Below are 69100 nucleotides of genomic sequence, written 5' to 3'. Positions count from 1 at the left end.
TTAGCTATGGTTTCCTGTTTAAGAAAGTGAGGTTGAACTAATTGAAATTAATGCTTCTGATTTATGGACCTTTCTGTGGTACCTTTGGTTTTCCGAGCTACTAGTACCAATGAACAAATTGTGAATCTAATCTGTTTTATTAACTTATTTGAAGTTTTATCCTATCTGGTCCAAACCTATTTTTCATTTTAATTATCTATCATTTGAAAATATTCAAAACTTTTCATGTTTGCTAATAAGCCATACTTCTGGTTATGTAATATAATTCTCAAAGAAAAGGTCATTGTGTAGAAAATATTGAATGCTTTATGCTAAGAAGTGTCTGGTTTGTTCAATTCCTTTCGTATGAGGTTCATCCCTCTATCCATCCCATACTCATTAATTTTATGAATTTCTGAAAGTGGGGTTCTTTCCCTTCTTGCATAATGAGTGGTTGGAGTTCAACTTCTAATGATTTGTGTATTTGTTTCAGGTAGGCTGGAGAGTCCAAATGATTTAGTTCGCAAAATGGCTAGCAATGTTGCCTTGGTGTTTTCTAAAATTATTGATCCGAAAAATCCTCTGTACCTCGATGATAGCTGCAGTGGGGAGACAATTGATTGGGAGTTTGGATTCACTGCCCTCAAGAAACGAAATTGTGGAGAAAAGGTAGTTGAGAGAATGAAATCATCTGAACTGCCAAGCAAGGACAAGGACTCTGACTTTCCTGTCAATAAAGAAAAAAGCATTAGTGTAAAGGTTAAAAAGAATATATTGGACTTTGATACTCTTGATCCAGATGAGATAATTGATCCAGCATCCCTGAATCTTGAATCAGACATTGATGATGATGATGACGACGACGATGATAGTGCAAGTGAGAATTCATATTCGTCAAGTGATTCATCTTTGCAGCCATATGATTTGTCAGATGATTACTCAGATCTGAAAAAAAACTTCTCCCAGTTGACTGATATTGTTGCGGCTCTTCGAAAATCAGATGATGCTGAAGGGGTCAGCTATTTTCTCCCAGCGCAGTCCTTAGATGCTTTTTTACTATCTGCCATATCTACAATTCGTAAATATTAATAATTAAATACTACCAAATATTCTATGACGTAATACAAATTATATTGTTACAATAGTGCTGAAATAGCAAGTATTCTGGTTCAAATTAAGCTATTCAGAAACTACATTGTTCTCTTATGTCAGACTGATCTGATGTATTCTTGCCTTTATGTTGAAACTTAATGTTTGGCAAACTTTCAATCTCTTGTTGCAGGTGGAAAGAGCTCTTGATGTTGCTGAAAAGCTTATAAGAGCGTCCCCAGATGAACTAAAACATTCCGCAAGGGATCTAACCAGAACTCTTGTTCAGGTTCGTTGCTCTGATATATCTTTAGAAGGTGCAGAAGATTCAGCAGAAGAGAAAAGACAAAGAGCGTTAGTTGCATTGGCTGTCACCTCCCCATTCGAATCGCTTGAGACACTGAACAAACTGTTGTATTCGCCTAATGTAGATATCAGCCAACGCATTATGATATTAGATGTCATGACAGAAGCGGCTCAGGAGCTCGCTGAATCAAAAATTTTAAAACCCAAACATCCAACTAGGGAGACTAGTTCCCTTATTTCAGTTGTTTCGGATACTCGACCTTGGTTCTTGCCTAGCAACTCAGGGACTCCAGGGGCAAGTTCCTGGAAAGAGATCTCAGGAACTGGAGCTTTTCAGAACTGGTCAAATACCTATGAGAGGGAACTTCCCCCGAAACCTAACCAGGCCATGAAAGGGAAAACACGCCGGTGGAGCCTAAGATCCCCCTTTGCAGAACAAAACCAGATGGAGTTTTCTCAGAACAAGTTTCCCATGTATGCTGCTGCATTCATGCTTCCTGCTATGGAGGGATATGATAAGAAAAGGCACGGTGTTGACTTGCTTGGCAGGGATTTTATTGTCCTTGGGAAACTCATTTATATGCTTGGTATTTGCATGAAATCTGTAGCCATGCATCCAGAAGCGTCTGTGCTAGCTCCTTCCCTCTTAGATATGTTGAAATCCAGGTAATGATTGAGATATACATCATACTTTTGATTGCAAAGCTTGTTACAATTGACAGTGATTCTGTGTGTGCAGATCCACGTAAAATAAACGGTTTGGTGCTCAATTGCTTATATTGATTTATATTTTCCTCTTGGCACCTTAGTAGAATTTTTTGGTGATTTGGAAAAATTGCATAAATTTTTGTTATAAACTCATGCAGAGAGGTATGCCATCACAAGGAAGCATATGTGAGAAGAGCTGTCCTCTTTGCAGCATCATGCGTATTGGTCGCTGTTCATCCTACTTACATTTCTTCTGCCTTGCTCGAAGGAAATGTGGAAATTGCCTCTGGCCTTGAATGGATTCGCACATGGGCCCTTGATGTAGTAGATTCAGACACAGATAGAGAATGCTATATGGTAAGCAGAGCAAATATGAAACTTCCAAAAGTTTCAGATTACATGTCCTCCCTTCTTTACAAGCTTTTCAATTATCTCTGCTTGTATCTCTGGTCATATCAAAGGTTTAAACTTTCATTATTTGATTTACAGTCGTTTACTGTCTCAAAGATTGTAGACATAAGTTGTTAGTTAGTTAGTTATTGCTTCGTTCGTCTCATAAGATTTATGATATGAAATTTCGACATTGACTCTACCTGTTGATATTATTATTGTGACTTCTATTTGTATATTTCCTCTTATGCTTCCTAATTATATGTAGGAATTACTCCTTTCCATTGTTAGACTTAGTTGTTCCGTTAATCTTCTCTGACCGAATACACATTTGCTTTACTATAGATGGCTATGAAGTGTTTACAGCTCCATGCCGAGATGGCTCTCCAAACTTCGCGAGCTTTGGAGTCAGCAAAAAGTTCATTAAAGTACAGTCCTGCTCTTCCTTCCGATGCATCCAAAGTGACCATTAAGATCCCCTATTTAAACAAGGATTAGCCATTTTTCTTGCTACTGTGATTTTTTTTTTATTATCCTGCAGAATGTAAATTCAAAGTCACTCTATTTTTTGGGTCAACGGAATCACTCTACTTTCCCCTCTGCTGCTTTTTCATCTTAACTTTTAGGCCACTCCTTGTATCTTACATAAAATGTGTATTTATCAGTCTTCAGAGCTAGCACTTGGTATAACACCAATGTTCATATAGTGATATTACAAATGCGTTTCAAGTTTAGTAATATTCATTGTAACATCATTGCTTAATGCTTATTGTATCTGGGGTGACCATCTCTTTTCTATTTAGTTTGGCCACCTGACATAATTCCTGAATAGAAAATATCAAAATTGATTTTACAATAATATTCCGATACAGCTTAATAATTGCTGCATTATATATATATATATATGCAACAGTAAATTTGGCAACATTGACATTCCCACATGTAATGAAACTACCCGCAAAACATGTGGCATTTCACTAAAGTTCTTTGTTTGCCAAAGAAAAATCAACGATCTATAATAATAGTGTTAAATTTGGGAGGATTCCTTCTTTTAATTATAACAATCCCATCCCATAAGAACTCTAACTTCATGTCAAATTAACTAAGCTAGCATAAAAGGTTAAGAAATGTTCCTACTTACATGCAACTTTATTAACTTCATAGATATCCGTAAGAGTACTTGAGTATCAGTTCCAGCAGAAAATAAAATCCAACAAAGTTGAACTACACATATTGGAATGTTACAAACAGTTTGTACTAAAATTTTGGGACTTCTAGCCCATTGAATCAAGTCCCTCAAGAAACCTATCCAAGCCTTCGTGGGTAAACCAATCTTTTTTCATCTGCATCATGCCAATTTCAAACAAAATATTAATCAACACATATATCCTTTAATAATAGTAATGATAGTAATAATTAGCAAAAACAGCAAAAGAGAAAACTCACAAAGTAAGGATACCCTTCCATGCTAAAATCATCGGGGGCGACACTAAGAAACAGTTTAATGAAATAGAGAACAAAGTTTCCACATTCATTACCGTCTCTTTGTTGTGGCACCTGCAATTATTTGTTTTTCTTCAATCAATGGTTATTTATTTATTTGGATAAATAGGGACAAAAATCCTAAGAAGTCAAAATTTACCTTAGGAATCAACAACGGAATTCGAGATACGATTTTCTTAGTTTCTGGCCTGTCCGCTGCCTGATAAATATCTAGAACAAATCTGAAAATGGAGATAAAAGCTTTAGAATACTGCTCCTAGAGCAATGCATGATCCAAATAACAATGGTGAACCTTCTTATCTCCGGTTCAAGTCGCCTTGGATTCGCCATTGCAAGAGAATCTAGCAACAACATGCAACGTGATCTGGTATTTGTTTGCGCGCTCTCACCAAAATGGCAGAAGATCAAAAGGCTCCAGTGACCCCTACAACATTTCCATGTCAAAGGATGAATTCCTCAAACTAATATTTAATAGTTTCTTTTTTCTTTCTTTATATATAAAAGGAAAATATCAGTACGACAGAAAGAAGAAAAATTCAAGAAAAGGAAGGATAGAGATCCTTGTTGTCAGAGAAAATTAATTTCTATGCATTGACAGCATAAAAATTCCAACAAATACATATGCAAGTATGTGCCAAATTAGCAAAGATAACTACCATCTATGAAGTAGCTTTCCTTCTCAGGAAAAAGGAAAGTCTTCTAAATAATCATGAACTTTATACCAAATAGGCTCAAAAATCTAGTCCTATCCCTAAATTTTATGAGTGAACAATGCTTTGACAGTTAAAAAACTGAATGCACTTACCAGCAAACTATTGGAACAAAAACATATGCCTTTGAGAAAATATGCGCCTTTTTTATCCAAGTCAGCACCTTCTCTTTACATGAGGCCCTCCTGTATAGGCTAAACCATAAGCTGTCAAAGTATGTGCTGCGCCTTCTCTTCTCTTCCGAGAAACTCCTCCATATTTTCCTGTGAGAAAAGGTATAATAAGAAACAAGGACATTCGATGTATTTCCTTTTATATTGAACACTATAACTCACTCCAAGTATTCACCGAACAATCCACTGTCTAGCTTTTCTCTGGGTTTACAGAGTTCTTCCTCGTCATCAGATTTTCTCTTCCTCTTTGATTGCACTTTCCGAGTCATGTCACTCAAATAACAGGGCAATGAGTTGGTAACACTTCTTGTCACATCTATTACGGGCTCACTTTTCTTTCCTCGACGACTATAGACAAGCTCAATTCTACATCTTGGGCTTACTTCTGTATCTTGCTTCACAACACCCACTGATAAGAAAATCCCAAAATCAACATAGCATCTTGGTTTCCACATCAAATATAACACAACAAAGAACAGAAAACTAATACACCACCCACCCCCCTTTTTCCCCTTGTTCTTTAATCCAAAACAAAGAAACCAACCTTAAAGGTGAGAAAATTGGAAATAAAATCAGGAAAGATAGAGAAAAACCTAAAACGAATGTACATGAGGTGGTCAAAGAAAACAATCCACTGTAGACATAATATATGATAGATCTCAATGGCAGGATGCGGACTCTACCTAGTGGGATAAGACTTTGTTATTGTTGTTGTTTATTAGGAATCCAACTAACCCAACTTGAAGATTATGGGTGCCTCTTCTAGAAAGGGTTTCCCATTCAACCACCCCTGAGCTTAGCTATAGTTTGTAATTCACCCTAACTAAAGAGCAAGTCTTTTTCCCTACCTATTCAAAACCATCTTCAAGTATAACTCAAAATAATCTTTTCAAACATGATATAACAAACCAATATGTGTATACAAATTTTTCACAAAATTAAGATCTGGATTAAGAATGATCATGTTTATACACCCAGAACCAAACATAAGGGCACAACACAAACCCAATTACACTTCACGAGCATGTAAAACCAGCAATGTGGTGAAAACAAGAATCCAAAGTAAAACAACCCTAATTACATTATACATATGCAAGAATCTGAACTGAAGCATGTTCTGTTAGCAACAAAAAGCTATGATCAAGGTTTCGCTGCTATCATTATCTTAGAATCATAAACATAAGAAATAAAGAACTAACCTTGATCATCGCCATTATCAGCAGCAAGAACCTTTCGAGTTCTAGCTCTGGTTTTCATTGATGCTGATGCTTATAACCTAGCATGTACGGAAAGTTTCATTGGAGCGCGCTTCCTTTTCTTTTTGTTTTTGTTTTTCTTTTTTTTTTTTTAATTTATTTTGTTTCATTTAATGTTATCAATTACTCACTGTGACAGTGACAGATTTTAAGATATTTTTACTGCACCATGCTAACTGTGACAGTGACACTTTTGTTTTTTCCTTGAAAGTGGTGTTATTAATTGTAAGATTTTATTATATAATTTTTTATAGATTTTTCTTCATTTTACTTTAACATATATAGTATAAGATATTTCTTATTTTTATTAAATAAGGAATTATATTTTACTTGTTAATTTTTATTTATTATATTTTATATTAATAATTAAAATTTTAAAATTTATGATTTATAGTGTTTTTTATTTATTATATTTTTTACTCTACATTAATTTTTATTTTTTCTGAGCATATTAACATTCCTAATTTAAAAATACTCTTAATAACATCAATTAAAAAATATAAAAAAAAAAAATCCATAACTCACAATGGTCTACCATAAGAAAGCATTATGTTTTTCCTTGAGAGCCCAACTGCTTGTCATACTAAAATTGGGTTTGAGTTTTTTATTTTTTTGTTAACTTGTTAAAATAAAATGAAACAAGTTCTGCTAGCCAAAAAAAAAATTACTTCTGATTTAATAAAGTTAGACAAAGATACTTAACCTACTTGAGTTGGTCGAGTAGTCAATTCACTTGTCAGTTTAAATAATTGTCGAGGATTCGAATTCCACTTGTTATATGCAGTATATCGAGTTAAGAAATATCGTGAACAATAAAAATAATTCTAAGCCAATGAGTTATAACTCAAATGACATAGTCTTCCCATACTCAATTAAGAGGTTGCGGGTTCGAATCTCCTATCTTTGGTTAAAAAAAAAATAATAATTCTAAATCTTTGACCAATTCATTATCACTTAATTTTTCATTTGAACCGAATAAATCTAATAATTGTTTTTTAATTAATTCGATTAACCCATCTGATTTGGTCTATGCTAGTTTATGATTAAGACTATATGCAAGGCAAGGCTTGTATGATTATTGGTTACACGAAAATTAAACTGCAGCATCTCTTTTAGCCCCACCTATATCCTCTCCTAAGAATTTATAACCATTCTTTGATTAGCAGAATTTATTAGTTTGGCGATTTTTTTTGCCAAACCAACAGGTAGCTATAGTGACAACTAAGGGTGATAATATTTATGCATTTTTATTATGTATTAGTTATCTTTAATTATCTTTAGTATATTGCATATTAGCATTGTTTATTTATTTATTTATTTATTTTTTAAAAGAAAAGAGCTCAACACACTAAGGTGGCAGGATAAATCCAAACTAGAAGACAGACCACCCCCAAAGAGTTCTACCCCAACGATCCAACATCCCCACGTCATTTCTGGCATAGCCATCAACAACCATAGGAATGCATACCTCTCCACTCATCACAACTCAGGGCGGTCATTGAGATGATCTCGTCAACGCCTTTACCTTCATTCTGAAAAATCCTCCTGTTTCGCTTCATCCAAATGTGCCAGATGATCGCGCAGAAGCATCTCAGACGCTGCTTTCGGTCTTCCTTTCTTCTCGGATCATTTGTCCAACTCAGAAAATGGTCCTTCACTCGCTCTGAGAAGACCCAGGGTCAGCCAAACGCAGATATCCATGCACTCCACACTTGCCAAACAAAATCACAGCCAAGAAATAAGTGATGGACCTGCTCATCATCCTTATTACACAAGACACACCGCTTATCATTCTGGCTAATAACCCCGAGACGGCTTAGCCGTTCCTTTGTATTCACCCTGCCTACCAGGACAAACCAAACAAACAGCTCCATTCTTGGTGGAGCCAACCCTTTCCAGATGTTCTTCGTGAAGCTGTAACTGGTAACATCCTCTGATAGCATTTCTTCTTGTAGCACCTACACAAAGGAGTTAGTCGAAAAAATACCAAGTCTATCATATTTCCACACGACTCTATCCTCCCTATTATTCGCTAGCCTCACAAGTCTCAATACCTCATGTAACTGACTCAGGAGTTCTAACTCCCACTGAAAAAGCTCACGCCTCCACTGGAAGTTCCAAACTCACTCTAACCCATCCCAAAACCCACAATTCCCAATAACCGACCCACATTGGTTTGAGACAGAGAAGAGCCTGGGAAATCGATCTCTCAAAGAACCACAATGCAACCAAACATCCTCCCAAAATTGAGTCCTTCGTCCGTCACCAACCTCCATAGCCAGTCCTGTAATCATCTTATCCCTCAGATACTGCTCCTTGAATTCTATATGGCAAATATCCTTCCAAGGGCCCTCCTCTGGTAGGGAGCACTTGCGTGGATAGTAACTCATTCGGTCTCAAGTTATTACATGAACAGACCACCTTCTTCCACAAAGAGCACTCTTCCTTCGCAAAGTGCCACCACCACTTAAACAACAGTGCGGTGTTTTGAACCATATCATCTCCAACTCCCAACCCACCAAACTTTCTAGGGGCCTGTACCAACTCCCATTTCACCAACGTCATCCCCTGCTCCCCGTCCTCCTTACTCCACAAAAGTCTTCTTTGTAGGGAAATCAGCTTCTCTGCAACCGCCTTCGGCATCTTGTATAGGCTCAGATAATACACTGGTAAGCTATTCAAGATAGATTTTATAAGTACCAGCTTTTCCGCTTTGTTTAGCACCTTAGCTTTCCAGAGGCTTAGTTTCTCCTCCACCTTATCAATGATAGGCTTCCAGGTCTTAACCAACCTCGGATTAGCTCCTAAGGGGACTCCAAGGTATTTAACAGGGAGGGTAGCTTCCTTACAACCCCATAATCTGCACATACGATGTACCCACTGCTCTTCACAATTGAGAGGAATCAAGCTGGACTTGTCGAAGTTGATACTGAGCCCTGACATTAACTCAAACCAGTGCAGCAGCAGCTTGTAATTCTACATGGTCTCATCATCTGGTGGATAAAACAGGATAGTGTCGTCAGCAAACTGAAGGTGTGAGAGCTCCACACTGTCTCGACCAACCACCAAACGGGAGATACGGCCATTCCTGACTGCCTCGCCAATCATTCTATGCAGTACATCCACAACCAGCACAAACAAGAACGGAGAAAGCGGATCCCCTTGTCTCAATCCCCTTTCCATTTTAAACGGTTTAGTTGGTGATCCATTAATTAAAACTGACATCGAAGCTGTAGTCACACACTCCATAACCCAAGCCCTCCACCTGCTACCAAATCCCATCTTCTCCAGCACAATATCCACAAAACTCCACTTGACTCTGTCATAAGCCTTTTGGAAATCTAACTTGATTATGGTTGCTTTCTCATTTTAAGCCAGTGCACTGTTTCACATACTATGAGAGCCCCATCATAAATTCTTCTACCTTGCACAAATGCACTCTGAGTCTCCCCTAATAGCATAGGCATCATTGCTCCCATCCTCCTAACAAGTACCTTTGATATGACCTTATACATGCACCCAACCATACTAATAGGCCTGAGGTCTTTCATCTCCTTCGCACCAGTAAACTTAGGGGCCAGCGCCACCCACGTAATATTTGAATCTGTGGGTAGCCTGGCTGTCTGAAAAAATCCCATAACCGCTCCCGTGGATTCCGCTCCAATCTCATCTCAGCATCGCTTAATGAAGTTCATGTTGAACCCATCATATCATGGCGCCTTCGAGGACTCACAATCCCACACTGTCTGTCTAATTTCCTCAACTGATGGCATCACCTCCAAGGACCCCGATTCTTCCGCATATATCCTTCCCACCAGCCCATCTCTGAACCCCAATAACAGAGAGCTCTCCTGATTTGTTTAACTTTCAGGTTAAATTAATCTCTGCAAGAGGCCAAATTCAATATAGGCTCAACTTAGTAGACTTCATTTTAAACTACAATTAAAGATGAAATTTGGCCTAATTTATTTAAGAATTTATCTTTTATTCACTAATAATATAAAAAATGTTACTAAATTTTTTTACAAAATTAAACTCTGTATTTAAATTATATTCCGTTTCTTAGTCATGTGTAAATTAATATATTTTATGTGAATTATATCTAAATATATTGATTTTATAAATACATTACAAATGAATAAATTTACTATTTATTGGACCACAGTACCACACATCACAAATAGTCCAACACAAGCATTTATTAAAGAATACAGAGGCTCAACCATATTGATATTTTCTTTACTTCTTTATATTTATGATACATTCTATTTCTTTCTTCTGTATCAATGCCTTTTCTGTTAGTTTTAGGAATCTCTGATGATTTGGAAAGATTTGCTATGTACAAAATTTTCATTGTACATATATGTACTATGTCATTGAATAACAATACAGAAAATAGACTTACAATTTTATCCACATTTTCTCATTGTATTATTATGAATCAAATGGAGTATTATAAAAGAAAACTGTGTATACCAGATATGACATATCCTTGGTAACATGATAACATCATATTCGTTGCTAAGTGTGGCACACATTTTACAAAATAATGATAGTTTATTTTCCAATGCAAGGGATAATTTTTCTTTGCAAAACTCAAGGCAGAAATATATAACACTTTTCAATATTCCTATTTATTATCAGAACATTTAATAATTTTAACCAAACCAAATGCAATTGAAAAAAACAAAAGAACTCTTTCTCTTTGGCCCTACAAAAGTATTATATACCCATATATTCATGTTTTTCTTTTTTGGTGACTATACCCATATATTCATGTATATATACATATATTGGTTCATACATTTTTAATTTATATTTATATTATAATAAAAAGTATTACATCTATATTATTAAGTTTTACATTGTCTAAAATTAAAAGTTTGGTCTTTATAAATATGAAACAACCTTTATTTTTTGAATTAATTATTGGGATAAATTAGACCCACTTAATTTCTTATATGATATCAAAGCAACAAAAAAGTTAAAAATTAGTTTAAAAATTAAAAATTGCCTCACACTCATTTGATGATGAATATTCGTTCCCTTCCCTTCTATTAGAGAAGTTGTTGAAATATATCTTTTAGATGAAAGGAGAATTTGTAGGAGTTAGTTTATTGATCCAAATAGGTAGGGGTGTTCATGGATCGGATCTGATCCGCATATCCGCGATATTTATCCGAATCCGATCCGAAAATTGCGGATATGGATCCGATCCGCAAGGCTTTCGGATCGGATCGGATCGGATCCGCACACTAATCGGATCGGATTGCGGATTTTACATTAGTATCCGCAAAAATAAATAAATTAATTAATAAATATTCTTTTTATGTTTTATTTCAACTAATAATTATCATATATATTGTATTATTTTAATTTATTATTTAAAAAAAGTATATTTAATATTATTTTAAGAGTAAACATATTTAAAAGAATAGAAAAAATGAATTTTATTGATATTTTTTTAATAAAAATAAGCTTTTAAAAATATTTTTGTGTTTTGCGGATATATCCGATATCCGATCCGATCCGATCTGCAAATGTGCGGATCGGATCCAACCTTAAAAACTGCGGATATTAGATCCGATCCGATCCGATGATTTTAGTGCGGATCGGATCGAAATTTTGGCCATATCCGATCCGATCCGCGTGGAGCCCTACAAATAGGTAGAGTCAAAGTTCGAGTAAGTCTGACTTCCATAAGATCGATAGGATTAGACTTTGTTCACTTTTGGTCCTCATTATGTTTTGGGCCAAAATATAAACCACTACTTATCTTGATATATATCAATTTCACCCTGTTTTTAATAAATAAATAAACAAACAATTTAGTTAAAATATATTTATAAAGATATATATGAAGCAAATTATAATGAACATTTTTTAAAATTTTATGTATTTAATATATTAAAAATATATTTAAAAAATCTCACTTTTAAAAAAAAGTTTAGTCAAAAATTTTTTTTATAAAAATACTATTTATAGACAATAAAACAGTCACTTATGAGTCATTAATACTCATTATGTATTTTTGTATATAAAATATATGTTTTTTATCTTATTTTTTATTTTATATTTAATATATATTTTAAATTTTTTTAAAATATTAATATTCTAATAATTTTAACTAGTAATTTTAATTAATATATTATATTTTTTATAATTAAAATTAATTATTAAAATTATTAGAATACATATTTTTAAAATATTTAACTTTTTTTTTATATTTTATATAAATAATTAATTTAGTAGCTAATTTTTAATGTTAATATTATACCATTGATTTTTATTTTTTTTTTATATTAGTACTCTTTAAATGTAATTTAAAAGATACATTAATAACACGATAATAAAATAATCTTTAGACCAAGAAGCAATAGCTCAAATCGCATAGTTCGAGTCTCCATATGAACTTCTGTGATGACCTAACTATGGTGAATTTTTTAGAATTCTTTAAAAATTGATAATTCGTCTCCAATAAAGTTGCAACAACCTGCATGTACAAAATGCAGTTAACAAGGACTAGCTACTTTCATGGCTTCTATGCTCCTCTTCTTTCTGCGCCACACTTTTCGAACGTGAAATGCAAACACTTCACCTCTCTCTCACTTTCACACAAACATGTCATTCTTGCTTCCTCAGCTAGACCTCATCAACAATCTCAGAGACACTCTCTCCTTTCAATTCCGTCCTTTGCAACGTTCTTTCCATTTCTGGACTCGCGCCATTGATATCTATGCAGGATATAAGGTCTCTCTCTTTCTTTTCTAAATATCTTTTGTGGCTTGTGGTGTTTATTTTATCAACTATGCCGTGTATACGCCAAAAATCAGCCATGAACTACATATTGAAAATAATGCATCTATTTATGAATTTAATTTTGATGCACTGATAGTATAAAATTTATGCAGTCTTAAAAATAATAGTTATTTTTGATGATGTAACGTTATGTGATTAGATACACTGTCAGTGCATTAACATTAAATTCTTTATTTATATACAGTATTTTTGTTATTTTATTTGGTTTGTGTTTGTTGAGATAGGGTGTTTGTGTTTGTTGGATATAGCTTGTTTTAATTTTTTTTTTTTTGGTTGAATTATGCTTGACATTGTTGTGTTGAACTCTTTTTTTTAAAAAAAATTATCGACATGTTAGGCCGTGTTTGATAAGTATTTCAGGGCAGAAAAATGTCAATGACATTGAGGTCGAAAGACAGAAATAAAATAGAAAAGTTGTGTTTCTATTTCTATCTTGAGACAGTTACCAAATGGGACCTTCTGCATGTTTTGGATTCTACTTGAAAAATGTGAATTGAATTGTGTGTTGTGGTTTTGTTGCTATTAAACAGGTGTTTCAGGTGAGAGTAAGTTTTGAGAAAGATGTGAAAAAGCAAGAAGCAATGTGGGAAAAGCAGCACCAAGTTGCTGCTGATAAGATATATGATATGTGCACTCAGCTTGGAGGTTTCTTCCTCAAGGTATTTGTTAAAATGTCTCAGATGGAATTTTATATCAAATTTCTATATATGCTTTCTTCAATGATTTTTCCTTTATTATTGTTTTTACTGCCCTAAAGTGAGTATGGAATATTAGTTTCTCGAATGGTTTTGTTTATTAGAATAACATGTTTGAATGGAAGAAGTGAACAATAACTTTTGATCTCAAATTTCTGTTCTCCTTTTTCACAAAGAGGAGATTACCTTGTTTATCTTTGTTCTTAGAGCATTATAGATTACATAAAATACCTACACAATAGGAGTTAGTTTAGCAGAAGTGTGTTGAATCTCGGGGCGAAGTCTACGTGCAATGTCAGAGGTTTGAAATTTGGGAAACTCTTTTAGGGAGGGGCTTTATTGTTTACCATTTCAGGTCCTATAGAGTTAGGCTTCTCTGCCTAACCTTTGGCTTACCAGAAAAATATAGACTAGCTTTGAAATTTTTGGAGGATTTTCGCAATCAATGCATTTTTCTTTTCTTTCACAAAATCTTGAAACATAAAATTCTAAAAATGAAAACACAAACCAAACACATTTGGTTTCTCGAACGGTTTTGTTTATGAGAATAACAGGTCTGAATGGAAGAAACGGACAGTAACTTGAGGACTCAAATTTCTATTGTCCTTTTTCCCAGAAAGGAGATTGCGTTGTTTATCTTTGTTATTAGAACATTATAGATTACATAGAATAACTACCAATGAGAGTTAGCTTAGCTGAAGTTTGTTGAATCTTGAGCCAAAACTTTACATGCAATGTCAGAGGTTTGAATTATAAAGTTAGGCTTCTCTGCCTAACCTTTAGCTTACCAGAAAATTATAGACTAGCTTTTAATTTTTTGGAGGATTTTCACAGTCATTGCATTTTGCTTGTGATATTGTTTTCCTTTTGATTTGTTGGTTAGCCCTTTGTCCTTGGCATGATTTAAATTGTGAAATAGGTAGCCCAAATTATAGGGAAGCCGGACTTGGCTCCAGCTGCGTGGGTGAAAAGGCTCGTTACATTATGTGATCAGTCTCCTGCAACTCCATATCAGACTCTGAAGATAGTGCTGGAGAATGAGCTGGGGCAAGACATCGTTGATGTCTTCGAAAGATTTGATTTGGAACCCCTTGGTTCTGCTTCAATTGCTCAGGTATGCACCCTTTTGTGGTTATATCATGGCTGGAAAAAAATTGATCAAGCATTTTTGTTCATGTGTGCTAATTTTTACATTAAAATAGTCCAAAAGTTACTGTTTACTCGGAACAAATCAATGACATGTTAAAAAAAACACATCAAAGTAATTTTTTTACTTTGGAAGAGTGTTGTTTACAACAACAGTTCTTGGGAATCATATTCATGTAACTGGCAAATATCTTATCCTTGCATCAGGTTCATAGAGCAAGACTCAGAGGTGATAAAGATGATGTAGTAGTCAAGGTAAATGAACCTCATAATCCTTACGGATTCACAGCACATGTAAACTTTTCGATTCAGATTTCTTTTGTATATACTAGGTTCAACATCCTGGAGTTCAGGATATCATGATGACAGATATCCATAACTTGCAAGCATTTGCTTTATACATGCAAAAGACAGATATCAAATTTGATCTATTTTCAATAACAAAAGAAATGGAAACACAGGTGAACTTCCTTTTCTGCTTTGAATTTCTTCTATAGTTAATTCTGGTGGCACTTCTTTAATTAGCAGCCACTTTATTTTTATATCGACTTGTTTTTTCTTGGCTTGATGATCAGAGAAGTCCTATTAGTGAAGTGTGTTTTAACACCATTATTAATGTCCTTTCATGGCTCTACTGCACTTGTTCTGAAATTCTTCTACTTGATAATGTTCTATCTATCATTTTGACATTCTAGATTGGATATGAATTTGACTTCAGAAGGGAGGCAGATTCCATGCAAAGGATTAGGAAGTTCTTATATGAAAACAATAAAAGGTCCCCTATTTTGGTACCTCGAGTAATTCGAGATATGGTTACTAGGTATGTTAAGTCACATAGCAGTACTGCAGCATTTTTAGAAGATTTGGATGATAATATCAACAATGGACATAAAAATTCTAAACTTACTATACTCATGAATTCTGTTCAAAATCACATGTTAAATGCCATCTAATGATGCTAGAATTACTGATTTGTTTGCGGCTAATTTTCTATTACATGAACTTTTTGGCAAGCTAAATATGCATTTTATATGTTTTATGAACAACTTTCAATTTAGATGTGAGTTCATATGTATTTTACTAATCGTTCGACACCCTGCATGTACAGGAAAGTCCTAGTTATGGAATATATGGACGGTGTTTCAATAATGAAACTTGGTGATGAAATAGCAAAAAGAGGTATAAACCCCAATGGAAAGATAGCAACAGCAGCTAAGCAGTAAGCCTGTTTACTACCTTACAAAATGTAGTCCTTTCATTTTGTCAGCCATTTTTCTTGAATCTTGATTGATAACTATACACGACGATGCGAAAAATTGAGAATCAGATAACATTTGGGTATAGTGAAGTCTTGATAGATTAACTTCATAATGTTGATGATTCTTCGTATATGCACATATGAATTGGGTATCTTTAGAGGATTGTGTGTTTAATTTGTTATATCTTCTTTCTGCATTGTTGCATGGTCTTTCCTCTAAGGATTTAATTTGTTATATCCTGTTTCAAGGATTTTTTTTTTATCCTCTTTTGTACTTTTTTGTTCACTTCTAATAAAATTTATTTTCATATATGAAAATTGCATTTACATATGCATGTAATGTTATGTGCAATACACCATTAACTTTCTTATAAAAGTGTAGGAAAATTCTTAAAAGCTTGACCCAAGCATGTGGTCAAATGATTTTGAAAAGTGGATTCTTCCATGCTGATCCTCATCCAGGAAACATCTTGATTTGTAAAGGCTCAGAGGCAAGCCAAAATTTCTTTTCTGAACCTCCTTGAATGTTTATTTCGTTCTCTTTCGACGAATATTGAAATGATTTGAGTTAAAGCATTCTTATCAGTTCAGAACTTGATGCCTAATGTTGTTTTTTCCCCCTCTAGTCAGGTTGCCTTGTTAGACTATGGGCAGGTGAAGGATCTCCCTGAGAAGTTAAGGATTGGTTATGCTAATCTGGTTCTTGCGATCGCCGATGGTGATACTTTAAGAGTCATTGAGAGCTTTAGGTACTGAATTTTGCATTTCAGTAATGTTAGAAAGACAAAAAATAATCAAATCAAATCGCTTAAACTTGCCTTATTTAGCATTTATTTGTTGCAGGATGTATTAAATAAAGCCAAAAATAATAAGTTCTGGCAATTTTTGACTAATATTTTTTCGTTACCAAACATTTTCGTTTGCATTTAGTGTTGTTCATCTAAGAGAAAGGATTTATCCTCCTAAATCAGCCAACTTTTTCTAAACAATGAAAGTCTTAACGAGTTTTTTATATTTTCAATTAAATGCATTCAGAGAATTTTTTGTATAGAAACTAGGAGGATAATTATAATGCGTTTGGTTTGCATTTTTATTTTCCAGTGTTTTCTGCATTCAAAATTTTATAAAGAAGGAAAGAAAAAACAGGACATAAAAACATAAAGCAGTATTTTATTGTTTTTACTCTCTTTTTTTTCTCGCAAAATCTTAAAAACAGAAAATGCTAAAAATAAAAATAGAAAGTAAGAAGGTTTTTAGAAGGGTATTTCATTACTCATCCATTTGATGATCATCTAATGTTAAGTAAGGCCTTAATTCGAGGACAATTTAGTCAACTTCTTTTAATCTATATGAATGTCTAAATGAATTTACTCTGATTAATGTAGGGAGCTTGGCATAGACACCTCTAGCACATGTGAAATTCATCAAGAAGACATGTTTAAACTGGCACAACAAATGTTTGACACAAAAATGCCTCCAGGGGAGTCGGTGTTGCAGCCTTTCTCGGACGATTCTTTAATAAAAAAAATTGGCGTCCAGGTATATATATTCTAGAACAAAAATATTACGTACATACAAAAATCAGCCAGTATTTATGTATAAATACATGAGTTATTTAACTTATTTTTAATATATATTTTGTATTTCAACATGTATTTTATACAAGTGACCAATTTAGTGACTGATTTTTTGTGTACTCATAGTATAGTTGATTCTAGAATGCAAAAACCTTCCATTCACTCTATCACTCTCATTTGTGATTTGAGATGCATATCTATTGTTATGTTGGTGCTTAATTACTTCTTAACAAAAACAAAATGGTACTTATTTAGAGAAGAGAGTGTTTTTATTCATTTGGTGAGATTTGGTGAAATTTAACTCAAGACTCATCTCTGTTTCTAAAAGCATACATTAACCTTCCCTAAGATTTATGTAAATAGTATATTTTGCGCGAAATGCTTTCGTTCTTACTGGCTAAACTAACCACGAAAAACTGTTTGTAGTGACATAGTTAGAGAATTTGAGAAAGTATGCTAGCAAAGAACTGAATTATTGAACAATAATAGAGATGAGTTTGAAATGAATTTGTACATTACATATGATGCTGCTACTTTTGTGTTAAACTAAATTTTCTATTTCTTTTGGTAGGCTTTTCCAGAAGAACTGTTTAGTGTACTGAGAACAGTTCAATTACTGAGGGGGCTTAGTGTGGGACTTGGAATCAATTATTCTTGTGCCCAACAGTGGAAACCCTTTGCAAAAGAAGCTTTGAACCAAGGTTGAGTTTATAGGTTATAGGTTATATATAGTAATACAATCCCGTCAATCCCGTTACGTTACCAACAACATTTCTGTCAATTTCTGCCAACTGTTATTTATAATTGTGTTTAATAGAAGTGTCTTCGTGGATGTGTTTAATAAAAGTGTCTTTTTTATGACTGTATTTAATAAAAGTATCTTTATAGATATATTTTTTAGATGTGTCTCTTTATATATGTATTTAAAATATAATAATTAATTATTATCCACAATAAATTGGTAGATAATATTTGGTACCCTATACTTTTTCATAGTAATATAGTATAGGTGTATTTATTTTATATGGAATAACACCCCGACCCATCTATTATTTATCATCATATTAGATTTTAATAATATTTAAACTAACCAATAAATAAATTACATGTGACAAGCTAAAAGTTTAAGTTAATCTATAAGTTACTGTAGATAGCGATAACATAAGAAATTTAATTACGTGATGGCATAATGAATTTTGGTATACATCTAATATGATTATAACTAAATACTTATCAAAAGTAATAAAATTTTATTGATCATCAAACTTCAATAGTTTTAATTAAGACCACAATAATGTGATGGTGAGACCAAGCTCTCCAGGCAACGATATAAATATACCCAATCATATCTGTGACGCACACGAGAAACCAGTTGGTTTTGACGTAAATTATACACAAGAACTTGGCCAGTATCTAGTGCCAAAAGATTATGATCTTCTGATATATACAGGGGTGCTACCAAAGAACCTCGATCGATTCCAACATCGGATGTGATTGCGAACAATTGAATCCAAGACGTTTCATCTCCATGCTCCTTCATTATCCAGAGAGTGCAAATAATTGGCTCATACGGAGTGCGATAACAAACAGAAAGACAGTTATTGTGGACTTGCAAGGGAGGCATCTCGCAGAAGTCACGGTGCATTCTAGTAATAGGCAGACAAAATCGACCAAACAATTCTGTTTCCAAGTCGAAAGTAAGAACGAACCACTCCAATTCACTATCTATAGTACTACTAGTAGGATCACACACAAGCCAATTGAGAGTGCCGCTCACAAATATTTCATTTCTTGGGCCACGAAAATCGTACGGAAACACCGGATGATCAACAGTTTTCCAAGAAGGATTTGCACCAAAAGTGAAAACTATAGCGCCAGATCTCACCTTGGAATCAGTTAGACGAGACGAGGCACAACAACCCATAACAAGCTTGTACTGGTCATGCAGAATATCATAGCCAAAGCCACAAAAAAAATCGTTTCCGCACTCGTCGGAGCCCTCGAATGGAACGGATGGGGATACCGAACGAGTACTGGGATTGAGAAGAGTAAGAGTTTTATAGGGAAAACCTTCAGACAGGCAGAGCAATCCGTTGCAAGATCCCCTGATGAATTTTCCGTCACCCGGATGTGACACGGGCTGGGGCTGATGTTGGCGATCAAGAATAAGAGATTGCGAAGAGCAATGCTTGATGTCGCCCGCCAGTCCCACCGGTACCTTCCAACACAGCAATAGGGGCGGCGGATGAGTTAGCGTTGAGCGTTGAAGGTGGTGCATGGCGAATTCAGGGCTGGAGATTAGAGAGTTCCATGAACGACATACGATCTTCAGTTGCCAGAGAAGCCTCACTGGAAACCTCACCAAGATTTCTCTGAGCAGATCTACTGGAAGATTATATTCGCATTCAAGGTGTTCCATTCTCGCATGTTCCATTGGCTTTCCATTCTTTCCCATATATATATATATAGAGAGAGAGAGAGAGAGAGAGAGAGAGGTGGGTTTTCTGGTGGCATGGTTTTAGGCGCTAACTATGGCTGATGTTTAACTGGCCAATGACATATTGATATGTGGCATGTGGTGAGTCTTATCTATGAGTACATCAACCTGTCAAAAGGATCTTGATCGCCTAAGTTTGTGAGGTTTACTGTAGGGACAGTGGAGTAATTTTAACTTAAAAAAAAATGGCTGTGACATGGGCTGGCTAAAGTGTGAGTGGACAAAAACACTTGTTTTAAAAAAGAGGTTGAATGTCCAAAAAATAGGTTGGACAAAAAATAAATCTAATTTTAGAAATGAATGAAAAATTAAGGTGGAGAAGGCAATGTAGAGGGAAAAAATAAGGGGGGTATTCATTTTAGGATTTAGATTGATAGATTCCTTTAATCATGAAATTTAAAAAAATAAAAATAATTCTTTAGGATTTGAATTGAAAAACCTAAAAAATACGTGTTAGTACAAAATTTTCTTATATTAATTATAAGTAAAATTGGATTTAATTACAAAAAACACTAATTCATCTTTCGTTGTATTTTTTTTTTTAAAATAATGAAAATTTTTATATATAAAAAAATTTGAATATTTTAAAATAAAAAATTAATAAAATAATAAAATAAAAAGTTAATTATTATTAATTTTCACAATTTTTATAAAATGTATGTTTTATTATCTTAATTTAAGGTAATTAATTTTTTATTTTGTTATTTTATTATCAATTTTTTTTAGAAGATATTGATTTATAAGGAAAAAAAATCCTCATGTTACTGTTTTTCATCGTAATTCACAAACAACAAATTTTAAATTAATTTATAAAGAGATATGTAAAAATCAAACTATTTTAGTAGTATTTTTTGATTAATATTTTTTGATATGTTAAAAAAAATGTTACATTTAGATAGAATTGAAAAATTGGTAAAATACTTAATTAATATATCAGAAAATTAATGAGGATGAGTGCCTCATATGCGGCTGTACAGATTGCACCCAAAAAACAAGAAGATACACGGCCGCAAATCAAAGGAGGCTCCGATGTCGTCAACCACCCTTGCCGCGACGCTTGTGTTCGAGAGCTTTTTGGTCATTTAGGTTTTTTGGTAGCTTTTTGAAATTCTTAATTGGTCCATTTTTTTTAATCTGATTAACTTTTAAAGATGATGGTTCTAATTAACTATCCAACTTTTTTACCTTGAATGATCAGCAAAGTCAAACAAACTTTTCGGTCTCTGTTCACTAAGGTTGTGTTTAGTTGATGTCTCAAAATAATAAAGACATAGACACAAATATACATAAATACAAAAAGATACTCAATTTTTCATCTTATTTGATAACTTAGACACAAGAGAATATACAACTCAAAATTTTATTATAGTGTTAATTTTATCCCCACCACTATTTTTGCCCAATCTCTTCTTTCAGAGTTATTATCAACATCAATACCACTATAATCTTCAACCAAATACAAAAAGCAACAATATGACAATCTAAATTAAATTTAATAAAATCAACAAAAATTTTAATTTGTTGCATATCTGTAAAATAAGATGCACAGATTTATTTTTTTTTAATAAAGGGATAACAGAAGAGAAAAATATCGGAGACGTTCTTTCTGGAAAAAATGAACGACGTAGCTAAAGAGAGGATGTGGTGGGAAGCGCCGTCCAAGCTCGAAGCCGCCGGCGAATCTGGATGACGATGGATCTGGACTCCCGTAGCCCAAACCCTTCGAGAGAGAAGGAGGAGCAAACGCAGCAGTTCTTGATGGAGGAGCAATGACAATCGACGGCAAAAAAAATGAACACAGATCTGACTATCCAAGAAAGAGGACAAGGCAGAGAGAAGGCACAGTGAACAAAGATGAGAGTGGAAGAGAGGAGTGCTGGGTGCTGAGAAAAGAAAGTGGGAGAGAAGCAACAGTTGGCGTTGCGAAGAGGAAGAGGGAGAGGCGGCGATCGGCGGTGGGGAGTAAGAAAGGATAGAGGATGGAGCTGTTGAGAACAATGAGAAGTTGCAGCCAGAGAGGGAGGCGATGCATGAGAGAAGAACTCAAGACAAATTTGAGAGGATGGGGGATTGAATTTGGAATTTTAAAAATTAAATAAGGGTAAAATTGTAAAAAATTAGTGTCGCACAAGTTATGTCTCAGTGTCTCAGCTATTTGGAGGTACACAAATTTAGTGTCTCCGTAACCATTCGTATCTTTCCGTGTCCATCAAAAAATTGTGTCTTACTAAACCAAACAGGAGACATGTGTCGCCGTGTATATGTCTCTTTGAGACATAGACAACAACCAAACATTACCTAAACCACATGCCAACATTCTTTTGGTTTGGTCCACTTAGTCACTTTAGCCATGAAAAAAATAAGCCATCAGAGTCTGCACCATATATATATATTTTTTTTTCTCTCTCTTGGGTGTGCCAGAAAAGAATGAATTATAAGTGTTAAAATATTCTAAAATATTTGAATATTAATTAAATTATACTCTAAGATGTTATGTATTTATTAGATTAATTACTTTATGATTTATTTTGCCAAAATGGTATAATAAAGAGTAAAGATTATAAATTGAGTAAAATTCTTTACTTTTAATTAATATTGTTCTTCATCCAAAAAAAATTATTTAACATCTATAAATAAGTTGTACATTGTATTAAATCAGATTTGATCTTATTATATTAGATTGGTTTAAATTTAAAATTTCAACAAATCCTATAAAAAAAAATCAGAACCAAATTAAATCTTTTAATACCCTAACAACAAAACAAACTAAAACATAAGTTTAATAATTGGAAATTAAATGATAATTTTGTGATTTTTATTGAATATAAAATGTACTAATGGACTTGTTGTTGTCTTAACTTAACCCAATAGACTTTATGAATACCGCTAATTTAGCATCTATATTTTTTAAACGAACTCATAGTCTCTTTAAAGTCTAAGACCGACATAACATAATTTTTCTATTATTCAGATCCTTCAACATGATAAGATTATCGTTCTGTCACTTAGCTCTAGAATACTAAAAATATCCTCCTAAACACATATCATAAATTATAAATTATTATTTACTTACATTATTACTTTTTAAAATTTTAAATACACTTTCTTAAATTGTTACATATTTAATTGTTAATATTATTAAACTAATTTTAAAAAATTTATTTATAAATTATAAATTTTTTTTTTGTCAAAGATAAAGTCATTTTATTTCACTAGAAATAAATTTACAGTCCATATTTGGACACCAATAAAAGAATAGTATTGAAAATATTCCACCAAAAAACAATTAAACTTATAATAAGAAGAGTAAAGGTCTCACGAGAGGGAGAGACATCTCTAATCTTGAGGTTCATTGAAGATCCGCATAGCTTCTTCTGCAACTGGTAGGGGGACTGTCGTTTCCCTTCAAAAATAAATTTATGTCTAGCCTTCAAATTCAGCCAAGTTGTAATAGTTGTCAAGTTCCTCTTCTTCTTCCCGTTAGCGTCACTGAACCATTCGAGCAGTTTCAGCTACCAATGCCATGGAAGGTCCGTGTAAGATGGAACAGGGAGGCCACAAGCATGCCAAGCTTCAACTGCGTCCGGACAAGCCTAGAGACAATGGAAGGCCGATTCTTCTTTACTGTGGCATCTTGGATAAATCGGTATCACTATTTGGATGCTTTGCCCCAATTTCTGTTTCACAGGTCATGCAACACTTTTCACATAAAATTTTTAATTTTCGGTTGACATCTGAGTTTTCAAATGGCTGTCCATAATTCTTTCTTTCTGTAGTGTTTTAGAAGAAAATCTGTTGGAGGGTGAAAAAATTGAAAGGCCACACCATAATCAAATGCTACTGTATATATCCCAGATTTTTCCTTCATCTAGGTAATTCTATCCTCCTCCTGGTGAATTATTGAATTTAGAATAGCATTTGCAATTGCTAGATTGAATGCCTCGCAAATTAGTGTCTGGTTCCATGTTTTGTCTGGTAGCATCAAATCTGAGACCCATTCTAGTCTTCGACCCTTTGGGTTATTAGGATTAGGAGTAATTGCTTGAAAGTCTCTTAACCATAAGTCTTGCTGAATCCTAATTGTGCTGCCTCTGCCAATTTGCCATAAAATTCCTTTTTCTAGCACTTTTTGACCCTCCAAAACACTTTGCCAGCCCTAAGATGGGTTGTTTTCAGTCCCTGCATTTAAAAAACTTGAGAACTTGAAATATTTACTCTTGTACACCTTATAAATCAGAGAGTGTAGCTTAGTTATTAGTCTGCACCCTTACTTTGCTAACATTACAAGGTTAAAGGCTTTAAGATCTTTGAAGTTAAGGCCCCCTTGAGATTTAGGTCTACAAGAAATTCTCCATCCTATCCAGTGCATCCTTCTTTTCGAGCTTCACTGTCCCCACCAAAATTGGAGCATGAGCTTTTGAATTTCATCAACCAGTGTCTCTGGCAGTTTAAAATAACTCAGATGATAGATTGAAACTGCCGTTGCCACCGCCTTTATTAGTACTTCTCGGCCGCTTGAGGATAGCAAGGCCCTCTTCCAGTGTTGCAGTTTATGTATCACTTTATCCTTGATATACGAAAATGTTGCTCTCTTGGATCTTTGAATAACCGCTGGTAGCCCAAGATACTTGTTATGGTTGCCAATGTGAGAGACACGTAAGATGTGAGATAGATGATCACGAATGTCCACAGGAGTATTTCTACTGAAAAACACTGAGGATTTATCCAGATTTACTGCTTGACCGCTAATATCTTTATAAACCTGTAGGATCAGAAGCAGATTTTGACACCTTTCCTCTGTAGCTTTGCTGAATAAAATTGAGTCTTCTATAAAAAAATAGATGACTGACTTTAGGACACCTTTGATTAAGTCTCAAACCTATAATCTCCAGTCTCTGTTCTCCTCTGTAGAGCAGATGGGACAATCCCTCTGCACAAAATAAAAATAGATAGGGGAAAGAGGGTCGCCTTAACACAACCCTCTACATGGCTTAAAAAACCATGAGAATGACCATCCACAGTAACAGAGTAAGAAACTGTCGTCACCAGTTCCTGAATCCATTCCATCCATCTCCTACAAAAGCCCAACTTTCTTATAACCTCCCAAACGAAGCTCCACTCCACCCTGTAATACGCCTTACTCATGTCTAGTTTTAAAGCTAATTCATAATCACCGTCTCTTTTATTCTTTAAAAAAATATATAAATTCATGAGCAATTAAAACGTTATCACTAATCAACCACCCTTTAATAAAAGCACTCTGTGTATCATTTATGAGTCTATTAATCACAAATTGAAGCATGTACACCATAATCTTTGATAAGATTTTATAAAAAACACTACTCAAGCTTATAGGTCAGATCTGTTTCATGAATTTTGCATTCAGATCCTTCGGAATAAGACAAATATGAGTATGATTAAAGGATTTTGGGATTTTACCTCTCGAAAAAAAACTTATAGCCGCCTGAAACACATCTCTTTTAATCGTTTTCCAGAAAAATTGAAAGAATTTAGCAGTGAATCCATCTTCTCCCGAGACCGAAAAGCATTTATAGAAAAAACAACAGCTTTCACTTCTTTTCTGTGATCGGTCTAGTTAGTGCCCGGTTGGTAACAACATTGATTTTTGTTGGGATACCCTCAATTTCGGTTGCTGGGTCTCTTGGGTTACTTGATGTAAAGAGCTCTTCAAAGTATCATTGGGCTGTTGATGCAATGCCTTCAGCGCTGGTAGTTACATTCCCTTCGGCATCTTCTAACTCTTGTACCTTATTTCTTCTACTCCTAGTGTGAAATTTGGAGTGAAAAAATTTTGTATTGCGGTCTTCCCATTTCAGCCACTGGACTCGAGATTTTTTCTTCCAATATCGTTCTTCTAACTCAAGTACATCTTCTAATTCAGCCTCCCATATCCTGATAGCTGCTCCATTAGCTTGATCGCCCTTAACTGCCTCCCTTACTATTTTTTTTAATTTTCTGAATTTTCTTTTTGGCATTAGAAGAAGAATTTCGCTGCCACTCCACTATGCACTGTCTAGTTGCCTTGAGCTTCCCAGCCAGTCTAAACATAGGTGAAACCCTCATGTCTGGCGCCCAAGTATGCTTAATTAATTTCACCACCTATTCACCTATTCATTCTCACACCTTCTCTCTTGAAATCAGAATCTCCTCTTCGTTCTCCTCACCTCCCTATCCGAATCAATAAGGAGTGGCTTGTGATCCGAACCCATGTCATCTAGGTGCTTAACATAACCATTTGAAAATTCTGCCCTCTATCGCATTGACACCAACACTCTATCCAGCCTTTCTTTGATAAAGTTGCCACCAAATTGCCTATTTGACCATGTGAACTTTTCACCTTCGTAACCCAAATCCACCAACCCTCCCGCATTAATAAAGTCATTAAAACTCCTTATAGATGATGCCATTTAGGTCTACCCCCGTCCTTCTCATGATGAGTTGTGATAGTGTTAAAATCTCCCATAAGTATAATCTAGTCTCCACCATTCTCAATCAATTGTAATAACTTTGAATATTATTACTCCCTAATAGTTTCATCCGTGTGCAAATGGACCGCCGAAATCTCCCACCTCAAATTTCTTCGCTGAATCTCTAGTTCAAAGTGAATTAGAAAATTATCCCGATTTAAAATCTGAATACTTATTCCCTCCTTCCATGCCAATGTTAAACTTCCAAACTGACCAATCAGATCTACCGTGTAGACTGAATCAAATCCGACTCTCCTTAGGACTCTCTCCACATTTAAGGTGTTGTTTTTACTTTTGCACAAGAACAACACCTCGAGGGAATGAGATTTTATAATCCTTTGTATGTTGTGAACTGTCAGGGGTTTTCCCAAACTCCGATAGTTCCACGACAACATCTTCATACCTCATTGGGTGCCCAATTTTGGGTGGCACCCTCCCCCATTGTAACTATCTCACCGTCCTTCCCAACACTGCTTCTTGGTTGCTGAATTTTCTTCCACCTCTATTGTAATTCTTTTAGCACCCATGACAGGTTTGTGGTTCTGCCCTTTCCTAGCCAATTTCTTTAAATTCAGCTTCTTCTTCTCCAAAACTCTCATTTTTCCTTCACACACTTCAATTGAAAAGGCGCCAACTGATTTATTATGATAATACTGATCTGTTCTTTCCCCTTTTTCCTTCCTTATTTTCTCCAAAACTCCTCTAGCCTCAAATTTTGCTTTCCCGGTGTCACTTAGCAACAGCGTCTTATTCACACTTTGAACTTCCTCTTCTTCTGGCCTAGCTTGCGAGCTCCTATCATTTACTGAGAGATTGGCAAAATCTCGAATGAGGCATACCGGAGTTGGTTTTTTGTATATAGGATCTTGTGTGTTGGTGCTGAAATTATGATTTGAGTTGTTATTCTCCTTGTCTTCTTCAACTCTTCGACCAAATTGATCCGCTCTAATCCACTTCCCCCCATCCTTCCTCTTTTAATTTTCCTGCCACGAAATCTTCTAAATAACCATTGCAAGCTCTAATTTCATGTCCAATTCCTCTACAATAGTGACAGAAATTGCCAATTTTTTCATATTTGAGCTACACCTCCAGAATCTGGTTATTATTGCCTAAAATCTTCATAATTCTACGCAAAGATTTGGTAACATCAAGCTGTACCAGAACCTTAATAATACGATCTTCCTTCCCCCTCATCATAAATAGGTCCGCATCCATAACTTGCCCTAATGATCCTCTAATCCTCCTGTCGAGTCCTTTACTTTTATATTTTTTTCGGTAAATCCCATAGTTGGATCTATATTGGAACGCATGAAAATTCTTTCTCGTCAGTCGGATTATCTTCTCTCCAACGTTTGAGATGCAAAATATAGTTCTTGAACAACCACGGTCCTCCTTTTCCACCCTAAGCATATCCACTTCACTGCTGAAAAAGAATTGGAATAAAATTTTTCCATGGTCCATCACCCAAAAGCCTTCTGATTGCCTCCAACGTTCTAGAACTAAATTTTCGATCCGCCAATAACCTTAAATCAAACTCCTATTGCACTTCTTAATACTCTCCTGAATTTCCTCGTCTTCAAACCTCAATACCTCATTCTCTTCTTCTTCAATTGCACACATATCACGCCTCTGAAAGGCAGCAGATGCTGCCATTGTTCAACCAAAGACACTTACAAGAGTGAAAAAAACTCACGATTAAGATTTCTCCTAACGCTAACAGAACAGAATAGACGGCAACCCTAGTAATAGAGCACAACTCAAATATAAATTATTTGATTATGTTGTTATTTTTTTATTTTTAAATTATAGTTATATTTTATTCTTATTATAATAATATTACTCTTTTATTTAAAAAAAAAACTACTAATAAGTTCACATAATAACTAATAATTTTATTTAAAAAACTAAATAAAAAGATAATAAGTAATACTTAATAAATATGTCGTGGTTTTCGTCAAATCCGTTTTCACACTATTAATGATAATTACTCGAAATCTCTTTGATTTTTAAAAAATTCATAGCGTCAAGCGCTTAATTGTTAGGGTTTATAATTTAAATTTATTTATTTTATTTATATAAATTTAAATTAAAATCAATCAAATTTTAAAAAATTTTAACTGTGAGTTAATTATAAAAATACAAGTTAAAGATGCATAATAAGGAAGTTTTTTTTTGCTGAGATAATACTCATATATCGAATTTCAAAAACTTTTGCTGACCTATCACTCATATTTAATCTATAAATAACTTATTAAAAATTACAATAAAAGATAATAAATCTTTCAATATTTTTAAGTTGTCCCTTTATAAAATCATAGAAGGCTTCCGGTGATGGTTCTTCCTCTCTAGTTCTTGCTTGTATGATTTGTGACAATAAAGAGAATGATTAGTGATTTTTTTATTAATCTTCTTCAGTTCTTTCTCTCTCGTTTTCTTTCGTTTCTTCTGCTCTCAAAATTTACAATTTTTCATTTTTTTATAATGAAAATGATAAAATAATTTATGATTTTTTTTATTTTTTAAAAAATTTTAAATTAACTTCTAAAAAATTAAAAATATTTCTCAAAAATAATACCAAACAAAATTATGGTTAACTTCTCGAGAAGTTAACTTCTATGGTTCCTAGCTCATAAAGACTAAAGAGTAGTCTTACTACAAAATTAGAATGTATTTTTTTTTCCAAAACAAAATCAAGAACTAATTGACCATGCAAAAATGATTTTAACTAATATTTAAAGTCTTGTAAAATTTGAATGGAACATTTTAATTTCTAATAAATTTTTATTTACTAGAGTATTCAAAAATTATTTTCATAGAACAAATTAATTCATTCTTTACTTATAATCAAATTTTTAATATGCACGACACACAAATAAATTCTTAATAAATGTTATTACAAAATAACTAAAAAAATATCACTATAATAAATTTATTATTATTTTTATTCTTGTTAATAATAAATATTATTATCAATTTTGTTGTTGATATTATTATTATTATTTTTATTATTAACTAAATTAAAAATATTATTTTTATATTAAAATTAATTACTAAAATCAACTATCATATATTTATATATAAATATATATATTATTTAATTTATTTTTAATATATATTTTATATTTTAATATATATTTTATACTAATAACTAATTTTAGTATACATCTACGATTATAACTAAATACTTATCTAAGAGTAATAAAATTTTATTGATATCAAATTTCAATAGTTTTAACTTTTAAGGCCAACGAGTAATAGCTCAAATGGCATAGTCTTTCCATACTCAATTAAGAGGTTGCGGGTTCGAGTCTCCTATCTTTAATAAGAAAAAAAATATATATATATATAATTTTAACTTTTAAGACCACAAATCCACAATAATGTGATGGTGAGACTAAGCTCTCCTGGATATCTGAGACGTGGGCCTTAGTATGAATAAAACAAAAACATAGGAGATGAAAAATGGATAGATGTTAAAAAAAATAGAGAAAATGAATGAATCTGATTTTGAAAATGATTTGTAAATTAAGATAGAGAGAACAATATATAGAGAATAAAGGGGAGATTTTATTCATGTTAAGAAGTAATTAAAAATATATTTTACTCTTTTCAGTATTAAATTATATTAACATAACAGATCTGGAATGAAAGGTATGAATATAATCATTCAATAAGATTAAATTTGCAGACCAACTTTATTTACAATTTAAAATTCTATTGAGTTAAAAAAAATACAATAAAAAAACAGATACTCATTATTTTTATTCTATTTTCATCGATATTAGGACTTTTTTCATTTTATTATCCTATGTGTAATATATTTTATTTTTTGTTGGATATTTCACTATTATAAAAATATAAAATTATAGGAAAAATAAAAAACGATAACTTAAAAACATTCACAAGGATAATTAATTAATTATATCTTGTTTTACTCTTAATTTTCAAAGACAAAAATATACATTAACTTATAAACTATATCATTTGAATTACAAACATGAATTAATTCTTGGTGGAAATTCGGGTGCAATCGATTTTACGTAAAGTTGATAGAAGTTGATAGTTGAGAGCCGTTAGATGGTTTGACTGATTTGACTAAATTTTTATCTAACGATTCTCAATTATTAACTTCACGTGAAGTCGACTGTACCTGAATTTTCACTTTAATTCTTTTATCTAGATTTTCTGTGCCACGTGTAAGCATACCATTGGCTGGTCAATTGTTTGTTAAAGCATGCATGATTAGATAGCAAGGTGCACAAGCAATGCAAGCAAGGAAAAGAATTGCAGAAGAAGCACCATCTTCTTCAACATTGGAGCTGCTTCTCTTGAACTTCCTCACTTTCTGAACTTGTTTTTTGTTATGCCTCTCATAATGATGATGTATCCTCTTCATTCTTTCTTCCACCTTAGACACCATCTTATATTTATTTTTCAATATATATATTAAAAACTGAAATAGAAACTATATAATATGGGAAGGAAGGTAGGAAGAGATTATTATTGCTAAGAAATTTGAAAAAATGAGAGAGATTATTATTGTACACGTTACATGCACCTTCTCCTTTATAGAATTCAAATGTTCAATGGTACCAAAATACCCTTTGCTTTCTCCCCATACCCCATCCATATAATTTTACTCCAATTATTATATATGGGGCAACTTTTAGTTTGGAAAGTTTGAAAAGAACTTTTTTTTTTTTACTTTTGACTTATGAAAAGTAGTAATATTAATATTTGGTGTAATTTTTAAAATTAAATTGCAACTTTTTAAAAAGCTATTTAGCTTTTCACTTGTGAAAAGTAGTAATATTAATATTTGGTACAATTTTTAAAATCAAATTGTAGCTTTTTAAAAAGCTATTTAAGAGCTTGTAGAGAAGTTAAAAAAAATGACTTCTTTCATAATACTACTACTTTTTATCACATTTCTATAAAATAAACACTTTTAAAACTAAAAATCCAAATACAAAATAACTTATTTATAAACTACTTTTAATATAATCATTTATTTTTTAAATTATTTTTTCAAAAAAAAATTAATTAAGATGTTTATCCAAACTAAACCTTAATCTAATAATAAAAGAGTATGTATGTATTTTATCTATAAAATAAAATAAATACACAACATTTCAAAATAGGTTTAATTATTCTGTTGGTCCCTATAGTTTCGCAAAATTTTCAATTAGGTCCCTATACTTTTTTTCCTTTTAATTGAGTCCTTGCACCAAATTTTTTTTAATTTGGTCCTTACACTTTTTTTTCTTTTTATTTAGGTCTCTATACCAATTCTTTTTTTTTAGTTGGGTCCCTATAAAATTAAGCCAATTACTATTAAGAGGGGCTTAATTGAAAAAAAAATTAGTGTAAAGACCCAATTAAAAAGAAAAAAAAGTATAAAAACATAATTAAAAATTTTACAAAACTATAAGAACCAATAGAGCAATTAAACCTTCAAAATATTAGTAGTCGCACTTGAAGGTATATATTTTATGGTTTAAAGTGACTTGATACTTGTATCTTATTCACTAAACTTTGGTATTTCAAACCACCGAATATATTTTCGAATTATCAAGTTATTGACAAAAATTATTCGTTAAATTTTTTGACAACAAACTTACTAAAAATTTTTTTAAATGTGATAAAATTGTCCAAACATTAAATATATATTCTCAAAAGAGTTTTAGAGATCAGATTTTGATACAATTTTAGCAATTATAATTAAAAAATATATTTTTATCATTAAAACTTGATAATTTTATATTAAGTGAATTTTTTTTGTAATTTTCTTTTTAATGGCAAAAATATTTTAAAAAATGAAAAAAGAAATAAAAATTGAATTTTAGTCTTATTTTTTTATATGCACTTTTTAAACAATTATTCAAATATTTCTATAAAACTTCAAATTAAACACACAAATAGTTTATTAATAAATACAAAAGTTTTTTGTCACTTATAAAAAAATAAATTCTTTTATTATTTTTATTATTTTTTAAAATATTTTTAAAGTATTTTTGTTGTTAATAAATTTTAAGAGAGTACCTTGATCATTTGAAAACACTTTTTTATGATTTACTTAAAAGGTAATTATACTATTTTTTCATGAAGCTAATAAGAGTGATGAACTGATGATATTGTATATAGAGAGAGCGTATCATTTGATTTGGTTTGTTATCTGCTTATAGATAGTGATATTTGAATAATCATCATATATAGGGGTGTCCATGGATCGGATCGTATCTGTAAATTTGCGGTAATAAATATTCGCATCCGATCCGAAAATTGCGGATACGATTCGATCCGCAAATTAATCGGATCGGATCAGATCCGATCGTGAACATCTGCTCTACATCTGCGTATTCAATTCGCGGATCCGCAGATTCGCACTATAATAATTAAAAAATAAATAAATATATATATGTTTGGTATTATATTTACTTGTTTGTATGTTTTAGTTAGTAATTATTATTAATATATTGTATTTTTTTTTTGTTATTTAGAGAGAGTTTGATTAAAAATATTTTAGGAATAAATAAGTTTAAAAGTATGAAAGAAATATTTTTATCTAATTTTTTTACATAGAAATATGATTAAAAAGAGAAGGTTTAATTATGCGGATATATCTGATATCCGATATCCGATCCGACACTAAAAAGTGCGGATATCATATCCGATCCGATTCAATAAAAATTGTGCAGATCAAATAAAATTTTCAGACATATCCGATCCGATCCGATCCGCGAACACCCCTAATCATATACATGTTCATGGGAGTTGAATGTCAAACTAAATCAATTTAAATCCAAAGAGCTAATAATAATGAAGAGGGTCATTGTAGAAAAATGTTGAGGATAAGTATGATGTACTATTGACACTTGCACATCTTATTTGTAGTTATATAACTACACATTACCTACCATACCCACATATCCCTACTTTCTCGTTCATATGTCAATTTTATTTCTATTATTATTCCAAGATTTCAGGACATTTTTTGGAATATAATATCATAAAAAAATTTCAAATTTTCATTAAAAAAAAGTGAATATCCAAAATAATCTTTGATATTGACGTCGTCGTGTATTAAAATTATTCTTAAAATTTCAATTGTACCAATTATGTCTTTAAGATTGAAAAAACTGTACCATATTAGTCTCTGACTTATTTTCTGTTAACGACACACTAACGTGATTTGATGACGAGAAATTAGTGACATGTGTCACCTCATAGTTTGATCACATGTAATTGTATGATGACGGTTGGTTAGTTACACGTGAAACTTCCTGGTATGCCGATATGAATAGTTATGCTACGTGTCACAATGTCGATCCGTCATCAAAGGTCTACGCAAATTATGAGGGGACACATGTCAGCAAAGGTCTAGCCATCAAATCATGTTAGCTCATCGTTAACAAAAAGTGAATTAAGAATTAATATAGTGTAATTTTGTCAATTTTAAAGATGTATTTAATACAATTAAAATTTCAAGAACGATTTTAATGCACGACTTAAATCTTAGAGACTATTTAAAAAATTTTCTAAAAAAAAGAGTTATAACTTTGTTATAACTTTGAGTAGGATGTATGTTTTGATGCTAGAAGTAACTCAACATTTAAAGAGAAGTGATTTTGTGACTCTAAATTATTTTCTATTTAAAATGTAAGAATATTACAAACACTACTACAAATAGTAATTTTGAGTAGTACCATTGATGATGATGATGAAATCCTAATGCACACTAACAAAGTGGTTGTGAAGAACTTTTGTGCAATGCTTAAATAATAATAATAATAATAATAATAATAATAATAATAATAATAATAATAATAATAATAATAATAATGATATCAGCTATTATTCTCAAATTAATAGTCATTTTTTAGCTTTCTAAATGCAGTTTAATTATTGAACTAAGACCATAGTCATCCTCATTGGGATCAAATACTGGCACTAATAATTTTTACTTTTTTATTTTTGGTCAGTAAATACTAGAACTATTTAATCAATGATGCCAATGTATTAATTAAACCGCTGTGAATTTGAAAGCCATGACAACATTGATGTTTTGCTGTGAAGTTGGGTGAATGAAATTCAAATTCAAAAAATTGAGGAGCCTGTATGTTTCATAAATTAAATTTAATGGTTGTTGCGATTAAACAAATTAAAAAAGGATGATGAAACGGTTTCTGAAAATGGAATTTTAACAGCTATTTAATTAAATTACTAGTATTTTCTATTTTAATTTGTTTGACTGACAGGCCAATGAGTAATAGTTTAAATGGCATAGTGTCGGTGTCCTCCGCAACCAATTTTCATTGTCGCAACACGCTTTGCATGCGCAATTTTCTCCTCCGCAGGACCACTACGACACCCTCCCCCTTGTGATTTACATCGCCGCTGTCCATTGCAACGCGTCCGATAAAAGACACCTCCACTAAAAAACACATGTATAAGGAGACACATCTAGAAGACACATTCACAAAGATACTTCTATTAGACACAGTTATAAAAAAAACACAACAATAAAAAAGACACAGTCCAATAAAAAACCACTTTCATTAAAAATCCGGTGTAGCGATGACGGTAACCTTCGTATGGAACCACAATGGTGGCACTGAGGACAATGGTAATAAAAAAAATAGAAAGAAGTAGTAAAATATAATTTTGAATTATGATAAATTTGAGTAATTGAGATGTATTTTTTTTTATTTGATAAACTTTAAAGTTCAGCCCAACAAAAATTGACAGAAATTGGTAGAATACTTTTTAATTACATAACGAAATTGTTGTATAAAAAGACAAATTATACGTATACGTTTGTAATCAGCAAACAAATTAATCCATAAAAGATAACATACATAAATTTGGCTATATTATTATTTCTACATATACATATTATTCATCTTTGCACTATTATTTGTCATGAAGACTTTCTCTAGTTTCTCAATCACTCGTATTTTGGAGCGTATCATATTTAATTTGGAGGTTCATGGATAAGGCATGGTCGGTGGTTTTTGCCAAGCTTAGGAATATATTATTAATTAAAATCATAATTTTTTTTAGCAAAACAAGCTAAGTAATTATAATTGTGAATAAACTGTGTCTCCCAGAATTATATCACGTAATGTCATTCTCAATTCAGAGACAATTATTGATCTTTGGTTGCTATCATGGCTGCCATGAATAACTCAATTATATTGGTTGAGTCTTGTTCTTTTTGTCATAAAGAATAAAGCAATATAAGAAAATGACAAAAGTTTGAGATTGCTAACTATTGCGTATAATAATAATAATAATAATAATGCTATTTTTTGGTTTATTTGAAAGAATAAAAAGGAAAAAAATAAATAAGCACATAATAATAATAATAATAATAATAATAATAATAATAATAATAATAATAATAATAATAATAATAATAATATCCTTTGTATAAAAAATAAAGATTATAATGACATATTTTAATAGTTTAATAATATAATTTTTAAAAAATTTTCAATATAGTTAATGTATTTTTTAATACAAAATAGTTATAGTTTCAATAATTTTTAATAAGATACTTTTTATAATATTTTTAAAAAATATTTTTAAGATACATGTTAGCAAGAACAAAAAAATAATAATGTCGACTGAGATAAAGCAACTTGAGCGGTTCAAATTTTAAATTTTTAACATAATTAGATTTTCATTTTCTCATGATTTTAATTCAAGACTTGTAATAATTAAGTTAATGAGTAGAATATTCTAGTAATTTGTAGTTAGTTACCATCATATTTAGGGATGTCAACGGGGCAGGGCAGGGCGGGGGCGGGGATGCCTCCCTGTTCCCCATCCCTGCCCTTAGATTTACTCCCTATCCCCATCTCAATTTCCTGCCGTGGGGAAAATTGCTCCCATCCCCATTTTCTACGGGGTCCCATTCTCCACGGGGATCCCATTCCCTATCTACATAATAGTTCTAACTAATTATTAATTTCCATATGAATAGAGCTGCAAGTATCTAAACAAAAACTGCAAGATTTTATACAAAAAGTTTAAATGACACGATGTTGACTTCTTTTGAAATGACACAATGGGGGACGCAACGACGAGCCAAAGGACAAAGCAGTGGACGAGGTGGGAGATGCGACAACAAAGAGGAGAATGGATACGACGACAGAGTTACGAAAAGGAACGCCGCAAATAAAAATACGATGCGGTGAGAAGGGTGATGAGGAGGTAGCTGCAGAGAGGTTGGATGGAGTGTGGACAGCATTATGGATCTCTGAATTGAAGAAGGGTTATGCAAATAAAGATTAGGAGTTTTGGATTTCTATATATATGTGTGTGTGAGAAATGACTAAAAAACATATATGAGAAATAAACTATTAAGAATAATTCAGGAAATTCATAAATTTTGGAGAATAGCGGGACGGGGCGGGGATCCCCGCTCGGGTCCCCGCGCCTGCTTCCCCTATCCCCATCCCCGCGAAAAAAATTCCCCACAATTGGATCCCCATTCGAGGCAGTTCCCGCAAAAATCCTCGCGTCTCATAAAATTTTGCCATCCCTAATCATATCGTTATTATTGTCACGGCACAATAATAATCTAAAATTATTTTATTAATTTAATATTTATAATTTTATACGTATAATAATAATTTTTAATCTTTTAATGTTGTTCTTCAGTTGCTTTTTGTTTGACAATTTCAATCTATTGAGGTTAAACTTAAACTTGTTTTAAAAATCATATTTTGTTACTCTCAACTCGATATATATAGAGTTCGTTGTTTCTTTTAATCACTTAACTTGCAATCTATTTATGCATGCTATCTAATTTCATATCAATATAGTCTTTCTCAATTTAACCCTAGAGAGCACAATATAAATGATTTAAAATTAGCAGCACTTTGAATAAGTTTTTCCATAGTAGCTAAATTATTTTAACGAAATCATTTAAGTAAAAAGGCCTAAAAATAAATATGAACTTCTAGCTCAAGAGAAAGATACAAAGATCGATGCTACTATATTAAAGAGACATTCATATTTGGTTTGAAAATAAGTATTTAGAATTTAGAATTTAGACAAAAGATATGTATCTATTTTTATTATACAATTTATATACACACATTTACACATACTCTAAGACTCTTTACAAAAAAATTATTTAAAATCTACCGTCTCTATTAAGATTCGAATTTTAAAATGTGGTTTACAGAATTTTACAAATTTTTTACTGAATTCAGAGCCCCACTATATTTGCGTCTATTTTTTTTGTCCGACGGATTAAACAACCTCTTATTACAAGGTCACATACATTACTTACATATATTTAAGAGTTTTATCTTATTGGGCTATTGCTCACTCACACACATTGAATCTTAAGGCTGTGTTTGTTTACGGAGACAGGATACTGAAACATAGACATTGAGATACAAAATTATGTTTGACAGATGAGACATGGATAGAAACAGTATATCTAGAGACACTGAATTAGTGTATTTTGTGTTCATCCTGATAGAAAAGACACATAAATAATAACAAGAAATACAACATATTTTTTATTTTTTTTATTATTTTTGTTAATTTTTCATAATTATATTTTTTATTATTATATTTTTCATCTCAAATTTTTTGAATGAACAAAATGAGAATAAATTAGATTTTCATAATTTGTTCTAGTTTATCACCAAACAGAATACAAGAACACAAAATTTTATGTCTCTATCCATCAGTATCTTGTCCTATCCTATTTTCAGAAACAAACACAGCCTAACAGTGTCTTGTATGCTTGCAGTCTTTTTAAGTAGTCATTGTTCCCTGTATTCCTTTTTTTATTTTTTGGACGTGTTATGCCGTCATGAACGCTTGAATTTATAATTTATGCTATTTTTTTTGGTTGCGTCTCATATTTTTGGTTTTGAATGTTTATATACTCAAAGAGACGGGAAATAGATTTTTTTTAGGTTTTTTAACACTTGACAAAATTCAGTATGATCTCTCACTTTTAATTCTATAAGTGGGATCAAAAATAAATAAAAAAGAAAATAATAAATGATTAAAATAAATACCGCACACCATCTAATTTTTTTTATGAGAGAGGATTCACTCCCCAAAGAAACGTGCCTAGGCCCGACAAACTTTTGACTATTTGGGTTTAAGGTTGGAAAAGAATAGCTTACGAAGGTTGGATAAATACTTGACAACCAAAAACGGAGGTAGTATAGATACTTAAGCCCATCAAAAACGGTTGCATAAAAATGGATTAAAGATAAAAAAAATTGGCCCAAAGAAACAAAGAGAAAGACCAAAAGAAAAAAATATTACCAAAAATGGACGAGGCAAACAAAAAAATGGATAGTTTGGATACATTTGATACAAATTAAAATTTTTTAATAAAATAAAACTTAGAAAATTTTTTGACGAATTTCATAAACAAAAAAGTATAATTTATCTTTTATTTTAATTTATTTCAGTCCCATCAAATCAAAATAATTTAAGAATAATTCATTCCTCGTTTTAGGAAATTATATATATGCGGCCACAAACAAAGCTAGAGGCCCTATTCATAAAGAGGATGTTTTTATAAAGATGTAGAAAATGTCTTTTTTTTAAGATATTCTTTAATAATTAATATTTAATATATATAATTACTTAAATTATATTATTTTTATTAAAATTAGGTCAGACAAATTAATTTGATTGAAAAATAGTAAATCAAAATTTGAATTTATCTAAATTAATATTATTTTTTATAAAAATGACAACAATATCTCTATTATATAAAATGACTAAAATACTCTTATTATATATATTAATTTTGAGAATTCTAAATTTTAGTCTTTTTCTTCTCTATTGTTATAGGGTTAGAATTTAAAGTTTTTAATATATATATATATATATATATAATAGGAATATTTTAGTTGTGTTTTATAATATGGATATTGTAATAATTTTTTATAAAAAAAATATTAATTTATATCGGTTCAAAATTTAATTTATTAATTTTTTTACTAAATTAATTTGTCCGGTCTAATTTTAATAAAAATAATACAATTTAATTTATTTTGTGTTAAATCTTAATTTTTAAAAAAATCTTTAAAATAATATATTTTTAACATCTTTATTTAAGTAACTCCTATTCATAGATGCTACTATTCTTTAATCACAAAGACATGACACATGAGGTACATTTTACCAAAAAGGTTAGCTCATAAGGTACAAATAAGAGTTAAAGCTGGTTAAGGAATCCAATTTGAGAAGAATTTTGATTTCCATATGCAAATAAATAATGTGATGAGATGCCAAAAGTGGTAGCCAGCATGAAAGGCTCCAATGTTGGTGCCAAAAGCAGTGGCTTGAGGTGTCCCAACTTTTTGGTTATAAAATATCATGAACAAAATTCTCAAATGTTCGTGTAACAATCAAAGTCATATTTTATTTGATCCATACTTCAAATATAGTTTAGTCACATTAGAAGACAAGTTATACTTAATTTGTATACGATTTTTTTGTTTGATTAAAATCGATAAAAAATAAAGATTAGAACATTCTTTTTACTAAATATTTAAAGAAACACAAAAAAAAAGAAAGAAGCAAAGACCAAAATAAAGAGTTACTTTTAATAGTCTAGAGATTACTATACAACAAATCTATATCTGATTTGATCCAAAGTTTTAAGTATAGATCTAATCACAAATTCGTTTAAATATAATCGGATTTAACTTACATACATTCTTAAATCCAACGAGATAAATGACTTGATAAAAAGCAAAATCTATTAAACATAATTCTAACAAAGAAAAAATCATAACTCAAACACCTCTAAAATAAATAAAATAAATAAATAATAAAAATTCACCAAAAGAATCTAATCCCTCTTAAGAAAAGACAAACATATATATAAATTTGGATCTTCTAAATTTGTTTTTCACTTAAAAAGATAACGTATAATTTTTTATCTTTGAATATTTTCTTTTACTTCCACCTATAAAATAAATAATAAAATATTATATTTTATATTTTATATTTTCAAGTGAATAACAAAAATGAATTTTGGAGGATTCAAATCTTATATATATATGTATTTTGATGAATAAATATAGATAAATTTATAATATTTTTATACTACAAATTAAATGGGTTATTGAGTTATAAAATGAACATTCCCCATACTATTTAGAATAATCATCTGAGTACTAGGGATAATAAATATCTTCCCAAAAGCTCTAATACCATGTCATGATACCACTCATCTCAAAAACTTTAATTGATAGCAGATAACACTAACAGTTATATCCCTAATATTCCATAATCCTCCATTATATATATTGTACAAATATTTTATTGACTCCTTATACTTTTTCTTTATTATTTTGCGGGTAAATAAACTGGAGCATTGATTCAAGTCAACCAATGGCATGAGTTGGGAACCCTAAAAAGAAGGTAGTGGCTTGGCTTTGAGAATTGTAAGGCCCACGCATACGTGTATGCGTATGCGAATACGAGAGGCTCCAGTATTCGCTCTTCAAAATCAAAAGCGACGTGACAAGCCCACTGAATCCGAGCCACTTGTTTTGTTCTCTGTTTTTTCCTTCCACACAATCCAACGAATCTAGACTCTTCTAAAACAAGCTTCCACTTCTGCATTTTACATTGTTACCCCATTTACATGTTGAATTTGGAATCCTTTCTCTTAATTTTTTTTAGGTATATATTTTGCAAATGAAATAAAAAAAAAACATTAAAAAGTTAGAGATTGTATTTTATTTCCTTACAATCTATTCTCATTGAATTTGGTGTAGAATAAATATTTTATTTTCGTCTTTTAAATGGTCATGATCCATTTTAATTTAGTATTTTTAATTATATTTTTTATTTGAAAGACAAAAGTATATATTTACTATGCATTGTGTGCATTCAACATGTAGATTAGGAGATTAAATTTGGAGATTATTTTTTGTTTAAGGTTTACATACAGTTATTTTTATATAAAATTAATAGTTAAAAATAATTAAATAATAAATTATATAAAAATAATTACAGATAAAATTTTATTTATACTTTCATATTTAGTATATAAAAATAAAAAAATTAATTAAATAATTTTGTAAAATATTTCATATCATTAAAATATCATTATTAAACACACATATAAATTAATTTTGTTGAGAGAGAGAGAGAGTGCAAATCCACGTTTTGAAAAAGAGTAATATGAATAATATGTATATAAAAAATTAGTTACTATATCAATTATTTTTGTAAAATATATACTAAAATATAAAATAATTAAAATGAATTAAATATATATTATATTTATACACGTAAGTATATCGATTCACGTGAAAATATTTTAATATAAAGATAATATTTAAAATTTGATAAATAATTTAATATATTTAATTAAATTATTTAATATAGTTCATATTTTAAAAATAAATTAATTTTTTTGTTTGAAAACACAAAGGCATATTCCGTTGGGATAAAAGAGGATAATAATATCAAACTCAACAAGAGTCAAGAAGCCACCAGAAACCGGAGACCTAAATTGGTGACACAGCATGGCGAGTCATACGTGTGTCACGTACATTAACATAATCACCTCTTTCTCTCTCTCTTCTCGAACGTTAACCTACCCTTTCGGTCACCCACCTCAATAAAACCCTACTTTCCCATAACACTCTTCACTCACTCTTCACCTTCTTCACTTTTCTGTTACTCTCTACCACTCACTCTTCTACTTCTCTCTCTGCATCAACAATCTTCAATCATGGGTACACAACACTAATCACCTTCCATTTCTTCTTCCTTTCGCTACTTCATTTCTTCTTCTCCGATCTAACTTGTTTTTGTGTTTCTATTTTGATTGAAATGATGTTGGATCAGGCAAGGTCAAGATCGGAATCAACGGTACAAAAACCCTATCTCTTCCGTTGATCTATCTTCTAACTCTTCAGATCCATTTCTTCTACTTGCTTTACTACTGTTTTTGTTTTAATTTGTAATTTCTTTTTTGTTTTGTTATTTTTGAATTTGTTTGCGACAGGATTCGGAAGAATCGGACGTTTGGTTGCTAGGGTTGCTCTCCAGAGAGATGATGTTGAACTCGTTGCCGTTAACGATCCTTTCATCACCACTGACTACATGGTTCGTTCTTAAATCCTTTCAATTTCATTGATCTCTACTAACTACTAAGCATGCACAATTTTAAAATATTTTCTATGATTTTTTTTCCATTTTGTTTTTTGAAGAAGTAGCTAGATCTGATGGTTGAGTCGGTTTTTCGATTTTGTAGACATACATGTTCAAATACGACAGTGTTCACGGTCAATGGAAGCACCACGAGTTGAAGGTCAAGGACGAGAAGACCCTTCTCTTTGGCGAGAAGCCAGTCACTGTTTTCGGAATCAGGTATTTTCATCCTTTTAAGTCTCCGATTATGGTTATTTCTGTTGTTGGTTTGTATATAAAATAAAATGATTTTGCTGTACTATTTTTATATGAGAAATGATTTTTGAACTCGCTCTGTTTCATACTCTGAGCTGACTGGAGCCTCATCCACCTTTGGATGGGATCCTGTCCTCCATATAATGGAGGCGCAAGGTGTTTGAGAAAGAAACATAGTACATGCATCGTAATTCGTCGTTTGTTTGTGTGCTCACGGGCTCGATTATATGGTTATTTATGTGTTCTGTTTTTTTTGTCTCAGGAACCCTGAGGAGATTCCATGGGGATCCGCCGGAGCTGACATCATCGTTGAGTCCACCGGAGTCTTCACTGACAAGGACAAGGCTGCGGCCCATTTGAAGGTTTGTCTCTTTGTACTGTTTCCATTTTGTATGATTCTGTTGTAGGTACTTGTTTTATGATTGATGCCAGTTTTTTGTAGTGTCCCCTGTGGTGGATGATCTTGTTTTGAGTGTGTTGTCAAGCGTGAATCTGCTGGGTGTTATTTTCATTTCTTACTTTCGAGTGGTCGTATGATTATTAATGTAGTGTTTTTTCGTGTATAATACAGGGTGGTGCTAAGAAGGTTATTATCTCTGCTCCCAGCAAAGATGCCCCCATGTTTGTTGTTGGTGTTAACGAACACGAATACAAGCCAGAGCTTGACATCATTTCTAATGCTAGCTGCACTACCAACTGCCTTGCTCCACTTGCCAAGGTATTTTTTGTGATCTGACATAGGAATTGTTATTATCCCTTTTTACGTCTTGTGTTAGGATCGTAATTGTTGATTGTTGCTATTGTAGGTCATCAACGACAGGTTTGGCATCGTTGAGGGTCTCATGACCACTGTCCACTCCATCACTGGTGAGAGCCTATTGCTTGCTACTATTTGCTAGTTGATTATGCATGTTGCCACGTGCCTATCTCATTGAAATTTGATGCTAATTCTGGTTTCTATTTCTTGTTTTTGAATCAGCCACCCAGAAAACTGTTGATGGACCATCCAGCAAAGATTGGAGAGGTGGAAGAGCTGCCTCCTTCAACATCATTCCTAGCAGCACTGGAGCAGCCAAGGTGAATATTTGACATTATGTCGTGGCATTTAAGGCCTTTATGGTCCATTAAGATATAATAGTGTTTATTAAAAATCTTCTGTATTTACTTTTACTCATTGTTGTTTCCCTGTCTGTATAGGCCGTGGGCAAAGTCCTCCCTTCTTTGAATGGAAAATTGACCGGAATGGCTTTCCGTGTTCCCACCGTTGATGTCTCCGTTGTTGACCTTACAGTGAGGTTGGAAAAGCCTGCCACCTATGACGAAATCAAGCAGGCCATCAAGTAAGGGCAGCTTTCTTAGAATATCAATCTCATCTTTGGATAATATGTTGTATTTGAATGATCGTACGCTGAATTTCAAGTTATTGGATATTGAGGATTAGTTTTTTTTTTTTTTTGCTATTTTGGTTCATCTGGGTTCATGTGGTTGCCTTTCTCAGGGAGGAGTCAGAGGGCAAGTTGAAGGGCATCCTTGGTTACACAGAAGATGATGTAGTTTCCACCGACTTTGTTGGCGACAGCAGGTGTGTATTTTGTTGAAAAAACTTTTCATTTCTGCTGGTTGATACAATACCGAATTGTTGTTCATATGAATGCTCGTTAAACTAAGTCATGGATTGATGCCGTAACAATTTTTATCATGGTTCCCCCCCACAGGTCAAGCATCTTTGATGCCAAGGCAGGAATTGCATTGAGCAAGAACTTTGTGAAGATTGTTTCGTGGTATGACAACGAGTGGGGTTACAGGTAATACACCATTCACTTTTTCCTTTACTTCACATTATTTCCTGTGAGATGGGGCAATCATGGTGTTGATTACTGTTGAGTTGGTTAATATTTATTCAAAACATATCTAATTTTCACGAGACATTAATGCTTGGTTTATGTGTGGCCTTTTCAGCACTCGCGTGGTTGATCTTGTTGTTCACATTGCAAAACAGTAAGGTGGTGCTGCTGCAAAGTAGGACTACCGTTGAGTACTGTGTGTTTATTATGTCCAGCTGCAAAGTCTCTGAATAAATGTTTTCCGAACCCGTGATATGTTACCCGTTGAGGAGTGTTAGCTCTTTCTTTTTTGACTTTTATGATTGCCTCTCGTGAATTATGGATTTTGGTTCATATATAGAACTTGCACATCAATGTACTTTGCTCGGCTTTTTATTCATCGCTATAGTGGATGATTTTCACACCATCCTACGTTTCTCATCGCTGGTTCTCGTCTTCTTTTTTATACTTTTGGTTTGCATTTGGATAATGTCATAATGAATCTGATGTCTTTTTTGGTGATCTCGACATGCGCTAGGAAATCCTCCATTATATTTGGACCGAAAACCAGTTTTTCTATTCTCTGCTTGTGTTGAAATGTTGATATAATTTGGTTTTAGGTTTTTGGGGTGATTTTGTGTATGTTTGTTTAATACTTCGCGGATAATACGAGACTATTTAGATGGAAATGTTTCCAAATTGCTTTTCACCTACACAATACCAAACTCTTGAACTCTAATCAAAGGTCCATTTCGGCAGACAGGCTAATATTTTTTTCAATTATTTTCAAAATTAAATTAATAGCGGTACCTTTAAATTTTTTATACATTTTTCTATAGTCATCAGTTAGTACATTATCATTTTTAATTCTCAATTTGTTTGTAAAGAAACAGGAAGCCTTTTTTTCCCCTCGAAAGAATGAGACACCAAAATGATAAAGCAATCCCCTACTTCTACTAGTCCATACTAATTGCTAAATACGGGTAATATGAATTCCTTTTTGAGTCCTATTAAGTAAGAAACTAATGGGATCGATACTTATTTTTCCAAGTAATGCCAATTATGCAACTTTAATACAACTCTTGTGAAAAAGTTGAAAATGTCCTCACCATTTGGGATTGTTATGTTTATTGTGGACATAATGCATCCATCTTTGCTAGATAGACCAATCGATGAAAAGAAAGTTGTGTTCGAAAAAATACATCCAAAAACCATTATTAAAATAAATAAATAAGAGGTGATTGTGATTATTCTCACACTACATATTTGTGAATTTGTGATTGGTTCCCATAAATGGACTATTCTTGTATTTCATTAATTTTGGAAGAAATTTTGTATGTATTTGTTTACTCAACCATATTGGCAGAATAAATTAACAAAAAATTAAATGTATAAATAGAACCTTAAACCATATCAATGACTCCAATTCTTGTTGGGAAGTAATGTGTTTGCGGTAGACAAGTAGAGTATTCAAAAATTCTAGGTAATCTTTAGGACTTTGTAATGTATCCTTGACTTCGTTTAAAGAAGCAACTGCTTGATTATCCATTCATGGGATGACAAAATTCCCAAGTAACACTAACAATCATAATAAAATTTCATTGTTCTTTCTTTTTTCTATGACTTTGATTATATTTATAATTATTAAGAAAACACAAATTCAAGAGTAATCTAAAACAAATATTACTAAATAATTCTTAATTAATAAAACAGATATTTAAATAATTTTAAACACATATATATTAAATATATAATTGATAATTCAATAGTAAGTTATATATAAAAAAGAATGAAAGATATAAAATATGTAAAAAAAAAAAAGCATACAAGCTTATTCATTGAATACAAAAACACACAAAATAAAAAAAAAACTAAATACTACTCAATAGTTTGTAACTTTGCATGAAATCTTGTTATAAGTCGAATTATTAAAAAAAAAATGTTCCATTTTAATTTTTTTTTATTCTTTTTGACTTTTCATTATGCACTTAACTTTTTCTAACTACCACCATTTGCCACCTAAGGCCCACCTACCCAACAACAATCTTGTGAAGATTATTTCATTGGCTAACCTTTTACACTCGGCTTATCCCCATAACGACCTTCATAACTTTTCATTCACGGGAGCATAAAGACAAGAGAAGATACTAGTTAAAATGACTTATTTTGAATAATTATTCCAAGTTGTATACAATTAATATTTCTAAAATTTCAAATTTTTATATATATGTTCCAATCACCAATCCATCAATATTTAATTTGAAGGAAATTACCTGTAACTAAAATTGAAATCGTTTATATAACAAAAAATGCAACACAAAAATACTTGAATATATCATACTACACATTCTGTAAGTTGTTTATAAAGCTCTCTCAAGTGAGCAAAATCTAGACAAAAACGTTATACACTATTAGCATAAGAGCTAATAGTAAAATCAATCATACTAATGTTTGAATAATACATGATTAAATTAAACAAGTTGACCAATCAATACAATCAGCAAACTGTATTGTTAAAGCTACTGCAAAATATTATGATCCTTTCTTTGCTTACATCTTCAATGCAGCTCTTGCCATGACCAAGGCACCATCAAGACTTTGGTTTCCACCAATAAATCCACACTATTTTGACATTTTACAGCAAAAATAAGAAATTACACACTACACTTTACCGTGATATTATTTTATTTTACTTTATTGTTAAAGCTAAAGAAAGTAAGAAACTATCCTCTTTTGTTGCTTTAACCAAATTAGTGAATTTTCCCCTCTTCTAAAAGAACAATCAAGTTCACTGTTACTTTAGCTAAAGTTGGTTATTATAACCAAGGCAGAGGCAGCAAGAAAAGAGAACCAGTAATGACAATTGATTCAAGCAAATTCTAAAATCACAAAACTAATAAATTGATCAAAACCAATTAATAGAAGTACAGAAGACAAACAAAAGAGGATTATTTAACAGTTATCTCTACCTGATACAAAATGGATGGATCATATGTTATGTTTGGTGTGGCAAATCATTTAGATTTCTTTCCTTGCTTCTTCTTGATGACTTCATCAATGTACATTATACCTTTCCCTTTGTAAACTTCAGGAGGCTTGCAATTGCGCACTGTGGCAGCAAACTGGTGCACCCTTTGCTTGTCAATTCCGGTGCAGCAAACCACATTGTTCTTGAAGCAGAACACACGCACCGCCGGCGGCACCGCCAATTCAACCTCATGGCTGTATCCAAGTTTCAGATACAATAACCGACCTTGAGCTTCCGCTCTAGCTTTGTATCCAACTCCAACAATCTTCAGAAAACGGAAAAACGACGCTTCCATATCTTAATCAACGCCAAAGAATGAATTCTACAAGATCTGATTCAGATTCAATTCAGTGTTCACTACTTATTCATCTTGTTTTCAGATGCTGACTTAAGGTGTTGATTGCCAGCAAAAATTACTAGTGATTTTAACACAAGTCAAGATAAATTTACTCCTTCACAATGTAACGGAAACAAAACAACCCTAAGAAAGATAACAGAGATAACTCTTACTTGAAATGGAACAGGTGGACGGCGACTGGTGGAGGCAGACGGCGACGCCACGGGGAGCAGCGGTGACCGTGAGTACTAAGGAGGTGATTCGCACGGTTGAGGCAACAACCCTACTGATGATCCCCTAATGAGGAGAGCCCGGAGATGGGCTGTATTGGGCCAAGCGTTGGTCCGATTTCAAGTGCCTTGGCCATTTGGGCTGAAAATATAAAAAAAAATGGATGATACGAAATAAGTTAAAAAAAAATACAAGTTTTGTTCATTAATACAAAAAAATAAAATAAATAAAACAAAATTAGTTGGTCTAGTGATTAGCTCATTAGTCTACTTAAGCAAGTATTTGGGGTTTGAATCCCGCCTTATGCATGCAGTAATTTATTAACTGGTGACAAACCTTTAAATGAAGCTCTAATCTATAGTGACGGATTAATTCTTGGATTACTGGATTGAGAAATACCGTAGAAGGATATATATATATATCTCAATAGTTTGTAACTTTGTATGAAATCTCCTTGAGTATGATTTTGGTCCGAAAAACGATTTTAAAATCAAGTTAAACCTTACGTGTGATTTTGTATGAAAAAAAATTGAAAACAAAAATTTTTTTTAATATTTATCTTAAAGACTAAAATCGTACTTAATCCTTAAAAAAATTATATATATTTTTTAAACTTTTTTTTGCCTTTTTATTATGCACCTAACTTTTTTTCAACTACCACCATTTGCCACCTAAGGCCCACCTAACCAACAACAATCTTGTGAAGATTATTTCATTGGTTAACTTTTTAGTTTTTACACTCGGCTTATTATCAATACTTTTGTAACTTATTCGTGGGATCACAAAGCTTTTCCATTTTTATTATATGGGTTTGTTAATATATTCTTTAAAAACACTAGTTAAAATGATTTATTCTGAATTATTTTTTAAAGTTGTATACAATTAAAATTTTAAAATTTAAAAAGTTTTAGTTTTCAAATACGAAGTTGCTATAATTAGTTCCTTAATTAGTGTTTTTTGGGTTAGCTAATTTAATACCCAAAAATAGTTTTATAGAGAAACAATTTTTTTTTTAACATATAGTAGGTAAATATTTTATATTTTTCTGTACAATAATTATTCAAATTATATTTACTTCTGTTTTTCTTAATTTATTGGTTAATTGTTGTTGAAAAAATTAATTCTATAATTTTTTTGTTTGTTTGTTTGTTGATATTTGTCATAATGAATTATCGATGTCCTCTTTATTATTGTTGTTGTTGTTATAATAATACTAATTATTATTATTATTATTATGACATGCTCTTTATACATATTCCTTTTTACGGTAAGCAAAGATATAGCTTTGACCATAGCATTGTTCATATTTGAAGCAAGAGAACAAGATCATTTTAGATGAATAAAATCAAGGCGATGAGTATTAGTTTGCAAATATGAAACATAATATGTTTCAAATGTACAAGTTTAGTAAAACGACGTCGTCATTTGTATTGAAAATAGTTATCTACACATAGACAAATTAACTCACATTTTCACTCAATTAATTACCATTTGTAACATTTTTGTCCATTAAAGATGATTAGTAGTTTAGTACTTTTCAATTTTTTTCAGTAACAGCTAAATAAGTACGTTGCATATGGTTAGTAACGGGGATATTTCTCAATAAGTAACAAATAATTGTTTAACGGCATTAATGCATTTAATAGGAAAAAATAAAAAAATTAATTACCTTTGCTTTAATTTCTTTAGTTTTATGACTACAGTTTAGTTGTCTACTGCTCCACTGTATTGTATTGAGTTCTCTTATTAAAAAAAAATATTTTAAATTGTAAATAAGATAATAGCTTACTTTTATTATATATTTAAAAATTATATTATCTTAAAACAAATTAAAAAATCATATAAAAACTATTATTATTAACTATTGTTTGAAATAAATAATAAATTTTCAATGGCACACAAAATTGGTTGACCAAAAATAAAGTAATATATGCACTAGTATTTTTTTTCTCAATAAATCATGAACAATAAATAATAAATAATTCATAAACAACGATCTTTTTACGTTATTGTTATATAAAATTCAAATCTCTCACTTTTTGATTTCTCCGCCAATCTTCTCTGTATATTCCTTCCTTCCTTACTGTGTTTCAAGTTCACAGAGCTCAGAACTGAAGCTTCTTCGCATACAATGAATTCAACTTCTTCTTCTTCATCTGTTTTTAATTTTCCAATTCAAATTTCCCAAACACTGAAACCCTAACCTCTCCAACACGTTGAATCCAATGGCCACTGCGGCGTTCAAATCCACCACAAAACGAACTCCTGTCGGAGCCGGAGCTTCAGCTTCTTCCGCCGAGGACACCGCCTCCTCCAACCGCAGCGGCGGCAGCTCCACGTCACTCCACCACCGCCGTTCAAGGAGCCTCAGCAGGTTCTCCCGTTCTCTCACTTCTCACGAGAACAACGATAGCAATAGCAGCAACAGTAACGGTAACGGTTACGATTTCTCTGCTCCGAGGAGAGGGAAGTTCGTCAACACCGTAAGAGGCTCTGGATTCCCGGAGATCAGCCTCGACGACCTCGCTATCGAATTCTTCGAGTCAGCGAACCGAGGCCGCTCCTCAGGTTCTGGAAGGTTCGATTCGGAGGCTACTCCTGCCGCGTCGCAGAGGAGAGGGAGGTCTGTATCGAGGAAAGGCTCCGGAGCTGGAGATGATCGGAGGATCAGTATCGGCGGTGGCGGCGGCGGGGGAAGAACGGTCGCCGATGCGAATAATCCGAGGAGGAGGAGATCGGTTTCGGTGGTTCGATACCAAATTAGCGATTCTGAGGTCAGAAGTAACTAATGCTTTGCCTATAATGTGTTCAATTTACATTTCCTAGGATTGAATTTGATTTCGATTTCAATTTTAATACGTGCGGTTATGCACTTCAAAGGAATGAATGTCTTTGAATTATGCATTGAGAGAAATTACAGGGAATATCTTGAGTTTAGCAAAGTGTGAGCTCTATTCTTATTTTGTATAACACGGTAAAAAACGTTTTCATGAAAGCAAAATATGATTTAGGACTTCAAATGTTGTTGCTTTATACTGTTTTGAGAGATATATGGTTCATTTTCATTTGGATATGCATGTTTGGTTTTTGTTTTCATTTCACTTTTAGTTTTTTTTTTTTTTTTTTGAATTTCGTGAAGGAAAGAGACTTAAAAAGTATATGGTTAATCATTGTTCGGTCAACCAACCTTGATATAACTATTAATAACATGTCACATTAGAAAAGTACTGAAAATATAAAACCATGTATGATTTTTTCTTGGCAGAGTGACCTGGATCATTCTCAGAAGTCTAGAAGTCGCGTGAGTATGAAAAATACTGATAATGGGAACAAGCTAATGAACAAATCAGTTGCTTCAGATCAAAGACCAAGTCTTAAGAAGTCTCTAAGCCAGAAGGATTTGAGACCGTTTGATGGCTACTCTGTAAGTACTACATTTATCGTATTCTCTTCTAATGTTAGTATTTGTTTCTTTATGTGAAACTTCAAATGTTTGTTATAAAGTTTTTCCAATTAGATCTTGTGATGCATCAGTTGAAACAATATGCTATGCTAGGAGATTTGAATGTTTTAACATTTACTATAGTTTGGATGCTGAGGTTGAGGGGGAAAACTAATGGTGTTGATAGAATTTTTAAAATGTCTAAGATAAAAGTAATAAAAGGAATAGTAAACTAATGTTATTCTCAATATCTCATTGCACATATTTTTGTAATTTAGCTAAATCTGTTAATCTTTCTATTGCTTTTCAGAGTCATTCTTCAGTTCTTACGGATGATGAAGGAGCAGGTGTTCACTTTAATAAGAATGGAAGTGAGAAACAAGTGGTTTATCCACAGAAGAAGGTTGATGAATTACAGTTGTTCAAAGCTGCCTCAGTTCAATAATATTCACTTCTAATATTCTTCCTGTTTCGGAAAAAAAAAAAAAAAAAAAAAAAAAAAAAAAAAAAAAAAAAAAAAAAAAAAAAAAAAAACTTCAGGTGGCAGATTCAGTCAGGGATAATGGATCACACAAAGTAACTCAGAAAGAAATTAGGCATTTGGGAATTGAACAAGTATGTGTCTGTTACATGAGTTTATTTTCTCTATATCTGTTGTTAATATGAATGTCATCGTGCATTGTCTCTCTCTAATGAAACACTCACTTTTAGGCTGTGGCAAAACCAAGAGGTGTTCAGTCTGTTTCTTTGGCTAGAAGGAACTATGAAAGTGAACTGGAACAGGTAATAGAATTTTTAGAAGATAAATGGTCTCCTATTTATTCGTATAACACGAATTTTTTCATCCCTAGAACATTCACATTCTTTTGGTTGGTGTTTTATAAAATTGTGAATAACGGTAAGTGCTGACTTTTTGTTGCAGCTATTCTCCATTTGATATTTTCGGATTTTCTTTTGCTTTTACTATTAGTAAATTTATAAAATAGCTTAGCAAATGATTTATTCTTATCATTATTCTTTATTCATAATGGTATCCTGGTTCTTGAATTTTAAATGTATCATGGAAAATTGCCTTCTTGCAATTCATGCTTGCCTTTACCAGATGATATAATTTTTTTAAAATACAATAATTGACGTTAGACGTTATTCTTTTTGTCTGTTTGGAACTAACAGTCACAGAAGCGAAAACAGGAGTTGTTAGCTGAAATAGTGTTTGAGGAGCAGCGAGGCAAAGAACTTTCGAAGATTGTTAATGAACTGGTTCCTGCTACTAAGAACAATTCTGCACAAAAACCATCAAGAGCCAGGAAGGTGGATAACTCTTTTACACTAAGTATTCTGATAATGATTTTGCTGTTCGGCCTTTTAACCATTGTGTTTTATTTTTCAGAGAAGTAATGACAGGAGCAGAATGTCTATGTGCTTAACTGAGGAGGCTGAGAGATATATTGAGGATTTTATTTCAAATGTTGAAGATACTACAGATATTTCTTCCCTAGATGGGGAAAGGAGTGATACAAGCTCATCCATTGGAGGTTTGATAAAGCCGGAAACATATAGTAGCCCCCCAATACCTAGATCTATTCCTGGTTTAACGGATGGGGTTACCTTGCCATGGTTACAATGGGAGACTAGTAATGATGTTTCTCATGCAGCAAGCCTGAATATTGCACAGATGACCTTGACCCCAAAGAGTGCAAGTTCAACTCAGGTTATCACTGAACTTTAATTATTCTCCAAATGACAGGTTGCTTGAGATCAAATTATTTTGCTTCTTCCCGGAAATAATATGACTATATGAAAAATACCGTGATTCTGACTTACAAGCCTGGTTTCAATCAATGTGAACACAGAGATCATGTTTTTTGATTGGTCATATTAACATGGTCACATGTAGTCTAGCACACTGCACACCATATAGTCCAAATATGTCCCCTGATTTGTTGCATAATTGGATGGTTTTAAGTAGCTAGTAAGATTTTGGATGCATTTGCTTTTGAAAAGCGGCTTTTTCTTAAAACTTATTTTAAGTATATTGTATTTTTCTTTCTAGGGAAAGTTATTTTCTACGAATAAATCATTTGCTAAGCTATTTAGTTGTTAGGGGAATATTCGATGCAAATTGAAACTTTTTGAAACAAAATTGAAACAAAATAAAACTTGGGTATTTTTGAAATTTTTGACAAACTTTAGAGACAAAAAATATACTTTACCAAAATAATTATAATTTGATTAACTTTTTCTCAAAAGTTATAAATCGACTCTAGATCAAATTCACTTAAAAGGTTTTTCAAAAGACAATAAAAAAAATCAATCGAAATGGCCAGCATAATCAATGAATTGAAAGACCGCTCTTTGTTTTAGAAACAAATTTTAAAGATTTCATACATACTATCTTGACCCCCATTTTCTGATGTCTCATAGTTCATATTTCTCCTCTTTTGGCTTGGATTATTGAAATTCATTGATTCCATAGGAAATATCGAAGGCACAAGATCAAAGTAGCTATTCTGTGAGCAGTCGTGGAAGTTGGAGCCCAGAATGCCTTAGAGAGTATATTGGAAAGGATGTATACAGTAAATTTGGAGAATCTTATAGTTACTCAGACAAGTCTTTCTCGGCCACATCCAAAGGATTAAGGTACGACATGGATGAGTACCTTAAAGCTAAAAGCAAAGAAGATATTATAATTGAGAGATGGAGGCAACAGCATAGAATTAATTCTGGCAGCCTCGTATTATGTAACCTGAGATTATTTTGAGAAATTATTGTTTGTTGATAGAGCACTTAGATAAATTGCACTTGATTTAAAAGATGACATCTCAATTGATAGAGCAGAATCCATCTAAGTGTTCTATGCACAGGCAATTATTTCTCAATTGTTTTAAGATATGTCTCTGCCTTTGAAGGGTGGCCAATTTGCCTTCTTCTGTGGCATGGTTTCTATTCTGTGTATAGATAATTATTCGTATTATTGTAGTTCATCAGGCCATGTTTGCAATTTGAAGGCTATATTTGAAGCTAGTAAGCTGGTGAACGATATAAACTTTATATGCCGAAGTTTTTTGTTCTTGTTTATCACACTGTGCCTGTGGGGTTTAATATATATAAAAGTTGTCGATATTATAATGTGTTCAAATTAAAAAGTTTTTATATTCTTATAATATAATTGCTCTAAAAATTTAAAAACTTGAAAGTTTTTATGCTTTAACAGGAATTTTCTATATTTAACACCTTAAACAACTTTTTATTATTGTTATTAGAAAAGTATAAAAATGTAGTAATTATTAGTTTTTGTGTTTATAAAAATTTTATGTTGTTGCAAAGAAGTTTGATTATTTTGATCGTTGATAATTTTATTTAAAAAATAATATACAAAATTATCCTATGTATGCACAAAACATTTGGTGTTAATTAATTATTTGTATAAAATATATATTAAAATATAAAATATATTTAAAAAACATGTGAAATAAAATATATAATAACTAAACTAAAGTGGTACATTGAGATTTTTTTTTTGTTTTAAGATTTAGTAAGAAGTACAATATGTTTTACAATTTGAAACCGCTAGAGTAATGGACTAATGGAGAAATTAAAAAAATTCCGATTAAAAAGCACAATTTTCTAAAACTTATAATGTTTATTTTATATTTTATTAATACATAATAAATAGTTATATACTTATATTATTATGTAAAACTAATCACTTGTATAAAATATATATAAAAAAATTATAAAGTAATACCTGTTAAATATATAAATATATCATATATATCATATTAATTTAGTGAGTAATTTTTCAGTACATATATTTTGAATAACAAATGAAAAATAGATATTGCCACTTTAGTTTTAATAATGCTATTTTTTTCCCTACAAATTCATTCATATAACACAAATTATATAAGGCGAATAATGTAAGTATAAAAGTTCGTGTGAGCATGGGTAGAAGACAGGGCAGAGGCACGTGATTGAAAGTTGAAAGAAAGAAGGACAGATAGGAATAGGATCATAGGAATTGCAAAAAACGTCAAACAAGAGCAGCCTTAGGAGTGGGGTCGTGGGGAGGGAAAAGTTGTGAAAATAATTGTTGCTTAGTCAGCAATCCCAGGAGATCCAATCAGCTGGCACCATGATGACAAACTACCAAATACCATTCCAATTCAGCAAATTACAGGAATGGCTGATTCTCGGGAACAGGAACAGGCTCAGCCGCTGCTCCTCCCTGCTTCTGATTCGAATTCCAAGCCAACTCAGTTTCAACGCCCTCCCAGAGTTGCCTCCCTTGATGTCTTCCGTGGCCTCTCTGTTTTTGTAACTAACTAACTAACTCACTCACTCTTTGTTGCTCTCTTCTAGTCAACGCCCTTGACAAATTCGGTTTTCAGCTGATGATGGTGGTTGATTATGGTGGCTCCATCTTCCCCATGATAGCTCATGCCCCCTGGAATGGAATTCACTTGGCTGATCTCGTCATGCCTTTCTTCCTCTTCATAGCCGGAGTTTCTCTTGCTCTTGTTTATAAGGTAACACGTTACATCTTCTTCTTGTTTCCTCACTCATTATTCCATTCATTCATTCATTATTCATATAATTTCAGACAAGGCCTCCAAGAAGACTAGCAGCCACATCGCAAGCCTTACTCAGAGCACTCAAACTCTTCGCCGTTGGTATCCTCCTTCAAGGTAATCGTAATTCCTAAGTATAATTGTAATTCTTATATACCATGTAATTCTTCTGATTTGTATTGGTTATCATTCAATTCAGGTGGCTATTTTCATGGAGTAAATTCCTTCACTTTTGGTGTTGACATCCAAACAATACGCTGGCTGGGAATTTTACAGGTGAGGTATTCCCCCTTCTTTCTTACAACTTACAACTCACAATTCATGATGAATCTGTAAGTCTTCCGTTCTTCTGTCAACCCAGAGGATATCTATTGGATACATTGTTGCAGCTTTATGCGAGATTTGGCTTCCACCTCCTCGCTGCAAAGAACACAAATTTGACCTCAGAAGTTATTTCTCGCATTGGTAAATTTGACCTCTCTCACAATCGCTTTAATTCCATTATGCAATCATCATCCGTGTTAAAGATATAACCATTCAAGTCGTCTCCTCCTATCAGTTTAAACTTTTAGAAAAAGTAGTATCATGACATAGTATCAGAGTTTCTATGACCGAAAAGTTTAGAATTGAAAAAAAAAAAAAATAGCATAAGGCAAATAAAGAGAGTAAAGAAGACCTACTTGTTTGAAGGGGTGTGTTAAAGATATAATTATTTATGCAGTCTTCTCCTATCAGCTTAAGTTTTTGGGAGAAATGGTATCATAACAATCTGTTAATGTCATCGCTTAGACAACTGTATACTGCCTCTCTCTGGTTACTGTTTATCAATCCCCAAATATGTCAATAGCACTTAACTTCATTTTAATGAAATAATATTTTCCCTTCATTTTACCTTTTACTCAAATAGCTGAATACTAGTAGAGTAGTGATGTTCATCCATTATATGCAGGTTTGTTGCTGTAACACTATTGGCGCTTTACTCGGGATTATTGTATGGTCTATATGTGCCAGATTGGCAATTTCCAGAATCAATCTCAACCTCTTCTTTTCCTCAAATTGATGGTGACATTATTTACACGGTAAGATTAGGCTGAACCTGGCTTTGACTTTTGTTCTGGATTTGATGCATGAGCCAATGTTTTTAATTACAATATGATCTGCATATGTTTACAGAAGATGGTTTTCTATGCTAATTAAGTTTGCATGTTTAAATTCATTTGTTGTAAATATGCTGCTGATGATTGCAGTGTTTTCAAAATTGATAAGGTGAATTGTTCTGTGAGAGGAGATCTTGGACCTGCCTGTAATTCTGCCGGAATGATTGATCGCTATGTGCTCGGCATTAACCATCTTTACAGAAAGCCTGTTTACAGAAATCTTAAGGTAACTTATACTTGCTCAATTTCTTTGCTCCATGGTTTACTGCATAAGATGATACATCAATGTCTTGCTCATGATCTACCTGCCAGGAGTGCAACATGTCTACCAAGGGCCAAGTTTCGGATACCTCACCTCCATGGTGTCATTCTCCATTTGATCCAGAAGGCATTTTAAGGTGCTCAATCTAAATACACTTTCTAAACTTATTTTTCTTCTTTTATAATTCGATTGATTAAGAAAATGAGGACCTTAATTAGATACCTTTTTGTGAGATCCTTGTTTACTTTGAACAATCATAACTGTGTGTCCTCATTTTTTTTATGTGATCTTGTTTGATTCCTTCTATTGTACCATGGTTTTGATGAACCTAAAATGGATTGTTTTCTATAAATTAAATTGCAGACATCAGTAATCTACTATCATCTTTTGTTCTTAACATTCTTTATTAGTATTCCATTGTGTGTAAGTTTCATTTTGGTTTTAAAGTCATGTTGGTTGGACCAATAGATAGACAGTTTATAATCCTTTCCAATTGTTCACAGCTCCATAACTGCCGCAGTGTCATGCATTATTGGACTTCAATATGGCCATGTTCTTGCCCATCTACAGGTAAGATTGAGCATCAAGTTTATTGAAACTCATGGCATGTAAAATTTATCATTCTCAATGATATGAACACTTAAAAGCCTTGATACTCTGGTTCAAATATTGTGTATCGGCATTGAGTCATCTCCCATACTTTTAGTTAACTATGGATTCAAATTTACTTTTCTGTATAATTCTACTATAGGAACACAAAGGGAGGCTAAACCAGTGGCTATGGTTATCAGCTTCATTTTCGGCCCTCGGGTTTTTCTTGGCTTTAATAGGTGTGTGCTATATAAGCTGTCTGTGGATTTCTTCAATATGTGGAGTACTTACAATAGGTTACTAACTTACAGTTTAAGGATGATCTTTCATCATCATGATTGTTTGTATTTTTGCAAATTATTAGCTTCTTTTTAAGTTAAATGATGCTATAGAAGAAATGATATATATTTTATCCTTTTTCAGGCATTCCTCTAAATAAATCTCTGTACACAATCAGTTATATGCTAATAACCTCCGCAGCTTCTGGCCTCACGTTCATCGCTTTATATGTTCTGGTGAGTTATTACTTCTTAGTGCTTTTGCCAGAGAATAATATCTGGATACGGATTCGATAATATATAACATCCTTTATTGGCTTCATTACATTTTTATATTCTTTTCGTGAGCATTGTGTCATGTGGCATTTACTTTTGTTTTACATTTTCTGATTTTGAAGAAATTGTAATAGTGTTTAGACAGTGCAGGTAGATGTTAATGGTCACAGGCGTTTAACAAGTGTGTTGGAATGGATGGGAAAGCACTCATTGAGCATATTTGTGCTCGTGTCGTCAAACATGATTGTGATTGCTATTCAAGGATTTTATTGGACTAAGCCCGAAAACAACATTGTAAGATACTCTTGCATACTGCTTTACACATTATGTTGTCAGTTTTAATGTAGTTACCACTTGCCACAAACAGTTAACCATACCATTTGAATGCACATATCTTCTCCTTGCAGATACATTGGATTGTAACACGTTTTGTGCACACATAACATAAGGTCCTCTCGTATTGCTAGCTTTGCACGCTTCGTCTTCTTTCATAACACGCATCCTCAGGCAAAGGGATCAACAAATCGAGCCTCCAGCAAGCTAAATCATCAAAATTACCCTTCTCTCCCGAGTTTGAGTGCTTACTCAATTGCATAGGTGCTTCAGTATAGCACGAATTCATCAAATACTATGGGGTCATTAGAAATAATCAAACTAATCTTTGTTGAACTTCCATCTTTGCTTTTATAAAATTGTGAATATAAGTGCTGACTTGATAAGGTTCTACTGCACCTATTCTCTGTTTGATATTCTTGCAATTCATGCTTGCCTTTACCCCATGATATACTTTTTTAAAATAAAATAACTGACATTAGAAGCGAAAACAAGACTTATTAGCTGAAACAGTGGTTGAGGAGCAGCAAGGCAAAGAACTCTCAAAGATTGTTTATGAGCTGATTCCTACTATGAAGAATAATTCTGCACAAAAATCATCAAGAGCCAGGAAGGTGGATAACTCTTTTACACTAAGCATTCTCATAATGATTTTGTTGTCTGACTTTTTAACAATTGTATAATTCTATTTTTCAGAGAAGTAATGACAGAAGCAGAATGTCTATGTGCCGAACCGAGGAGGCGGAGAGATATTTTCAAGATTTTATTTCAGATGTTGAAGACACTACAGATATTTCTTCTCTGGATGGAGGAAGGAATGATACAAGCTCATCCATTGGAGGATTGATAAAGCCAGAAACATATAGTATCCCACCCACCAATAATACCTAGATTCCTGGTTTAAAAGATGGGGTTAGCTTGCCATGGATACAAGGGGAGACTAGTAATGATGTTTCTCATGCGACAAGCCTGAATCATAAAGCACAGATGACCTTCACCCCAAAGGGTGCAAGTTTAACTCAGGTTATCACTGAACTTTAATTATTTTCCAAATGAAAATGTGCTTGAGATCAAATTGTTTTCCAAATTATATATATTTGATACACTATTTGAGAAGTATTTTTGTTCATAATTGTAATTTGATTCTCTTTAGAAGTGAGGTATTGCTAACTTTTTTCTCAAAAAACAAAGTTATAAATTGAAAGACCAAATTAAATAAATCAAAGTTTTAAAAATTAAAATGAGATACAATTGTAATTTCAAAAACTAGTTTGATTATTAATTCAACCACATCTGGAAGAACAACTAAAAAAAGTCTAGGTAGGGATATCACATGAACGCCGAAAACAGGAGGTCACACACAGGAAACCAAAAGAAAGAGAGTACAAGAACACCACAGCAAGCACCTTCAATCATACCGAAATATTTTCCTAATAATCTAACGGCGATATGAGTGTCGCAGATACTAGATAACTTACAAGAAACAACCCAAGTGGGATTAATACAAAAATGGATAATTTTGTAGTTGGCATCAACCCAGAAATCATGGTAGCCCCGAAGCAAAGGGTGAGAAAGTTCAATGATGTAATAGAACCGAAAACATTGCTTGACAAGACAGATTTTCCTACTGCAGTAAAATTGAGGGATGAAGTAGCGTTTACAAGATTATTACTATTTGGACCATTGTTGCTACCACCCTAAGTGAGTCCACCTGGGGGATTTAGAACTGTATGATAAAGTGCGGTCACGACGAAAGTAGCAACTACCATGACAGCGTTGCGTTGTTGTTCACTTACTTGCATTCTAGTGTGATTCATTAGTATGAACAAAAGTGTCAGAGTTGAGTTAAATTTTAATTTGTTTTCACGATTGGAATCATCATCAATTGATACACCCCGTTTTGCTTTAGCCTTCAATAATGTTTTTATAATCGTTGGTAAAGCAAGAGCTTCTGCTAAGTCTAATGCTGTTCGATTCTCCAAATTCTTGGCATTTATCTTCACTCTTTTCATCAATAAATCAACAGCCTGCGTGCACCCAATTTCAAATTAATTAACAACTAAATTCGATCAAATGGAAAAGTATGCTGTTTTGCTGGATTTTGAACTTATTAATAAACGATTGGTTTGGAAAAAAATGAAAATTATGAAATGAGCTTTTTTAATAACTCTTGTAATTTGAAAAAAAATGTTTTGTTATGATTAACTGAATTTATTTTATTTAATAATTGTTAGACATGTTATAAAGGACAATTTACGTTTTATTTTAGAGAGAGTTGAATATAATGTAAATAGAAAAAAAAATAAATAAGTCCTTCATCATTTGATTTGTATACATTTAAATTTTTGAGAATTTAAAAATACATTTAAACCTTGATCTTTTCAAAACTTGAATATATTGATTCTTCATATTTAGTTGGACCTGTCGGACCGAACGAAAAAATCAAATGTGACTCTCATGATATGTATGCAAACATGAAAGAGTTTTTAAAATTAGACAAATTAGATCTAGGATTGATGTGTCCATATTAAAATAAAAAAAAGTAAAAAATTACATTTTTAAATTCTTATGAACTTAAATGTCTACAGACTAAAAAATCAAGATCACTTTGTCCTTTTCTCGCAAGACTGATACCTGTTGGTTAGCATTGAGTGTTGCTATGTGCAAAATGGTATTGCCATCTGAATCCTTCCAGTTTAAAATAGAGCGCTCTAAAGAATAAGCATCCTCACGGACAATGCTCCTGACCCAGCCAACCAGAATTTGAAAGGCTCTCAAGTTTCCATTTATGAGCGAAATATGGAGTGCAGTCTCATTTTTCATATTCACATCTTCAATAGAATCAGGGCATGCTTCAAGCAAGTCAATTAAAAGTGTGATGTTTTCATTATCATCACCAGATTGACATAGAAAATGCAAAGGAGTGACGCCTCCTCTTCCTTTAACACGAACGAGATCTTTGTTGATTTCTACAAGGCGACGCACCAGATTGTGTTGATTGTTTTTTAATGCAAGGTGGATTGGACTAAAACCACCAAATGAAGGCTTCAATCTCATAATCTCTATGGAAAACTCTAGATGTCCTGTAAAAGAGAGTAAAAATCATATTTTACACAAAATTATTAAGAGAGTATATATTAAAGGTCTAAAATTGTAATATGATTTAAATAGTAAAATTGGAGATTTAAGCGACTTTGCCTGCAGATGCAGCAGTGTGCAAAGGAGTGTTGACAAACGGTACTGCATCAACTTCCTCCAAAATGCGTGGATCCTGCTCAATAACTTTGTAGATAGTGTCTATTTCTCCTAACCAAGCAGCAGCATGCAACTCCCTAATATTTGCCATGTTTGAAAACCTTCCTTGATTTTCTTTTCAGAACCGAGGATCTTAATACCAAATGTTGGGACGGAAAAAAACTGGACTCAACCCTTGAATGGCCCGATTATAATAAGTGGCAATCGTTTACCTTCATTTTCTATGTATTATTTGAGTACCTTGTGAATGATGTCATAAACTATATTTTCTAAGAACTTGAGTGAAGTCAAACTATATATTCTAAGTTGATGAAACTGAACAAAGCGCGTGATTTTATAGTTTTTTAAACTTTCAATATTATGCATTTTTTTTTTGTATTGGGTTTGAGTGTTGGGCCAACTTTCCTGTCCAATCCACATCTCTACATGTTCAAAATATACATTCGAACAATCAACTTGTGTTTATTGTGTGGTTAGTTTTCAACTATAGCTTGCCTCTCATTTGCATATTCAGCTAGCATGCACCCTGCTTTAGATCCTTGCTGATCAATCGCAACTTCTCCACTCTTGTTTAATTTGCACACCAAGCTGGAGTCTCCAACCGAGTATCTCGTTGGCTGCTTCATATATACTTCCAAATTATCATGGGTTATTAACTTATAATAAGGATGATTTCTTCATCATCGTGATTGTTTGTATTTTTGCAAATTATTAGCTTCCTTTTGATTTCAATGATGCTATATGAGAAATGATACTTGTGCTCGTGTCGTCAAACTTGATTGTGATTACTATTCAGTATTCAAGGATTTTACTGGACTAAGCCCGAAAACAACGTTGTAAGATATTGTTGCATGCTGCTTTACACATTACATGTCCAGTTTTAATGTAGTTGCCACTTGCCACAAACAGTTAACCATACCGTTTGAATGTACATATGTTTTCGGAAATGAATCCTCTCCAGTTTTTTTAATACTTGACAAGATCCAGTGTGATTTCTCATCTTTGATTCTATAAACGGGACCAAAAATAAATAAGAGAGAGTAATGAATGGTTAGATTAAGCACTGGATACCATCCAGTTTTTTTCACTGAAGAGGATCCACTCCCCTTCATACGTTTCGTCTTCCTTCATAACAAACATCCAGCAAGCTAAATCATTAAATTAACCTTTCTCTCCTGAGTTTGAGTGCTTACTCAATTATATAGGTGCTTTAGTATAGCAGATTTCATCAAATACTATAGTATAGTCCGAGGGAGATTTTGATGGAAAATTACTATAAAAAGAAGGACCTAGCTTTTACCAGGTGCTTGGGATTGCCTTTCACATGGGGTCATTAGAAACAATCGAATTAGTCTTTGTTGAACTTCCATCTGAAATTGTTGGACTTTGCTTTTATAAAATTGTGAATCTAAGTACTGACTTCATAAAGTTGTACTGCATCTATTCTGTATTTGATATTTTTTTATTTTCTTCTGGCTTTAGTATTAGTAAATTTATAGAATAGCATAGCAAATGATTTATTGTTATTATTCTTTATTCATAATGGTATCCTGGTCCTTCTAAAACCAAGTATGCTATGGAAAAAATGCTTTCTTGCAATTCTCACTTGCCAAACCCCATGATATGACAATAGAAGCGAAAACAAGAATGTGTTTGAGGAGCAGCGAGGCAAAGAACTTTCGAAGATAGTTAATGAACTGTTTCCGGGTACGAAGAACAAGTCTGCACGAAAACCATCAAGAGCCAGGTGGATAACTCTTTTACACTAAGCATTCACATAATGATTTTCATGTCCGACCATTTAACCATTCTATCATTTTATTTTTCAGAGAAGTAATGACAGAAGCAGAATGGGGTTTAACAGATGGGGTTAGCTTGCCATGGTTACAATGGGAGACTAGTAATCATGTTTCTCATACAAGAAGCCTGAATAATAAAGCACATGTAGGAAACACAGAGAAAAAAAAAGGGGTGTTTAATTTTTACACAAACACATATAGGAAACTAAAGAGCACCCACCCAAAGGAAGAGAGTACAATGACTAACAGTTGATCCAATCCATTCAAGCAAGCTGAAATATTTACGCTTAGTGCTCCTACGGCCATATCACTGCCTCAGAAACAAAATAGCTCGTCATAAAGTATAGAATTGAAAAAACTGCAAAAGCGGAGAATGATTTTGGCAGCATGGAGATAATGATGCCAATCGCAAACAAAAAGACGTAAGCATTCAAGACTGTAACAAGATAGAAAGTTTTCTGTGGCATGACAGATTTCCCTGCTGCAGTAGAATTGTGGGATGAAGTAGAGTTTAGAAGATTCTTACCACTTGGATCATTGTCGCTACCCTGGGTGAGTCCACCTGGGGGACTCAGAACCGTTTGATAAATTACGGTTAACATGAGAGTAGCAATTACCAAGTTAGCGTTGCGTTGTTCTTCACTTACTTCTGCTTTTATGCGATCCATTACTAATACTATAGAACCACGTCGAAACCGGTTGATAAATAACGCAAATCTATCTTGTAATTTTCTATTCATCGTTGGCAAAGGACGAGCTTCAGCTAAGTCTAATGCTGTTTGGTTTTCCAAATTCCTTGCATTTATATCCACCTTTATTGATCCTATCAATAAATCAAACGCCTGCGTGCACCCAATTTAAAAATTAATTAAGAACTAATGAATTCGACCTCAAGATTAATTTGATTTTTGTATTTTGATAGTTCACTTTTTACCACTTGACCTGTTTGGCTAAATAAATAAGCTTCAAAAAATGTATAAGATTGAACTAAGTAAACGAACTGAATGAAGCATGGTGGAGCTTAATGTGAGTCGAGTCGAGTCACAAACCAATGTGAGATAACTCCACCCTTATTCGTAGTGTTTATAATTTTACATTCGCAATGTTGCTTGTTTTATTAAGAAAAATAGACAAAAATATTCATGTTAATGGTCGAAACATATATAACAAAAGAACCGTAATACTAGAGTGACAAAAAAAAGTAAGTAAAATTTGTCTTATTTATTATTTATTAATTGTTGTAATAATTAATAAATATTAAATAAAGTAAATTATGGTTGTTTTTGGTTATTTTTTTTGTTATTAAACTTTTTTAAAAAAGAAAAAGCACAATTTTATTAAAATTGTATAAATTGATGAAATTATATATATATAAAATTAGGTGAATTCTACCTAACTCTTTTTAAAATAAAGAGTAAATTATTCCCTTAAGCATGTCTAATAATTATTGAATAAAATGATTTGACTTATCACAATTAATATTAACTCTTAATTAACATAAGTTATGATAATCTAACTAGCTAATTAACCAAGGTATAACTTTTTATTCCCTTAAATATGTCTAATAATTGTTGAATAAAATGATTTGACTTATCGCAATTAATATTAACTCTTAATTTAGCATAAGTTATGATAATCTAACTAGTTAATTAACCAAGGTATAACTTTCTTTTTCAATTTATAGAAATTACTAAAAAATTACATTTTGTAATTTTAACCGCACAATAAAAATTTTTAAAAAATAAAAGGAATAAATAAAATTTTTTGGTGCCTCTTTAAGGTTGAAAGCCAATAGAAATTCTATTTGTGTCCTTCTATTTTAAAACTAAAAAGTGTATTACTATTGCACTTTCTATGCTTAATAATTTATCGTTCAATATCATTAATTGACTTTTTCATATGTTCATATTTATCGATCACTTCTTATACTTAAGTCTTCAACAAGCACCTAACATATATATAAGAAAAAAGTTAATTACCAGTCTCTTTTTTTTCTTTTTTTTTTAATCCATTTGATTTTTACGTAGTATTATATATGTACATGTAATACATTTGAAGACAGTTTTAGAAAATTTTGATATCTAGTAATTTTTATAATTTACAAAAGAAATTATATCATGATTAATTGATTAGGTAATCAAAATTAAGAGTGTATATAAGTCAAGTGAAGTCGAGTTCGTCTTGGTCTGGACTCGACTTTAACTAATAATTGGGTCTATTTTTGAGATCCTTATCCGATCCTAAATCCGATGAAATCTTACTACTTTCAGGTCACACTAAAACCAGGTCTAAGCCAGTGAAATTCAGGTCTTGACAAACTTTACGTCGAAAAATTATGATGCACTTATTTATAAAGAAGAAAAAAACATACTTGTTACCGATGAGTTGATATCTATATTTGAACTTGAAATTGTCTATAAATTCTAATTTTATGCTTTTTTTTTTTATCTATTTTCTAAATCAACAAATGTGATTAAAAACAAAACAATAAACTTATAATTAATATAACATAATATTAAAATTAATTTAAAAAATATATATTTTTTTTAGTTCTCTTAGAGTGCATATAGATTGGGTGAAACCAGATTTACTTTGATTCAGATCCGACCCTAAATAAGGATCGGGTATATTTTTAAGACTCTTAACCGACTCTAGATCTGATGAAATCACACCAAGTTAATTTCCCAAAGTGTTCGAATTCGGACCATCTTTGGATCGAACCGAATCATGTGAACTCCTAATCAAAATTTAGATTAAATTAAAAGTTAAAGTTAATTATAATAAACTAACTAATTTCATTCAATAATCATTTAACATATTATAAGGAGTAAGTTATTCTTTATTTTAGAGAAGATTAAGTAAAATTCACTGTATAATTATTTGTTATTCAATTATCATAACTAAATTTAAAAAAGTTTTTGTTGAAAAAAAAACGAATCAATTTCATCATAAAATTAGGAGCGAGCATTTACTTTGAAATATCAACTTAAAAGGAGGGAACTACACTACATGTGGAGTATATAATTTGGACTGCAGTTTTTTAAAAAAAAATATACATTAAAATTAATTATAAAAATTAATTATTATATATTTATGTATAAATACATGTGTAGTTTAATTTTTTTTAAATATAAATTTTTTATTTTTATATATATTTTATATTGATAATAATTATACTGGTTGATTTTAGTGTAGGCTAGTATGATTGTTTCAAAATATATATAGAAAGTAAGCATGACAGGTACCTGTTCGTTATCATTAATTATTGCTATGTGCAAAATGGTGTTGCCTTCTGAATTCTTCCAGTTCAAGATGGAAACCTCTAAAGAATCAGCGCCCTTACGGACATTCTTCACGAGCCAGTGAACCAGTTTTCGAAAGGCACTCAAGTTTTGATTTATGAGGGCAATATGCAGTGCAGTCTCATTTCTCACGTTCACATCTTCAATAGAATCAGGGCATGCTTCAAGCAAGTCAATTAAAAGTTTGATGTTTTTATTGTCATCACCAGATTGACATAGAAAATGCAAAGGAGTGACGCCTTCTCTTCCTTTGACTCGAACGAGATCTTTGTTGATTTCTACAAGGCGACGCACCAGATTGTGTTGATTGTTTTGTAATGCAAGGTGGATTGGACTAAAACCTTGCTCGTTTAGCTTCCAACCAAATGAAGGCTTCAATCTCATAATCTCTATGGAAAATTCTAGGTGTCCTGTAAAAGAGAGTAAAAATCATATTTTACACAAAACTAAAAGAGTATATTAAACTTCTAAAATTGTAATATGATTTAAATAGTAAAATTGGAGATTTAAGCAACTTTGCCTGCAGATGCAGCAGTGTGCAAAGGAGTGTTGACAAACGGTACTGCATCAACTTCCTCCAAAATGCGTGGATCCTGCTCAATAACTTTGTAGATAGTGTCTATTTCTCCTAACCAAGCAGCAGCATGCAACTCCCTAATATTTGCCATGTTTGAAAACCTTACTTGATTTTCTTTTCAGAACCGAGGATCTTAATACCCAATGTTGGAACGGAATAAAACTGAACTCAACCCTTGAATCGTCCGGTTATAATAAGTGGCAATCGTTTACCTTCATTTTCTATGTATTATTTGAGTACCGGTGAATGAAGCCATAAACTATATAGTCTAGGAAGAGTAAAGTAAAACCATATGTTTTAAGTTGACTCACCTAACAAAGCGCGTGATTTTATAGTCTTTTTTTTTTTTTGGTACAAAGGAGGCCCTAGGCCAAAAAAGGAAACAACTAGCAAGTTCTAGGAAAAAACCTTCCATTACAATCAGCTAAAACCAGCAAGGAAAGTTGGCTGGGGAGTTGATAATAATAGAAAAAAAAAAAAAAAAAAACCCAATTATCTCAGTTTATCCTAATTCAAATTTTTCCCTCACCCTTTTCACCTAGTCATTCTTTACCACTGCTGTATGTTTTCATGGAGACGCGTTGACGCGTTTCCGTCCGCTTGAAGAACGCTGTCCAGTGCTGCCTCTGCTCGAACACGCGACGTCGCACCGCCATCACCATCATTCTGCCGGGACGCGTAATTATTTAAATTTTGTTTTTTTTATTTAAATTAATTTAATTATTGTTGGCAAATCTTCGCAGACTCTAACTTGGTTACAATACTTTTCCATTGTAACTTGATTCTCTTTAGAAGTGAGGTGTTACTAACTTTTTTCTC

At 32.3% G+C, this 69100-nt stretch overlaps 11 protein-coding genes across 15 annotated transcripts in view; 5 read left to right on the top strand and 6 right to left on the bottom strand.

Annotated features, from left to right (window-relative positions):
* Positions 1 to 3235, top strand: part of LOC112769170 (uncharacterized) — an 8032-nt gene extending 4797 nt beyond the window's left edge. For both annotated transcript variants that reach the window (XM_025813611.3, XM_029294829.2), the window contains exons 10-13: positions 473 to 993; positions 1262 to 2040; positions 2241 to 2439; positions 2818 to 3235. In XM_025813611.3, coding sequence (XP_025669396.1) covers positions 473 to 993; positions 1262 to 2040; positions 2241 to 2439; positions 2818 to 2970 — 1652 coding nt within the window. In that variant the 3' untranslated portion in view covers positions 2971 to 3235. The remainder of the gene's footprint in view (positions 1 to 472; positions 994 to 1261; positions 2041 to 2240; positions 2440 to 2817) is intronic.
* Positions 3236 to 3592: 357 nt separating this feature from the next.
* On the bottom strand, positions 3593 to 6235 carry LOC112769171 (probable ubiquitin-like-specific protease 2A). Its single transcript, XM_025813614.3, has 7 exons — positions 6058 to 6235; positions 5021 to 5267; positions 4781 to 4948; positions 4268 to 4399; positions 4115 to 4196; positions 3919 to 4029; positions 3593 to 3815 (listed from the first exon to the last, which is right to left on the bottom strand). The coding sequence occupies exons 1-7, from the start codon at positions 6113 to 6115 to the stop codon at positions 3747 to 3749; spliced, it is 867 nt and encodes a 288-aa protein (XP_025669399.1). The 5' UTR covers positions 6116 to 6235; the 3' UTR covers positions 3593 to 3746.
* Positions 6236 to 7793: 1558 nt separating this feature from the next.
* On the bottom strand, positions 7794 to 9057 carry LOC140181513 (uncharacterized). The gene is made up of 2 exons (XM_072225147.1): positions 8533 to 9057; positions 7794 to 8072 (listed from the first exon to the last, which is right to left on the bottom strand). Exons 1-2 carry the CDS (start codon positions 9055 to 9057, stop codon positions 7794 to 7796), a joined length of 804 nt encoding a protein of 267 aa, XP_072081248.1.
* A 3585-nt stretch (positions 9058 to 12642) lies between these two features.
* Positions 12643 to 18439, top strand: LOC112773328 (uncharacterized). Its single transcript, XM_029294832.2, has 11 exons — positions 12643 to 12864; positions 13464 to 13592; positions 14548 to 14742; positions 14982 to 15029; positions 15107 to 15235; positions 15470 to 15594; positions 15883 to 15993; positions 16415 to 16531; positions 16659 to 16781; positions 17418 to 17571; positions 18181 to 18439. The coding sequence occupies exons 1-11, from the start codon at positions 12736 to 12738 to the stop codon at positions 18313 to 18315; spliced, it is 1395 nt and encodes a 464-aa protein (XP_029150665.1). The 5' UTR covers positions 12643 to 12735; the 3' UTR covers positions 18316 to 18439.
* Positions 18440 to 18885: 446 nt separating this feature from the next.
* LOC112770634 (F-box/kelch-repeat protein At3g23880) lies at positions 18886 to 20028 on the bottom strand. Its single transcript, XM_025814959.1, has one exon. The coding sequence runs from the start codon at positions 20026 to 20028 to the stop codon at positions 18886 to 18888; it is 1143 nt and encodes a 380-aa protein (XP_025670744.1).
* A 22058-nt stretch (positions 20029 to 42086) lies between these two features.
* Positions 42087 to 45269, top strand: LOC112769337 (glyceraldehyde-3-phosphate dehydrogenase GAPC2, cytosolic). Its single transcript, XM_025813829.2, has 12 exons — positions 42087 to 42346; positions 42459 to 42482; positions 42619 to 42719; positions 42868 to 42983; positions 43282 to 43381; positions 43591 to 43737; positions 43826 to 43886; positions 43999 to 44096; positions 44217 to 44359; positions 44518 to 44601; positions 44735 to 44824; positions 44979 to 45269. Exons 1-12 carry the CDS (start codon positions 42343 to 42345, stop codon positions 45019 to 45021), a joined length of 1011 nt encoding a protein of 336 aa, XP_025669614.1. The 5' UTR covers positions 42087 to 42342; the 3' UTR covers positions 45022 to 45269.
* A 1873-nt stretch (positions 45270 to 47142) lies between these two features.
* Positions 47143 to 48165, bottom strand: LOC112769336 (large ribosomal subunit protein uL6m). The gene is made up of 2 exons (XM_025813827.3): positions 47812 to 48165; positions 47143 to 47464 (listed from the first exon to the last, which is right to left on the bottom strand). Exon 1 carries the CDS (start codon positions 48163 to 48165, stop codon positions 47857 to 47859), a length of 309 nt encoding a protein of 102 aa, XP_025669612.1. The 3' UTR covers positions 47143 to 47464; positions 47812 to 47856.
* A 2258-nt stretch (positions 48166 to 50423) lies between these two features.
* On the top strand, positions 50424 to 55003 carry LOC112769331 (uncharacterized). Its single transcript, XM_025813818.3, has 8 exons — positions 50424 to 51212; positions 51704 to 51862; positions 52191 to 52283; positions 52421 to 52495; positions 52592 to 52663; positions 53054 to 53191; positions 53271 to 53591; positions 54357 to 55003. The coding sequence occupies exons 1-8, from the start codon at positions 50664 to 50666 to the stop codon at positions 54639 to 54641; spliced, it is 1692 nt and encodes a 563-aa protein (XP_025669603.1). The 5' UTR covers positions 50424 to 50663; the 3' UTR covers positions 54642 to 55003.
* Positions 55004 to 55915: 912 nt separating this feature from the next.
* LOC112769333 (uncharacterized) lies at positions 55916 to 59748 on the top strand. Of its 3 annotated transcripts, none has more exons than XM_025813821.3 (13): positions 55916 to 56197; positions 56272 to 56409; positions 56484 to 56568; positions 56651 to 56727; positions 56813 to 56916; positions 57401 to 57530; positions 57718 to 57834; positions 57921 to 58006; positions 58374 to 58440; positions 58622 to 58700; positions 58885 to 58976; positions 59166 to 59309; positions 59423 to 59748. In XM_025813821.3, the coding sequence occupies exons 1-13, from the start codon at positions 56063 to 56065 to the stop codon at positions 59456 to 59458; spliced, it is 1290 nt and encodes a 429-aa protein (XP_025669606.1). In that variant the 5' UTR covers positions 55916 to 56062; the 3' UTR covers positions 59459 to 59748. The 3 variants fall into 3 exon arrangements, 2 of the variants coding, with proteins under 2 accessions (XP_025669606.1, XP_025669605.1); XR_011876621.1 differs by having other exon boundaries at positions 55944 to 56197; positions 59161 to 59309; XM_025813820.3 differs by having other exon boundaries at positions 55944 to 56197; positions 59157 to 59309.
* An 857-nt stretch (positions 59749 to 60605) lies between these two features.
* Positions 60606 to 62865, bottom strand: LOC112769335 (ankyrin repeat-containing protein BDA1-like). The gene is made up of 3 exons (XM_029294975.2): positions 62547 to 62865; positions 61983 to 62431; positions 60606 to 61375 (listed from the first exon to the last, which is right to left on the bottom strand). Exons 1-3 carry the CDS (start codon positions 62692 to 62694, stop codon positions 61046 to 61048), a joined length of 927 nt encoding a protein of 308 aa, XP_029150808.1. The 5' UTR covers positions 62695 to 62865; the 3' UTR covers positions 60606 to 61045.
* A 1405-nt stretch (positions 62866 to 64270) lies between these two features.
* Positions 64271 to 68766, bottom strand: LOC112769334 (ankyrin repeat-containing protein BDA1). Of its 2 annotated transcripts, XM_025813825.3 has the most exons (4): positions 68225 to 68766; positions 67648 to 68114; positions 64929 to 65244; positions 64271 to 64712 (listed from the first exon to the last, which is right to left on the bottom strand). In XM_025813825.3, the coding sequence occupies exons 1-4, from the start codon at positions 68370 to 68372 to the stop codon at positions 64699 to 64701; spliced, it is 945 nt and encodes a 314-aa protein (XP_025669610.1). In that variant the 5' UTR covers positions 68373 to 68766; the 3' UTR covers positions 64271 to 64698. The 2 variants fall into 2 exon arrangements, with proteins under 2 accessions (XP_025669610.1, XP_025669609.1); XM_025813824.3 differs by having other exon boundaries at positions 64271 to 65244; positions 68225 to 68678.
* Positions 68767 to 69100: the final 334 nt, after the last annotated feature.

This window comes from Arachis hypogaea, chromosome 18 (assembly GCF_003086295.3).
Source record: "Arachis hypogaea cultivar Tifrunner chromosome 18, arahy.Tifrunner.gnm2.J5K5, whole genome shotgun sequence".
Classification (NCBI taxonomy): domain Eukaryota; kingdom Viridiplantae; phylum Streptophyta; class Magnoliopsida; order Fabales; family Fabaceae; genus Arachis; species Arachis hypogaea.
Note: the sequence above shows the minus strand (reverse complement) of the source record. Positions and strands in the feature narration are given on the sequence as shown.

What these genes read in the sequence shown, in the direction of transcription:
- LOC112769336 (XM_025813827.3), bottom strand. Translation starts at nt 48,165, where the DNA reads ATGGAAGCGTCGTTTTTCCGTTTTCTGAAGATTGTTGGAGTTGGATAC.
- LOC112773328 (XM_029294832.2), top strand. Translation starts at nt 12,736, where the DNA reads ATGTCATTCTTGCTTCCTCAGCTAGACCTCATCAACAATCTCAGAGAC. An exon ending in AAGATGATGTAGTAGTCAAG is followed by an intron (nt 15,030 to 15,106) that starts GTAAATGAACCT and finishes TGTATATACTAG; the next exon opens with GTTCAACATCCTGGAGTTCA. An exon ending in TAAAAAAAATTGGCGTCCAG is followed by an intron (nt 17,572 to 18,180) that starts GTATATATATTC and finishes TTCTTTTGGTAG; the next exon opens with GCTTTTCCAGAAGAACTGTT.
- LOC112769171 (XM_025813614.3), bottom strand. Translation starts at nt 6,115, where the DNA reads ATGAAAACCAGAGCTAGAACTCGAAAGGTTCTTGCTGCTGATAATGGC. An exon ending in TGATAATGGCGATGATCAAG is followed by an intron (nt 5,268 to 6,057) that starts GTTAGTTCTTTA and finishes TTTTCTTATCAG; the next exon opens with TGGGTGTTGTGAAGCAAGAT. An exon ending in TTCCGTTGTTGATTCCTAAG is followed by an intron (nt 4,030 to 4,114) that starts GTAAATTTTGAC and finishes AAATAATTGCAG; the next exon opens with GTGCCACAACAAAGAGACGG.
- LOC140181513 (XM_072225147.1), bottom strand. Translation starts at nt 9,057, where the DNA reads ATGTCAGGGCTCAGTATCAACTTCGACAAGTCCAGCTTGATTCCTCTC. An exon ending in GCTCTTTGTGGAAGAAGGTG is followed by an intron (nt 8,073 to 8,532) that starts GTCTGTTCATGT and finishes TCCTTTGTGTAG; the next exon opens with GTGCTACAAGAAGAAATGCT.
- LOC112769333 (XM_025813820.3), top strand. Translation starts at nt 56,063, where the DNA reads ATGGCTGATTCTCGGGAACAGGAACAGGCTCAGCCGCTGCTCCTCCCT. An exon ending in ATGTTCTTGCCCATCTACAG is followed by an intron (nt 58,441 to 58,621) that starts GTAAGATTGAGC and finishes ATTCTACTATAG; the next exon opens with GAACACAAAGGGAGGCTAAA. An exon ending in CTAAGCCCGAAAACAACATT is followed by an intron (nt 59,310 to 59,422) that starts GTAAGATACTCT and finishes TTCTCCTTGCAG; the next exon opens with ATACATTGGATTGTAACACG.
- LOC112769334 (XM_025813824.3), bottom strand. Translation starts at nt 68,372, where the DNA reads ATGGCAAATATTAGGGAGTTGCATGCTGCTGCTTGGTTAGGAGAAATA. An exon ending in GCACACTGCTGCATCTGCAG is followed by an intron (nt 68,115 to 68,224) that starts GCAAAGTTGCTT and finishes TCTCTTTTACAG; the next exon opens with GACACCTAGAATTTTCCATA. An exon ending in TAATTAATGATAACGAACAG is followed by an intron (nt 65,245 to 67,647) that starts GTACCTGTCATG and finishes GGGTGCACGCAG; the next exon opens with GCGTTTGATTTATTGATAGG.
- LOC112770634 (XM_025814959.1), bottom strand. Translation starts at nt 20,028, where the DNA reads ATGGAACACCTTGAATGCGAATATAATCTTCCAGTAGATCTGCTCAGA.
- LOC112769331 (XM_025813818.3), top strand. Translation starts at nt 50,664, where the DNA reads ATGGCCACTGCGGCGTTCAAATCCACCACAAAACGAACTCCTGTCGGA. An exon ending in ACCAAATTAGCGATTCTGAG is followed by an intron (nt 51,213 to 51,703) that starts GTCAGAAGTAAC and finishes TTTTCTTGGCAG; the next exon opens with AGTGACCTGGATCATTCTCA. An exon ending in ATGAAAGTGAACTGGAACAG is followed by an intron (nt 52,664 to 53,053) that starts GTAATAGAATTT and finishes TGGAACTAACAG; the next exon opens with TCACAGAAGCGAAAACAGGA.
- LOC112769335 (XM_029294975.2), bottom strand. Translation starts at nt 62,694, where the DNA reads ATGGCAAATATTAGGGAGTTGCATGCTGCTGCTTGGTTAGGAGAAATA. An exon ending in GCACACTGCTGCATCTGCAG is followed by an intron (nt 62,432 to 62,546) that starts GCAAAGTCGCTT and finishes TCTCTTTTACAG; the next exon opens with GACATCTAGAGTTTTCCATA. An exon ending in CACTCAATGCTAACCAACAG is followed by an intron (nt 61,376 to 61,982) that starts GTATCAGTCTTG and finishes GGGTGCACGCAG; the next exon opens with GCTGTTGATTTATTGATGAA.
- LOC112769337 (XM_025813829.2), top strand. An exon ending in AGGCTGCGGCCCATTTGAAG is followed by an intron (nt 43,382 to 43,590) that starts GTTTGTCTCTTT and finishes TGTATAATACAG; the next exon opens with GGTGGTGCTAAGAAGGTTAT. An exon ending in GAAATCAAGCAGGCCATCAA is followed by an intron (nt 44,360 to 44,517) that starts GTAAGGGCAGCT and finishes TGCCTTTCTCAG; the next exon opens with GGAGGAGTCAGAGGGCAAGT.